Genomic DNA, 68,784 nt, shown 5'->3' on the forward strand with positions numbered 1-68,784 from the left:
TAAGTGGATGGACATGGAGAGTATCATGCTAAGTGAAATGAATCAGAAAGAGAGAGGGACAGACATGGGACAGTGGGTAGGGCATTTGCTTTACATGCAGCTAACCCGGGTTCGATCCCCAGCATCCCATATTGTTCTCCAAGCACCACCAGGAGTAATTCCTGAACGCAGAGCCAGGAGTAAGCCCTGTGTATCACCGAGTGTGACCAAAACTAAAAACTTTTTAATAAATAAATAAATAAAAAGAGAAGGACAGACAGAATGACTGCATTCATTTGTGGAACATAAAGCAACATAATAGGAGATTAACACCTAAGGACAGTAGAGATAAGGGTCAGGAGGATCGCTCCATGGCTTGGAAGCTGGTCTCACATGCTAGGGGAAAAGGCAGCTGGGATAGAGAAGGTACCACCAAGTAAATGATGGTTGGAGGGCTCTCTCGAGATGGTAGATGCATGCTGAAAGTAGACTATGGACCAAGCATGATGGCTGCTTAGTACCTGTATTGCAAACTATAACACCCAAAAGAAGACAGACAGAGGGAATGTGCCTGCCACAGAGGTGGGGGTGGGAGGGGGTGGGCGTGAGGGGAAGGATACTGGGAACATTGGTTGTGGAGAATGGGCACTGGTGGAGGGATGGGTGCTTTAACATTGTACGACTAAAACATAATCATGAAAGTTTGTAAGTCTGTAACTCTATCTCACAGTGATTCATTAAGATAAAACTTTTTTTAAAAAGTTATCTGAGGAGTCAGAGCGATAGTCCAGGGTTAAAGTGCTTGTCTTGCATGTACTGAGGCTAGTTCAAATCTCCAGTACTGCATATGTTCCCTGAGCCCCACCAGGCATGATCCCTGGGCATAGAGCCCAGAGTGAGACCAGAGCACAGCCAGGTGTGGTCCCCAAAGCAATAAGTAAACAAGTAAATGTAATAAAGTTATTCACTTTTGCTGTTGCTGTTGCTTTTTTAGTGGGTCACACCCGGTGATGCTTGGGGGTCATTCCCAGCAGTGTTGGGGACCCGTGTGGTATGGCGGCTGGACTCTGGGCTTCGGCATGCAGAGCGTTCCCTCCATCCCTTTGGGGGAGCTTCTCAGCCCCTAAAGTTAAGGCTGTGTAGCCTGGCCCAGATGGCACATTTATTAGTTAGTGCCCTCTGGATTTGCATTGGCATTCACAGTCACAAGTAGGCCTTTACATGCCCTGCCTCCACAGCCCTTTGGTTTGAAGCTGCCGAGGCCTCGTGACCCTATCAGCTGGTCACGTGCCTCTCAAAAATCCCACCATTAAATATTCATCCCTTTGGGAGTCCCCAGTTAAGAATCAAATACTTCTGGTCAAGGCAACACACCATAAAGTTATCATCTAACATTCTGGCAGGAATTCACTCACTCTGCCCAAGGCACTCCCCGCTCCTGGCTGGCTGACTCTATACATGCTTTATGTCTGGTCTGGTCACCCCTGCCTGCTCCCTCTTCCCTCCAGAATAACTGGGGAGCTTAAATCCTACCTCCCCCACTACCCACTCTCATTACTCTCTGTCATCTTCCTTGGATGCACCTATTATATCTGTAATGAAATGATTATTTGTTTGATTATATTAATACCGTTTGCAGCCCCAGAAGACTGCAAGCTCTAACTGCCTTAGGGCTGCCTTTCTTTCCAGTCTCCTGATCTGCCCTGTGCCTACCACAATGCCTGGGACCTGGGACATGTTTGGGTCCTTCAAAGGAAGTCACAGAACTCGGAGGAGAGGAGAGCAGAGGAAGAGGAAAAGGTGAAAGCACACAGTTCCAAACTCATTTGATAATGGCTCTCCTCACCTGCAGGACTAACACCAGGTTCTCCTCCTTTCTCTGTGTGTGTGTGTGTGTGTGTGTGTGTGTGTTGGTGGGAGGGGGGTGGGGAAAGAAGGCGGGGTCAGTGCCCACGAGGGCCACACAGAGAGCAATAAGTTCGGAAAAGACAGTTGGTTGGAGGGAACAGGCTTGAGGAGCATCAAGCTGGCCCGACCTGGCTCCCAGTTCTTCTAGAATGTGACAAGGAGCTCATCTTTGGAGTAAGCTGAGTGTGAGGAACCCTCTCTTCGAGATGCTTCCTGGTAAGCAGAGAGAAGATGTTTGTTACTAAAGGTATCAACAAGGGGCTGGAGTGACAGCACAGCGGGTAGGGCATTTGCCTTGCACGCGGCCGACCCGGGTTCAAATCCCAGCATCCCATATGGTCCCCTGAGCACCGCCAGGGGTGATTCCTGAGTTCATGAGCCAGGAGTGACCCCTGTGCATTGCTGGGTGTGACCCAAAAAGCAAAAATAAATAAATAAATAAAAATAAATAAAGGTATCAACAATAATAACAAAATAAAACTAAGGGTATCCACAATAATAACAAAAATACTCTCAGCTAGCATCTATTGCAAGGTTCTGGGGAAACCATTGTCTATAAAGTTATAGATCATTACTTCAGCTCACTGTCTCCCACCATATTGTGAGGTAAATGCGTAGTAGCCCTATTTTATAGACAGAACACTCAAAGAGATTAGTTCCGGGCCAAGGTCACACAGGTAGGAAGAACCAGGACAAGACAGAATTCTTTGTGTGTGTGTTGGGGGGGAGTTGTTTGAGGGTATGCCTGCTGGCGTTCAGGGCTTACACCTGAACATTCAGGGCTTACTCTTGGCTCTGTGCTCAGGGGAACATATGTGATGCTGGCGATCAAAGTGGGGTTGGTCACATACAAGGCAAAAGCCTTAACCCCTGAACTATGTCTCTGGACCATAGGACAAGCCTTTCAAACTGTAGCTCTTAGTCACCTGGATAGCTCTGGGGATAGCTCCGGATACCCTCACCGCAAGCCCATGGAAAGACCCAGCTCTCCGGCTGCTCTTTCATACTCACAGAACAACATAGATGAAGGCCATTTACAGAGGCGAGATTTGCTGGGATCTTCCAAGGTGTCTCTGTTTCCTGCTCCCAGAACCACCTGGACCTGGCACGAGATTCCTGGGCTCAGGGCGAGATGCCAAACATCTGGCATTGCAGAAGGCAACAGACACAGACATCTGGAATGTGTCAGCTTCCTACTACTCCCCCGCAAAAACACCTGTGGGATTAGGCCTTCCTGCCTGAGAGATGGGCCTGAGAGATGGGCCCACTTTTGTCTCCTCCAGCACTCCTTTCTCCTTTCAGAAGTTATCCTGGGGAGCTAATTTAACATTACTTTTTTGTCTTTTGCTGGGGGGTTTTGGGAAACTTGGCAGTGTTTACTCCTGACTCTGTGCCCAGGGATACTGGGGAACCGTATGTGATGCCAGAGATTCGAACCAGGGTTGGCTGCCTGCAAGGCAAGCACCCCACCTATTGTACCATCTCTCCAGGCCTGGGCCCTGGTTCCTTGGGGCTGCACTCAAGGCCCTGGATTTCTGTGAACCCCATTCCAGGAGGTGAGAACTGCCTCTGACATAGGTTCTAATCTCTTCTCCCCCACCCTTGCCTTTCCTGGGGCAGTGGCTTCAGCTTCTGCCTGGGCTCCATCATCTGAATTTGACCCGGAGCGAAGTGTGGCCTGTCGCTGACACTTTGGGGCTCACCCTTCCAACCTGCATTGACCTGGACGCTAACCTCTCTAGCTGGTGAGCTCCTAAGCGGCAGGGGCTGAGTTTGTATTGCCTGCGGTCAATTGGACCTACCCTCCCTCTCTTCTGCTGGGTCACGGCCCATGATGTTAGAATTTATTTCCTAACTCCCTTAGAGCTAAGTGCACTTGTGTGACGCAAAGGAAGGCAGAGAGGAGGAAGAAACATTTGTGTTTGCGTGGGGATGGTGTGGGGCGGGCGGAGGTTGCTACACAGCAGTTCTGGAAGATACTCTGCCTGGCTTGTGATAGATACTCAGTGCTCATGCCCCGTGCGCTCACACCTGGTGGTCCTGGCGTGAGGGGTTTGTGGTGCTGGGGATCAAACTCTGGTCCTGACAAGGCTGTGTGGCAGCCTCTGAGCTACCTCTGCAGCCCGAGAAGAGGGCTTCGCTCCCTGTGTTTGGAACCTGGCGAGCCGAGCCGATCCTGGAGACGAGGGCTTCTCCTGCAACAGCCAGTCCAGCTTCCCCATTCTTTTGTTTGTTTGTTTGTTTTTGAGACACACCCAGTGATGCTCAGGGGTTACTCCTGGCTCTGCACTCAGGAATTACTCCTGGTGGTGCTCAGGGGACCATGTAAGATGTCAGGGATTGAACCCGGGTCTGCTGTATGCAAGGCAAGCACACTACAAGTTGTACCGCCTTCCTTGTCTCTTTTCCCTAATCCTTACATAGCAAATCTTTCATCCCTTAGTCCCAGTGCTAGCCTTTTGGGTCCCCCTCTTTCGATTCTGTATTGCTTCTCCTGGTGCACTTCCATTCCACAAATCTTTTCAATGACTTTGTAAGCACTTAATCCCCTATATTAAATTCGCTTTCGTTAAAATACTCGCAGCCCTCATTTCTGTTTCTCACAAGGAAATGTCCAGAGCAAATTTTTCTAACCCTACCTTGGTATGTGGAGCTAAGGTGAATCAGGGCCCTGAGGGCTTCAAGGGAAACTGTTATAATTACCTGAAAGAATGAAGATTATCCAGATTTTGGGTCATTTCCAGAAATAACCTTTCTCTGGGAGAAAGCTATCTTCTGGCAGGGCAAACATTCTAAGCATCTGGTTGGACATATGAGTCACCCTCTTCTCAGCAGGAGACCCCCACTCTGCCCTCACTGCCCCAAGCCCCTATTTCCATTCATTACCCCCAGAATTAAAGGCCTCAGTCTGCCTGCCTCATTGACTTTAAAATTTATACCCATGTTAATGCTCTATACATATGTAATTAAATGTGGCCTTTCTCTTCTTTGAATCTATCTGATGTCAACTTTCTATCTCTAATCAACTCAAGAAGAAGCTGGTTTTTCCTTACACCCCTACAGTACTGAACCAAGCCCTGAAAGAACTCTGAAATTACCTGTAGAAACTGGGATGGGTGAGCCAGTCTGGGTGAAGGGGAAGAAGCCACGCGAGCAGAAACAAAAATGCATTATCATAAATCAGCCTTTTTGCTGATAAGCAACAGGCTTCCTCAGCCGGAGTATAATAATCCAGGGAGATAGATGCACCGGTAGAGAGGGAAAGAGGGAGGGAAGTAGGTAGAACAGCTGGGCTGGAGTCAGGGTTCAATGGGGAAAGCATGTTTTTCGTGGAGGTGACCCAGGTTAAATCCTCTAACCTGCGTAACCTCAACAAGCATGACCAGGAATGAGCCCCAAGCTATGAACTGGGAGTAAGTGTTGCGCTCCACCCAATATGCTCCACACACACACACTGTAAAACAAAAACAAACAAAAGACAAGACATCATTTAGAATTGTGTGGATAAACATAGAGCTAGCAAGCAAAGTAGAACATAGTTCAGGGGCTGGAGCTACAGGACAGAGGACAAGGTGATTGCCTTGTGCACGGTAGATCGGCATTCTCTCCCCTATGCCACAAATGATCCTCTGAGCCCCACCAGGAGTGATCCATGAGCACAGAGGCGGGAGTAAGCCCTGAGTCCCACTGAGTACATCAGTGAGCCGCTGCTGAACGTAAACTAAATCCTATGTCTCTATTTCTCTCTCTCTCTCATGCGCACATATATCAGGACTCATGACTCACTCCCAGTTTGAAAACTCAGTCCCTCTATTCACCATGAGAACACCAGCCGGGATGAAGACTAGAAAGCAAAAGACGCATGTACGTGAGGAGGCTAAGATCTAAGAGAAATATAAGAGCAGTGAAAGGCGCAAGAATGGAGCGGGAATAATTAAGGAAGAGCAGCAAGTAGGTGGGAGGGTAGAATGCAAGTGAACTTTAAGTTAGAAGGAGGGAAGCAGTGAATGAAGGGGTGTTTGAGGTAGTTAAGTAAGAAGACCAACCCCCTCTCTCCTGGATCACTTCACTGCTATGCAGTGTCTGGGAAATAGCAGGCATGAGCAACACCCGTCCTGAGCTGAAGAACAAAGTGAGAGAAGCGGGGGATGGGGAACAGGATTCCACAGAACGGGGCGTGGGTTCACAAGAATCACTAACCTTGAGGTTTGTTCTGTTTGGGGGAGGGACATCACACTGGGCGGTGCTCAGGGCTTACTCCTGGCTCTATGCGCTGAGATTACTCCTGCTGGGGGGGGGCGGGGAGACAGGTTGGGGGGGGAATCCTATACAGTGTTGGGGATGAAAGTGAAATTGGCTATGTGCAAAGGAAGCAGCTTACTGCTACAGCTCTCTGGCCCCTCTGTTCACTGAGTTTGTCATGTGAGCCATGTACTACTAACCGCTTCATGTGTGTTTGTTTGCTTTTTAATTTTGGGGCAACCCGGCAATGCTCACTCGTAGTCATGTATGGAGATGCTCTGGGGACCAAACACAGTACCGACATTCAAACCAATCACTTGCCAGCTATGTTAGGCAAATGCCTTAACCTTCATATGGTTTCTCTCTCTGGCCCCTGCATTGGAGTTTTATTTATTTATTTATTTATTTCATTTTCTTCTTTGTTTTGGTTTGGAGGCCACATCTGGCTGTGCTGTGGGGCTTACTCCTGGCTCTGCACTCAGGGATCATTCCTGGCAGACTCAGGAGACCCTAGGGTGTCAGGGAACCAACCTAGGTAGACTGCATGCAAGGCACACATCCTCCCTGCTGTATTATTGCTCCTGTCCCATCTGCATTATAAGTCTAAACCCACTTAAGTACTCTTTAAGGCAAACACTATATTATCACCACTTAATAGATGAAGAAACTGAGGCTCAGATCATTTAAACAAGTTCACACAAGTAGTAAGTGAGCAGAACTGGGATTTGAACCCTGACTTGTCTGGCCTCTAGAATACCAGTGTTTCCTCGTCACTACCTTATTCGCAGTCCGCTTTGACTCCAAGATAAGCCCACGCCCCTCTCCCCCGACACACCAACTTTAGAGGGGACCCCAAGGAGGGCAGGAGGTTGGGGCCAGGTTGGGGGCCCCTGTCTGGGGAGGGATATTAAAACCTCATCTTCAACAACACAAAGAAAAACAATTTGAAACTTAATCATCTCCCAGAATTATGATCCTCCCCACAGCAGGGAGCACATTAGCAGAGCTGAGAAATGATAATTCAGCAGCCCCCAGCCCAGCAGGGAGGGAAAGAGAGGAGAAGGGAAGAGAGAGGGAGGGAAAGAGAAACCCAGCACCGAGGGAGAGGTGGTGAGGGAGAGGCGGGGCCTGACCCCCGCCCCGGGGCTCTCCAGCCGGTGCTCCTGATCCTGCTCAGATAAGGCCGGGATCAAGTTGCTCCTCGAGCCAGTTCTCAGCCTCAAGGCCTCCCCAGGTCGGGGGCGGCACCCAGCGCCTCCCACCCGCGCCCCGCCCCAGCTCAGGCGTGCCTGGGTGCACGGGGAGAGCTGGACACCCCTGTTGAAGGCACAGAAGCAAGCAGCGGTCCGTCAGGACCCGAGGTGCTGGACAGCTCCCAGCCCCGGCCCGGGCAGCCGCGAGGCTCCCCGGGGAGCGCCGCGGGGGGCGGGCAACCGTAGGAGAAGCGCGGAGGCTGTTGGGAGCGGCTCGGGGGAAGGGCTGGGGGTCGTGCAAGGGTCCGGGTGGAGATCTGGTGGGGACCTGGAGCCTGGAGCCCCCGGGCGACTTCTCCAGACGCATTCCTTCCTTCTGAATCGAGACCCCTGCCCCCCCACCCCCCGGCCGGGACAAAGGCGCCTTCAGCCCCCGGAGATGAATGGGGCCTTTGAGTGCCGCACACCAAGGGGTCAGCGGCGGCCACCGGGTCGCGGCGCGGCCCCGCCTGCAGCGAACTGACCCTCTGGGTTGGGGCGAGCAGGGGGACTCGGGGGAGGGAAGGGATCCTCCGGCCCGAGAAGCGGCAGCGCCCGGGAAAGGGCTCCACTCGGGACCAGGCAGCTCGTGTGGAAAAGGACTTAGCGGGATGGGGAAAGGAAGCGAGCGCCCCCCGCGCCCCCGCCGGCACGCCCCATCCCGGCTGTGAGCCCCTCCAAGGAGGCTGCAGGACCAGCTGCTGGCGTCAAAACCTTCTAAGCTCTGGCTACCTCCGCTCCCGGCTCCCAGCTCCAGCGCCCCCCGCCCCATGGAAGGGCCAGCCCCCACCCGCTTCGCTTGGTGCCGGGGGTCTCCCTCCGGGGCTGTCCCCGCACCGCCCAGCCGCCTCCTCCCCGCGCCGTCTCCCCTCCCCTTGCCGCACTGCACACACTACCCGGTTTCTATGGAAACAGGCCCAGGAAGGCTCTGCCAGGAGGCCAAGGCCACTCCAGGCTCTGGGGGCGTTGGGGGCTGGGGAAGCAATGAAAGTAAGGAGGTGGAGGTGAGTCCGCCTTATCCCCAGCGGCCCGGAGCCCGCCGGGAGGAGGCTTCCGCTGCGGCCGCCGGGAGGTGGGGCTTCTCTGGGGAGATGCGGTAGTGCGATGTGATTTGAGACCGACTTGAGGGGCTCCTTCGACTCTCAGCGCTTCAGACACCTGGTCGAGCCCCTCGAAGGGGCAGTGAGAAGGCAGGAGGCGGCAGGAAAGCGAGGACTCGGCCCCTTCCCCCTTGCGTGGAGGGCTGAGGCTTTCACCCCTCCCAGGGATGTGCTCACTGAGAAGGCGGCTGATGGGAAAGAAGGATTGGGGGTGGGGGGACAGTCCCGGAGGCCTCTGCAAACAGAGGGGGGCGGCAAATGGTGTGTTCCCTCCACCAGACCCTCCCTTAGGTTGAGCTCAGGACTGCCATTTCCTCCGTTCTGTCCCTCTGTCTATCCATCCTGTCTGGATGTTGACCTATGAACAGAAGCGGCTGGAGGTGGCCTGGAGGGATAAAGCAGCAGAGAAGCGGAAGGAAGGAGGGACCAGGACAGGGTTGGGGGCAGTAGGTGCAGGTGTATGTTGCTGAGGCAGCAGAGGGGGCGTCTTAGGAGCCCGGCTCCCTGGACGGAGAAGCCCCTGTACCCACAGCCTCCCGGTGCTCCCATGGCATGCAGCACATTTGAGGACCTTTGGGAATCTCTGAGAAGCCCGGGGAGAATGTCATGAGGGTCGCTGGGGAAGGGGTCTCGAAGATTATCAGAAAGTTAAGCAGAGTTTTTCTGGGGAAGAGAGTCGGGGGGAGGAGAGGGGTCCCTTGGGAACCCAGAGTACCCTGGACCCGAGCCATGGCTCTCCCTCAGACATAGCCCCCAGCACAGACGTTTTGGTGTTTGCTTATTTTGGTTATTTTTTGATCAGATATTTTGGCACTATGCACATTGCCTCCTGTTGCCATGGCAGCCGTGACAGGGGCTGAGGCACCGTGAGAAAAATACCAAAATTAATGAGTGAGCGAAAGTGCAGCCGAGAGAAAAACAAGGTTAAAAAAAGAGTTAAAACAGTCATGAAAACAGGCTTCCCAGCTCCACAGCAGAGCAGCTGCTGAAGACTCCACAGAGCACAGCCCCCGCCCAGCCCTGGGCTCCTGGCATCTCCCAGACCTCACGGCACGACTCCTCGGCTTCCCCCACCCAGCCAGCCACAGAGTCAGCAACAGCCGCCCGGGAACGGGCCCAAGCACACAACAGCAGATCAACTCCCATCTCAGGTAGCATCCTGCCTCTCGGAACAGCATCCCAGGGAACAGCTTTTCGTCTCCTAGGCAACGGAGCCTGGGTGATGGCCCCCACACGCAACAGTGGTCCAGCTAGATTACCGGGAAATGGCGGCCCGGCTACATTCGAGCTTCAGCACCATAACTGCAGGGGAAACAGCATTCCGGCTCCAGTCCTGCACACAGACCCGGTCCGGCCACAAACTGGGCAACAGCCTCTTCGCCCTAGCCAATCCCCACTCCACTGTCATCACAGCTCGAGCTGCGGGACCAATCGCATCCCAGCTACAGTCCTAACTACAACAGTAGCTCTGGTCTGATCCCAGGTAACAGCCCGCCTGCCAGGTACAGGCTCCTAGCAACAGTCTCTTCGCTCTTCGGATGTAGCTCCAGTGACGGCACCACAAATGCCAAATTAACGGAGAACAGCTTTTTGGCTAGAACTGGCTCAAAGGTGCCAGCCTTCCACTGAGAGCTTCAGCGCTAATGACATTTCTGCTCTAGCCCGGCCCTGAGCATGCACAGGAACACACAGGCACACACATGCACGCATGGCTCAGCCAGAGCTGCTCTAGGAATCTGATACCCTTGGCTCTAGTCCAGGCACACCGGCATCACACTTCAATAACGTCCTAGCTGCCGTCAGAATGGCCTTCTGGTGACAGTACCAGTTCCTATAGCATCCCAGTCCTCTCAGCAACAGCCCGACCCAGGCTTACACAGATGGCAGCAGAGCCCAAGGCTACAAAACATCCCAGTCACTTCCCAGCCTAGCATACCCCGCAGCCACAGTCTGCTGGAATCTCAGGCCCCCTTCGCCCCAGTGTTCTACTCGCCTACCTCTAGTTCCTCCTCCCAGTTCCGTGCAGGACCGAGAGATTGGCTTCTCCTGCTCCCCAGACACCTTACCCCAAGTCCCTGTCTTGTTTCCTGGGGCAAACAGCCAGATGATCTCCACCCCCCCCCCATTACATACACACACAAACACTGCCTCCACCCCTCCCATCTACATCACCCCCCACCCCCAGCAACTGGGGTAGAAGGAGCTGTGGGTGAGGGAGAGGAGGAGGACAAGCAGGCACACCGTGGCCTTGCCCTAGCCCAGCTATGCTCCTATCCCTGGGCGCAGGGTTTGGTTTTGATGATGGTGGAGCTGGGAGGATGGAGAACATCTGGGAGATTAGCATTTCCTGCCCAGCTCTGCGGCTGCCTATCTAACTCAGCCCTGAGCAAGGGAGGAGAACAGAGGAGGCTTTGAATGGCTCCCAGCAAGCAGAGCGGGGAGGGTTTGCTGCAGTGGGCAGCAGGCACACGCTGGGGGCAGGGAGGCTGGGCAGCTCTGTGGAAGATTTCTTCTCTCTGGGCCACTGGTTCCTTCCCTGGAGCTGTGCTCAGCTTTGCAGGGAGCAGAGAAGCTACTTACAGGACAGATCCTCGGTCCACCAGCTCATCCCCATCTCCCCATCAGCTACCCCTCCAGGAGAGTCTGAGGGCTGGGGGGGGGGGGGGGGTGGGGACCAGAACAGGACCAGGCCTAAAAGGGACAAAGACCAGGGAAATAGGGGGGTGAGGGAGAAAGGGGGGGGGGACTTGGGTCATCTCTGCTTCTCCCTTAGCTGGCCAGAGATGTCACCCTTCCTCTGGAACCTGTGCCATGAGAGATGCCAAGTATGAGAAGGGGAAGAAGCAGAGGGAAGAAACAAGGAGAGCGGAGCAGGAGGATAGAAGGGCAGGATGGAGGAGGACAAGGAGGGCAAGGCAGTCACCTCACAGAAGGTTTTTCCACATCCCAGTATCGGGTCTCACCAGGGACAGCTGCCTTAGTTCTCCGTCCGCCTCGATTCCAGGAGGCGGCAAGTCCTGTAGAATTGGGGTACTTGGGAGCCTGGGGTAGCAACACCCGCCCCCCACCCCCCCAGCTACGGAGAGGGAGTGCCCGAGCTGCCCGGCGACCTCTAGATGGCGCCCGCGAGCCGGCGCTGAGCGCGCGGCGCGGAGTCTCGGAGAATGTGAGCCACTGCGTGTGACACCGTGTGTGACTCGGGAGCGTGAGTGTGACAGGGAGCGTGTGGCACTGCGAGGGCGTGGGACACGGGCCGTGACACCGCGCGCCTCGCGGGCCCCGGCACCGACCGGCTGTGAAAATGTGTCGATGTCACCGGGAACCGTGCGCGGGGGGCCGTCTCTCCCCGCGGCGGCTCGGAGGACAGCTGATGCCGGTGGGGGGACCCTCCAGCAGCCCGGGCGCCCGCGGTCTCCGGTCCCCACACGGCTCTCTCTCCCGTCCTCATTCTCAAGGAGCCCGGGTCCCCGGACCCCCCCCCGCGACCCCCCCGTCGCCCCACCCCGGGCTGCTGCGGCCGCCCAGGCTGACCGCTCTGCGGCGGGGCCCGCGGGGGAGGGGAGGGCCTCCCCGGGGCGCAGCGAGGAGGGAGGAGCGCGCCGGCCGCTCGGGGGTCCTGGCGGCCGGAGGAGCAGATGCCCAGGGAAGGCACCGGGAGTGGGGATTTGGGGTGGGGTTTGAGACTTGCCCGGTCTCCCCTTCCCACGAGTGGGGGACAGGTGTGGAGGTTCGAAGGGGGATCCGGGAGGGGTCCGGGGCGGTGGGAGAAGTGCGAGGTGGAGCGCCAGGGAGTCTCCGGGCCCCGCGGAGTGGGGCGATGGCAAAGGAGGACCCCGGCTCCCCGGGAGGGTGTGTGTGTGTGTGCGTGTGTGTGTGTGTGTGTGTGTGTGTGTGTGTGTGTGTACGGGGGGGGGGCATGCTGGGGTCCCCTCCCCGCGCCACCGAGCGGTCCCGAGCTCCACCTCCCGGCCGCGGGGGTGGGGGCGGGGAGCGGGCGGGCCGGGAGGGAGGGGGAGGGAGGGGGCGGGCCGGGCCGCGCTCCGCTCGCTGCTGGCTCCGCCGCCGCCGCCGCCGCACACACTCGGGGAGCGGGAGCGCGGCGCGGACGCCGGGGCTGCTGCGCGCACAGCCAGCCCGAGCCCGAGCCCGAACCGCAGCGCCAGCCCGAGCGGGGCCGAGCCGCAGCCCGGGCCGGGCCGGGTGGCGGCTCATGGACAGCGGGGCGGGCGGCCGGCGCTGCCCCGAGGCGGGTAAGGAGCTGGCGGCGGTGGCGGTGGCGGCGGTGGCGGTGGCGACTCCCGACCCGGAGCGGCCATAGCCGGCGGGAGCCGAGGGAGGGGCGCGCTCGGCGGAGCGAGGCCCCCGGGGCCCGGCGGGACCGAGGTGGGGGTGGCTGAGAACTGGGTGCGGGGGTTGCGGCGGTACCTCCGAGGCCTCCCAGGTCCGCAGCGAGACCCCGAGAGAGGAGAAGGCGCGGAGGTGCGGTGGGGGAGGGTGTTTGCGCGGACCCCAGCCTGGGCGTCCGGCACCCCGGCGTGCTGGAAACGGCGGCGAGAGGGGGACTCGAGGAACGCGCGGGCTGGAGCGCGGCTGGGGGAAGCGAGCAGCCCCAGGCTGCTGGTTGTGGGGTGGGGGCTTCCCGAGGACGAATTCCGCAAGGACCCTCCACCATCACGCACGCACACACTTGTTGGGCGAGCACTCGGATCGCGCGGGCGCTTCCAGCCCCCCGCAGGCCCCCCGAAGGCCCCGCGGCCGCCGTGAGCGCGCACATACATCCGTGCATATGTGCGCGCGGACATGCCTCCCGCACACAGCGCCCACTGGGGCACCGGCACCGGCTCAGAACCGCTTGGGCTCTGCACGCAAGCGCTAGGGACACCGCCACGGATGTGACATTCGGCGACCTGGCTCCACACACACCATCCCGTGCCCTCGCGCCAGTGTTCCAGACCACCGCTGGCCCCGATGACCATTCCACGCACACCTTTTAAGACACGCAGCCGAACCTAAATTATGTCACCGACTTCTTGGCCAACACGTTGCTACCACACGCAGGACCCACAGCCCCGCACCCTCATAAACACACACCCCGGAGTCTGTGCATACACCTTGCCGGCACACACCTTAACACAATAAGTGGCACCTACAGCGGTGCCTCCGTCACAGCATCCTCCACCTCCCACATCTCAGCAGTGGGTGTCGCACACACCCACACCCGGTGCCACCTTACACCTTGCAGCGGGCACCCACAGACGCGCACCGGCGGCCCCTCTCTCTGGGAGAGCACATTTAGGCCGGCGGAAGCGGCCGGGGTCGGGGGCGAACCCCCAGCGCCCCTGCGCCGGAGTCGAGACATTGTTATTGTAAATACCCGCGCGGCCGGAACCCCGGGCCCCGCCGGAGCCGCTTCCTCGCCGGCGCCTCCCCACCCCCACTCCGAGGCCGGCCGGGGCTGGGTGTTCCCGGAACAAGCTGGACCTGCTTAGGCCGCGCCATCCCGCCTCCCCGGGGCTCCTGGGGCCCAGGTCTCCGCAGAGGGGCGCAAGCCCGGGGCGGTGCTCACCACCCTCTCTCGTCCCGTTCTCTGCGTTCTCCCAGGCACCTGGGTCCCCGGCACACCTGGGTCCCTCACACCTGTGCCTCTCACACCTGGGCACCCCCTCCGCCGGTCGCGTCTGCAGGCCAGAGTCTGGAGGACGCCCCCAAAGACCTGGTGGGGGGCAGGACGAAGGTCGCAGCCGCGTGCGCCGGAGTCAGGTTAATCAACGTTGAGACCGACTCGCGCCCCTTACCCTCTGCCACCTCCCTAAGCCCAGACTTTGGGCCTCGGTTTCCCCAGTTCTACGCTGCGACCTTCCTTTCTTGCAGGAAATATTCGGGGGGCGGTCTTGAGGTCTCCGAGAACTGAGCACGGACCAAAGACCACCCCCCCCCCTTTTCCTCCCGCCGGGAAAAGGTCGGTTTTCTGAGCAATATCCCCGCCCGCGCCGTGCTCGCAGCTTTGTGATTCCGGCGCCGGCTCCCTCCCTGCACCCCCTCCTGGCGCCCGCTGCGCGGCTCCCGCCGACGCCCGCTTGCAGGGGGGGACTCTGAGCGGAGGCCGGAGCTGAGCGGAGGAGGAGGAGGGATTCCCCCCGACGGCCCCCGGGTGGGGGGCGCCTGGGCCTCGGGCTGACCGAGCTGCGTTTTCAGGGCGCCGCCGGGGTGGGGGTTGGGCCGCCCGAGCCCGAGGAGGAGGATGGAGGAGCAGCCTCCGGGTCCCCGCCCCCCAACACACACTCTCTCTGGGCGTCCTCTGGGAGACGCCCGCGCAGCGGGGTTTGTGCGGGGAGAGCCGGCTGACCACCGCGGCGCTGAGCGCCCGTGGGAGACCGGGAGCCGCTGGCCTTTTCCATTACCTGCCCTGGGCACATCCTCTGTCGCTGCCAGGAAGCAGGGCACCCAGATGGTGTTTGTGACAGTCCGGAGCCAGTGGGGGCCGGATGGCACTTTTCTTGACATAGGGACCTAGGAAGACGGAGATCTGTAATTACAACTGGGCCAGGGCTGGGAGCAGGGAGAAGGATGCGCCTGGCCTCCAGGGCGGCCAGAAAGGCAGCACCGGGTTTGAGACTGGCCTCAGTTGCTGCCCCCTCCGCCCCATTAATAGTTCTGACAGGCATTTCTGCTGAAAAGGGGTGACTGGATGATCTGGGGTCTTCCTGGGAGAGGTGCTGCTGCAGGGGCTCAGAGAGAGGGGTGAGTGCTCCCCAGGAGGAGGGAGAGGTGGAAGGGCTGGGAAAGGGCTGCAAGAGTGGGGGAGGACCGAGTAGGAGCCCAGGGAGCTGGTGTGGGAGCTGAAGAGGAAAAAGAAAAGGGAGGAGGGTGTGGGGGCGGGGCAGGAGGCTGCCCCTACCCTGCGTGGTGGGTGCTGTCCTGAGCGCCTGGCCCACCAGGGCTGGAGAGGTTGCCCAGCAGGAAGACACACACCCTCTTGGCCTTCGCAGGCCTTCACACTGACAGGGGAGTCATTTGGGGGGCTGACTGACTAAGCGAGCACCTTATGGGTGCTATGGGTGCTACTGTGTGCCTGGCACCCATATCACACGCTCTAACCCGTGGTTGAAAGATAACGCACAGGCGCTTTTGGCCCTTGGCCTGCCAGAGGCCTTAATGCCTCCCATCTCCTTGACTCCTGCCTCCCCACAGCCCCGAGAGTCAGGGGCTTCTTCCTCCTGGGTCACAGGGTGGAAGTCAGCTCAGACAGGTGAAGTCACTTGGCCAAGGTCACGTCGCTGGGAGGTGGGGCAGCCAGGGTTCGAACCCCCGACCCTCTGACTGGCCGTGCAGGTGCCTGGAGGGTTGTGGGAGAGCTGGGGAGAGACTCTGAGGGTTTGTTCACAGCAGGAGGCCTCGAAGCCGCTCCACCCCACTCAGCCCTGCTGGCCTAGCCTCCTCACCCAGACCCTGCCCTTGCCCCTTGGTGCCCTGGGCCCCTGGCGCCGCTGTTGTGTAACCCTGCAGGGTAGGATGGGTGGGACAGTGGCTGCTGCCGCTCCGGAGCTCCGTCCTCAGCCCCAGCGTGCTCTGGGCTCTGCGCTGGGTGGGCTGACCCCGGGCCCACCTGCCCCACTTCCCCTCTCCTCCCCAGATGTTGTCACCACTGGCTCTTTCTTCATCCCGGCCTTGCCTGGACTCTACCCCCTCAAGCCTCCGTGTGAGGTGAGGCGGCAGGGGCTTCCCAGGGCCCGTGTCCCCGGCAGAAGGCAGCCAGAGCTGGGCGCGGGCAGATAAGGCTCTAGGAATCACTTCAAAGACCGCCTCTGGGACTGATGACTCCCAGTCTGCAGCCCAGGGAGCAAAGTTCAGGCTTGGCTGCTGGCTGGCCCGCCTCGCTGCCCTCAGGCTCCGTGACGTGTAGTCCTGAGCCCGAGAGAGGGGCTGCCGCTGCGGCTGAGAGAGGAGAGGAGAGAGGAGGATATCCCAGTCTGAGTTTCCCTTCCCCCACCCACTCTCCCTCCCAGCCTCCGGCATGTGGAGAGCCGGCTCTACCCTTATCCTTATTTTCTCAAAGGCTGACCGCTCCGGCTTGCTGTTTCTGGGACTAGGATAACGAATTATTCTTCCTGCACCTCAATTTTATCAGCTGTACTATGGAGCTGTGTAATCACGCGCAGTCCGTTTCGGAGGGTTGGGAGGAGTCTCAGGGATAATGCATGTAAATGTAGTGTGAGCCTCGGTGCTGATGTGAGGGACGCCGCCAGTGAGAGCTGGAGAGGTGATGATAATCATGGAACCTGCGTGTCTTTCTCGACTCTGGATGCAGCATCCCGATGGTCCGGGATCTTTGCCACACAAATGCCCGGAGCTTGCTTCTGATCCCACCCTGGAGCCAGAATTCCTGAGGTTGGGGCCAGGTAATGAAGAAACAGTTCCCTTTTAAAGGAACTCTTCAGGGGCTGGAGTGATAGCACAGCGGGTAGGGCGTTTGCCTTGCACGCGGCCGACCCGGGTTCGATTCCCAGCATCCCATATGGTCCCCTGAGCACCGCCAGGGGTAATTCCTGAGTGCAGAGCCAGGAGTGACCCTTGTGCATCGCCAGGTGTGACCCAAAAAGCAAAAAAAAAAAAAAAAATAAAAAAAATAAAGGAACTCTTCAGAGGCCTAAACCCCTTCTACTCTCGCCACCGCCTTGGGCAACTTTCCTGTAGCCCCATTTCTCCCCAAATTCCTTTTCCCTTCTAGGATCCCTTCCCCCGCCACACACATATGCCCTTGCTTTATTAATTGGGTTTTTTGGGTGGGGGTGGGGGTGGGGAGGGTTGTTTGGTTTGGGGGCCACACCCAGCTGTGCTCAGGACTTACTCCTGGCTCTGCTCGGGAGTAACTCTTGGCAGTGCTCAAGGGAACATATGAGATGCCCGGGATCAAACACAGGTTGGCTGTGTACAAGGCAAGCATCCTACCCACTCTGCTCTCTCTTCGGCCCTCTTCCCCTGCTTTGTACGGTGCTCTGCTGGTTCTTGGTCTGCCTCTGAAGCAGGCCACCGAGGTCTCTTCTAAGGGTTACAAGGTGAGAGAGAGAGAGAGAGAGAGAGAGGGAGAGGGAGAGGGAGAGGGAGAGAGAGAGGAGAGAGAATGAGAATCTAGATGTGTGTGTTGGGGTGGGACTGAGGGGGGTGTAGAAGCATGCTGTGTAGGATGGCTGGAGCCCCATAGAGTTAGAGCCCCAGGTTATAAGAGAGATCCCCAGATGAGGACGAATGCCCCGCAATGTGGGTGGAGCCAGCCGGAGCTCCTCCCATAGCCTCAGAATGGTTCTGACCCTGCCAGGCCAGGGACCTCTGAATTTGAAGCCAATTTTGCATTTTCCTAGAAAAAAGATCTACCACCTTGTGTTGGGAAATTCTTGTTTGTTTGGGGGCCATGCTTGGTGGTGTCTGGGACTAGTCTCAATTGGGTGCCGATGCTCTCAGTCAGTGTCTTAAGGAGGAGCTGCCCCCCCCCGCCCCCCAGAGGGTCAGCGTCGCTGCTCAGGAGTGAGGGGGAAGCTGCCGTCAGGATGAGGATCGAGGATCGCGCCCGCCGCTTCCACGGCTCAGGACTCACGGAGGACCCACGGTGGTCCCAAGTGGTGTGTGTGTGTGTGTGTGTGTGTGTGTGTGTGTGTGTGTGTGTGTGTGTGTGTGTGTGTGTGTGTGTGTGTGCCTGCCGGGGAACAGGGCGGGATCAAGGGGCTTGAAGGAATGAGATTCTCTGGAGAAGGCTCCGGCATGTGTGGGGGGTGGGGTTGGATAGGTAAGAGGAGCCCCAGGAAGGTAGCGAGGGGAGGGTGGGGGCGGGGGATCCTAATGGAACTGCAGATACTTGCCTCCTTTAAAGAGATTAAGATTACAGCGGAGAATTCCCACTCTAATCTGATAATGGCCTCACACTCCCGAGCACATTAGTGACCTGAGTGACCGGGAGGGGCGGCCTCACACGGAGGAGGAAGTGAAGTGTCTGCCGTGATGAGGCTCTCAGCGGGCATCTACCGTGGACCAACGCAGAGAAGTAAGGCGGGCAAAGGGCCTGCCCACTGCTGTAGGAAGCACATTTCCAAATGACTCTCCCAGTTGACACCCAGTTCCCAACATCGGTGCTTGGGGAAACCATTTGTCGAGTTCTTCAATCACCCCCGCTCGCCATGGTCTCAAATTTGCTGAGATTGGTTGCATCATCCCTATTTTACAGATAGGAAAACTGAGGCTCTGAATTGCTCACTCCAGTTTACGGCTACCAGGAAATAGGCAACTGGGACTTGTCTCCCAGCTGTCTGCTGGTCCAGTCCTTGCTCTTTGCCACACCCGGTTGCTTTACCTGGATCGGTTGGGTCCCACCAAGGAAACTGACACATAGTCATTGAATTAGAACCATTGTCAGTTGCACAATGGCAGGCTGTGTCAGTCTGGTTCATGACCCAGTCCTGGTGCCCAGGACAGAGCCCGGCACATTGTTAGTGCCCAATAAACATTTTTTTGTGAGTGTTTTTGGACCACACCTGGCCTGTATTCCGGGGGTCACTCCTGTCTTGTGATCCGGGGGTTGAACTGGGGTTGGCCAGGTGCAGAGCCAGAGCTTTAACCATGGTGCTGTCTCCATAAACATTCTTTTTGTTTCGTTTTGTTTGGGAGGCCACACCCAGTGCTGCTGGGGTCAGGGGGAGCACTGCACTCAGGAACCATTCCTGGCGATGCTCGGGACCCCTCTGGGATGCGGAGGATCGAACCCAGGTCGACCATGGGCAAGGCAAACCTCCCGCCCACTTTCCTATGTCTCTGCCCCTCCATAAACAGTCTTGAACATGTGCACGGGCTCCTGGCGCCTCACTTGGTGAAGCTGCGGCCGGTGGCTGAGGCGAGAGCCCTGTCCTCGCCTGCAGAGAGCACGGCAGCGCTGAGCCGCTTGGGAGGGCGGGGCCTGGGGCGGGATGATGATTCACTGCCTCGGGATTGGGACAGACAATGTGTGGCTGTGAGTCGAGGAGGAAGAGGTCTCTGTGGGCTGGACAGGCCTGGAAGGCGCCCTGGACGGGGGCGTGGTGGGAGACGCCTAGTCCAGATGCAAGTGGCCAGGTGGAGGCAGGCGGCTGAGACTCAGCCCTCGGCCCCAAAGACCCCAAAGACCCCAAAGGCAGGATCGGAGACTGGGTCTGCAGGGGGGGTGGGAGCAGGGTTTTGTTAGGGTTTTATTAGGGGAGGGGAGGGGAGGGAAGGGTTTGCTCACCCTCAGACTGGGGGAGGCCCTGGAGAAGCGGTGCCGAGGGGAGTTCCTAGGGCAGGTCAAAGGTGGGGAGGGAGCCAGGTGTAAACAAGGCCGGATGTTTGTGGACAGGTCAGCCAGATGTTGGTGGAGCAAGCAGGGGTGTGGGAAGTATTTCGGAGGCAGCTCTGGCCCAGTTAGACCTGCTGGGCTCCCCGGGTGAAGGACAGGCCAGCTCCCAGGATCGGTCCCAGGGCTGACCCCAATTTTGCCGGGGGAGGACAGACAGCTCCACCTCACCCCTAACCACGTCCAAGCCTCCACAGCTTCAAGCTGGCCTTCCCCGGGGGTCGTGAGAATAGGGGGGCTTAGGGTCTCGAGCTCCACGCATGCACAAGACTGCCGTAGCCCCTCTGCACCGCTGCTCATGGCAACAGCTACAACCGCAGCGAAAGGGGTTTGGGCAGGGGTTTGGGCAGGGGTTTGGGCAGGCTGGGCCTCGTACACAGCCGCGCAGCTGGAATCTCAGCTGGAATCTCGGGAGGGAGAGAGCGGGGCGGGGCGGGGGCGGGGGGGGGGGGGAGGTGGAGGTGGGAGGTGGGTCCGGGCAGGGGATGGGGTCTGGTGCCTCTGTTCTCCCGTGATGGGGTGTCAGGCCGCCCTATCTCAGTATCAGGGTAATTACCGCGGGTGACTAAGGCAGGGTGCAGGTGAGAAGGAGGTGTCCGCCAAAACTCAGGGAGGAGAGGGAGTGGCGGGTGGGCCGGGCGTTCAGGGCAGGAGCGCTCAGCTGCTCCCGGCCCTTTCTGACTGCTCAGACCTCGCCGCCGCTGTGCCCAGCTTCCAGCTTCAGGCACCACTCAGCCTTCTGCGTGGGGCCGGGCACTCCTGGGGGGCAGCCAAGGGTGGGGGGGGCTGGGGTGGGGCAGCCGCCGGGCCAGGTGCCTCCCTGCAGCTGATCTCCTGTTGGCCTCTTCTCCTTGCAGCCCTCCTGTTCCTGGGGCCTGTCAGGATGGGGCCCCTGAGGCCCACCCCAGGCCCTGGGGGCCAGCGGTGGCAGCTTCCCCCCTTCCTGCTGGCTCTGCTGCTCCTGCTGGCTCCGTCCCCAGGCCACGCCACGCAGGTCCTGTACAAGGTGCCGGAGGAGCAGCCGCCCAACACGCTCATCGGGAGCCTGGCCGCTGACTACGGGTTCCCAGACGTGGGCCACCTGTACAAACTCGAGGTGGGCGCCCCGTACCTGCGGGTGGACGGCAAGACGGGCGACATCTTCACCACCGAGACCTCAATCGACCGCGAGGGCCTGCGGGAGTGTCAGAACCAGCTCCCGGGGGAGCCGTGCATCCTGGAGTTCGAGGTGTCCATCACGGACTTGGTGCAGAATGGGAGCCCCCGGCTGCTGGAGGGCCAGATCGAGGTGCTGGACATCAACGACAACACGCCCAACTTCGCCTCGCCCATCATCACGCTGCCCATCCCCGAGAACACCAACATCGGCTCGCTCTTCCCCATCCCCGTGGCCTCGGACCGCGACGCGGGGCCCAATGGCGTGGCCTCCTATGAGCTGCAGGCCGGGCCCGAGGCACAGGAGCTGTTCGGGCTGCAGGTGGCCGAGGACCAGGAGGGGAAGCAGCCGCAGCTCATCGTCATGGGCAACCTGGACCGGGAGCGCCTGGACACCTACGACCTCACCATCAGGGTGCAGGACGGCGGCAGCCCCCCTCGGGCCAGCAGTGCCCTGCTGCGGGTCACCGTGCTCGACACCAACGACAACGCCCCCAAGTTCGAGCGACCCTCGTACGAGGCCGAGCTGTCGGAGAACAGCCCCATTGGCCACTCGGTCATCCAGGTGAGAGGCCCCTCTGTCAGGGACATTCCTCCCGCCATAGCACATGAAAGGTGGGCGCTGAGGGGACACGTCTAACCAGGGAAGGCCTTTCTGTACCCCCACCCCGCCCCCGCCCCCACCCAGCCAGCGATAACTCTTTCTCCTTTATTTTTGTTTTGTTTTGTTGGTTTCAGGGCCACACCTGGTGATGCTCAGGGGTCACTCCTACCAAAGCTCAAGGGGCCATAAGGGATGTCAGGAATCGAACCCGGGTCGCCATGTGCAGGGCAAGCACCCTACCCGTATTATCGCTCCAGCCCCCTCTCTCAACTATTTAGGTGACAGCTGCAGGCATCAAGGTTAGGGGCAGTAATGGGCCGCTCCCCACCAGAGCTGAGCAGCGGTTAGGACAGTGACAGGCTTCCCCATTTTAGACCAAGGAGCCGAGTGGGAACCAGGGAGCCCCCCTGGTCTCAGGGCAGCTTCGCTGCCCTCGAGGGCAGAGCAGAGCTTCGGTCCTCCCTGGTGATGCCAAATGAGATCATTTGAGCCAGGTGAGTCCTCCGAGTGCTGGAAAAGGACTCGCAGATCTGGCTCCGCACTGCCTCCTCTAGTATGGGGCACCCCGGGGGTGGGGTGCTTGGCACCCGGGGATTTCGGTTGGTTCTCAGCACCCCTCTCCCTGGGAACTGCCCCAGGGGCTGGGCAGCCTGGTGGGGCCGGGGCCAGGAGGGAGCCGCGTCCCGCAGACTGGGTGGGTGTATCTCCGCTGTCATCTCAGCCTGGCTGCTGGCCAGCCCCCCACCCCCCCACCCCGCGCCTTCTCCTTCCCCACAGGCTCAAGCCTTTGATGTCAGGCGCTGATGAGGGTCCGCCTGCCCCACACACCGTTACCCGGCCTGGGAACCCTTTCGTCCTGGTCCTCAGATGCGGGGGGCTGTGGGGAGGCGTTTCAGCCTTTTTTGGGTTTTTTGTTGTTTTGTGTTTTTTGGTTTGTTTTTTTTTTTTTAAATTTTGAGACTGGTGGATTTGGAGCCTGTCGAAGAGATGCTGAGAAAGTAAAGGGAGACAGACAGTCGGTTAATAATGATAGCCTCCGTGCCGGGCTCTGTTCCCAACGTATCATAGATATCATATCAGTCATCCCCACACTGCAGGGTGAACATTATCCCCATTTTACAGATGGGAACCGGAGACACGCAGTGAACTGATATCACCCAGCCAATGTGCTCAGATCCCACTGTGAGGGCTGGGGCGCTGGCCCAAAGGATTGGGGTGTGTGCTCTACCTGCAGGGGCCTTAGGTTCAAACCCCAGCACTGCATGGTCTTTGGAGCGTGGCCCCCAAGCAGAAAACAAAAAAGATCACAGGGCTAGAGCGATAGTACAGAAGGTGAGATTCAATCCCCCAGCATCCCATGTGGTCCCCCAGGCACTGCCAGGAATGGTCCCTGAGCAGAGAGCCAGGAGCACCAACCCGGTGTGCCCCACCCCCACCCCCCCAAAAGACAGATGCCAATTAAGGCCACATCCAATCCCTAGCTTCCAAGTTCTCATGCCCATAGCACCAAAGCAGGATTGGGAGTAGAGAGGGGACTGAGGAAGGCAGGGCTGGAGAGAGTGGGAGAGGACCGGCAGGAGCCGGGGAGGATGCGGAAATCAAGAGTCATGGGCGAAGGAGAGGGTGTCTAATGACAGGTGGTGACAGATAAAGGCCTCGAGGGAAAGGGAAGCGCTCTCATGGGCCTGAGAGGGACCCGGGAACAAGGACCCCGGTCCTGGAGAAGGTCCTAGCAGAGCCTCGCAGGCCACAGCAGGGTACCGGTGTGTGTTGGCACTGAGTTTCTGAGATGGGCACCCAGGAGGCTGAAGGGACAGGCGGTAGGAATGCTGGCCGGGAGGGCACACAGCTGGCGTGCACGAGGCCCCCTTGAGTTTTATCTCTGGTACCTCCTGTCCCCCTCAAGCATCACTGGGGGTTGCCCTGGTGACCTTAGTTCTGCTGGCAGAGACCACCATCATTACTTCCTATTCTCTTAGGAACATAGAGCGAGGTGGGGCTGGAGAGATAGCACAGCGGGTAGGCCGTTTGCCTTGCATGCGGCCGACTCGGGTTTGATTCCCAGGGTCCCATATGGTCTCCTAGCAGCACCAGGAGTAACTCCAGAGCATCGCCAGGTGTGACCCAAAAAGAAAGAGAAAAGAAAAAGAAAATAGAGCAAGGAATGCTGTTCAGGGAGCACTTTCCCAGGAGCAGCAGTGTGGCATTTTTCCATTTCATCCTCTCGGTTCCAGCATGGAGTGGGTCCATTAGGGTTCCTCTCGGACACCTTTGTGGGCTGATACTTGCAGGAGTTGGACAACTGGCCCCAGGGTCATAGTTGTCAAGAGCTGCAGCCAGGATTCAAACCCAGGGCTGCTTTGGGCCCCAGAGACTTAAGAGCTGCCTGTCCATCAACCCCAGGCGACCCCCACACCCCCGCTCCGCGCCCGTGCCTTCACCTGTCTGGCCACGACCTACCTTCCCCCTCGTGCTCCCCCCTGCCCCATGCTCCCTCACACTCAACCACACCTGGTTCCCGTCGGTTTGATCCCGCCCATGTTTGTGTAGCGTTGGGCCGGGTGTGCGGCAACCGTGGCATGAGGGCGTGCCCCGTGCAGAGGGACAGACAGCTTATTGTTTGACGCTGGGAGCCCAGCCCGCTGCCAGCAGGCGCTGCGGCCTGCACAGCCCCGCCCTCCTGGCCGTTGGGCCGGATTCCTCAGGCTGGTGCCTCGCCAGCGCGCCAGGCGGAGAAGCTGCTGAAACAGGTTCCCCCAGTTTGACGGAGCCCTGGCCTGGCAGGCTCGAGCTGACCCACATCCCCACCTGGGCGCTTTCAAAACGTCTTCCCTCACTGCGGCCTCCAGGTGGGCTCTGCGGACACAGGCGCACGAACACGCCTCCTCACGTGCTCCCCCGCTGTCATACATGTGGGTGCATGTATGCGGCGTGCAGGCCTGGTCACTGACGCGGCTCTAGCCTGAGCCCTGTAGCCACATGTGGTGAAGACCAGTTTAACAGGCAGCGGGCCCCGCCTGGTTGCAGACAGGGGCCTCATCCTCCCCACTTTGGGTGGTGGTAGCTTAGACCTGCTTTTCTGAGGCTCAGAGAGTGGACAGAGGTTAAGTCACTTGCTTAGAGTCCCTAGTTCAGTCCCCAGCACCGCATGGTCCCCCAGGCACAGCCAGGAGTGACTCCTGAGCACAAAACCAGAGTAGCCCCTGAGTACTGCCAAACATGGTTCCAGTAGACCCCTACCCCACCAAAGAAAAAGAAAAGAGTGCTACTGGACAAAGGTCACATGGCCCCCGGTGGGCTCCCAGGATATTCCAAGGGGTCATAGGTCAAAATCCAATCAATACAAGGTCACAGCACATGACTAGTAGACAGGGTGGGGGGCGGGGGAGCAGAGACAAACACATCAAAGAGTGGCAGGTGGAGCCCACTGCTGACCACTCGTGTCTCTGACGTTGCAGAGTCACGCTTTGCGGCCGCCTCTGCTCCCCAGGATGGCCGCTGGCACGTGCCGGCAGCGTTGGGAGGGCCAGGACGCCATGCAGGCCTGGGAATGCCTGCCGCACTGCTGGAAAGACGGTACCCATGTCTTCATTCACGCTTCCGCGCTAAGCCATCCCTGCTCTCCTGTTTCTCTCCCCTACCCTGTAGGTGAAAGCCAATGACTCGGACCAAGGGGCCAACGCCGAGATCGACTACACCTTCCACCAGGCGCCTGAAGTGGTGCGGCGCCTCCTGCGGCTGGACAGGAACACGGGGCTCATCACGGTGCAGGGCCCCGTGGACCGGGAGGACCTCAGCACCCTGCGCTTCTCGGTGCTGGCCAAGGACCGAGGCACCAATCCCAAGAGCGCCCGCGCCCAGGTGGTGGTGACCGTGAAGGACATGAACGACAACGCACCCAGCATCGAGATCCGGGGCATCGGGCTGGTGACGCACCAGGACGGGATGGCCAACATCTCGGAGGACGTGGCGGAGGAGACGGCGGTGGCTCTGGTGCAGGTGTCCGACCGAGACGAGGGCGAGAACGCCGCTGTCACCTGCGTGGTGGCGGGCGACGTGCCCTTCCAGCTGCGCCAGGCCAGCGAGACGGGAAGCGACAGCAAGAAGAAGTACTTCCTGCAGACCACCACCCCGCTGGACTACGAGAAGGTCAAGGATTACACCATCGAGATCGTGGCTGTGGACGCGGGCAACCCCCCGCTGTCCAGCACCAACTCGCTCAAGGTGCAGGTGGTGGACGTGAATGACAATGCGCCCGTGTTCACCCAGAGCGTCACGGAGGTGGCCTTCCCGGAAAACAACCAGCCGGGGGAGGTGGTCGCCGAGGTCACGGCCACTGACGCTGACTCGGGCTCCAACGCGGAGCTGGTGTACTCGCTGGAGCCGGAGCCGGCCGCCAAGGGCCTCTTCAGCATCTCGCCGGAGACGGGCGAGATCCGGGTGAAGACTTCCCTGGATCGGGAGCAGCGAGATAGCTACGAGCTAAAGGTGGTGGCCGCCGACCGGGGCAGCCCCAGCCTGCAGGGCACGGCCACCGTGCTGGTCAACGTGCTGGACTGCAATGACAACGACCCCAAGTTCATGCTGAGTGGCTACAACTTCTCTGTGATGGAGAACATGCCGGCGCTGAGCCCGGTGGGCATGGTGACCGTCATTGACGGGGACAAGGGGGAGAACGCCCGGGTGCAGCTCACCGTGGAGCAGGACAATGGGGACTTCGTGATCCAGAACGGCACGGGCACCATCCTGTCCAGCCTGAGCTTCGACCGGGAGCAGCAGAGCACCTACACCTTCCAGCTGAAGGCCGTGGACGGGGGCGTCCCGCCGCGCTCGGCTTACGTCGGCGTCACCATCAACGTGCTGGATGAGAACGACAACGCGCCCTACATCACGGCCCCGTCCAACGCCTCCCACCGGCTGCTGACCCCGCAGACACGGCTCGGCGAGACAGTCAGCCAGGTGACGGCCGAGGACATTGACTCCGGGGTCAACGCCGAGCTCACCTACAGCATCGCGGGGGGCAACCCTTACGGACTGTTCCAGATCGGGTCGCACTCGGGGGCCATCACCCTGGAGAAGGAGATCGAGCGGCGTCACCACGGCCTGCACCGGCTGGTGGTCAAGGTCAGCGACCGCGGCAAGCCCCCGCGCTACGGCACGGCCTTGGTCCACCTCTACGTCAACGAGACGCTGACTAACCACACGCTGCTGGAGATGCTGCTGGGCCACAGCCTGGACACGCCGCTGGACATCGACATCGCCGGCGACCCCGAGTACGAGCGCTCCAAGCAGCGCGGCAACATCCTCTTCGGCGTGGTGGCCGGCGTGGTGGCCGTGGCCTTGCTCATCGCCCTGGCCGTGCTCGTGCGCTACTGCCGGCAGCGGGAAGCCAAGAGCGGCTACCAGGCCGGCAAGAAGGAGACCAAGGACCTGTACGCGCCCAAGCCCAGCGGCAAAGCCTCCAAGGGCAACAAGAGCAAAGGCAAGAAGAGCAAGTCCCCGAAGCCCGTGAAGCCCGTGGAGGACGAGGACGAGGCGGGGCTGCAGAAGTCCCTCAAGTTCAACCTCATGAGCGACGCCCCCGGGGACAGCCCCCGCATCCACCTGCCCCTCAACTACCCTCCCGGCAGCCCCGACCTGGGCCGCCACTACCGCTCCAACTCCCCGCTGCCCTCCATCCAGCTGCAGCCACAGTCGCCCTCGGCCTCCAAGAAGCACCAGGTGGTGCAGGACTTGCCGCCCGCAAACACGTTCGTGGGCACCGGGGACACCACGTCCACGGGCTCTGAGCAGTACTCCGACTACAGCTACCGCACCAACCCCCCCAAATACCCCAGCAAGCAGGTAGGCCAGCCCTTCCGGCTCAGCACGCCCCGGCCCCCGCCCCACCCCTACCACGGGGCCATCTGGACGGAGGTGTGGGAGTGACCCAGCGTGGACCGGGCTCCCCGGGGGTGCCGGGCCTTGGGAATGACCCAGCTCCCCCGTGGCTGAATGAAAACGGAGGGATGGGGGTGCTGTGTGGTGTCCTGCTTCCCGCCCCCTCACCCCCCACCTTGGGGGTGGGGCAGTACAGGCCTGTAGGGCTGGTGAAAGCCCCAACTCTGGGCAGATGGGCGGAAACGCAGGTGAGCAGCGGGCTGGAGGGAGATGGAGGAGCGCAGGGAGAAGTCGGTGCTATGCTTGGATCCGAGACGGCCAGCGGGCTTCTCTCTCGGAGAGTCCGGGGAGACAGACCTGGAGTCCGTGTGGGGGACTGGGTGGGGGACTCTTTCGGGGAGGGGGGCCTCCCCTCATGGTGCCTTCTCTGTGTAACTGTGTGTGTCACCCTTTTCCCACCCCAGGCTTCTGGGGCTGGGCCCCAGCTCCCCTTCCCCAGTCCCAAGCATTTATCCCTGACAATAAAGTTCTCTATTTTTGGAGTTTTGGCTTTTTCTTTGCCCGGAACTGAGAGAAGGAGTGAGAGAGACTGGAAACAGCCTTTGACCTTAGGTCCTTACCCAGAGTCCCCTCCCCAGCTCCCCGCACCTCGCCCCCTCTCCCTGTCCTTCCCAGCAGCCCCTCGGCATGTCCCCTCCCCCCTCAGAGCACTGTCCCCCGGGCAGGCCCTTGGAGAGTCACCCAGTCCCCCCTCTGCAGCCCTGGTTGAAGGCGACCTTTCCAGTTTGACCCTGTCCTGCAGCTGCCACAGCCACGGAAGCCCCTGACCAGCCCTCGCATGGGTGGGTGGGTGGGTGGGTGGGCGCAGTTCTCTGGGACAAGGCAAAGCTTCTAGGTTCCCCTGGTCACTGTCCCTCAGGGCAAGACCATCCCAAGTCCCTTTCACCCCAGGGGCCTCCCAGACCCAGCCGTGATGGAGGGGACACTCAACTTCTTGGGATTGAGTTGCTCGGAATCCCCCCTTTTACGGTGCTCCTGCTGAGCAGGGCCCTGGTGTCCTAGCCCTGCCCGCCCCTGCCCTTCCTTCAGCACCTTGCTCTGGTCTCCCTAGCTGCTGGCTCTTTCTCTCTCTCTCGCTCCATCTCTCACTTCCTGCTCCCCTGAGTCTGCCCTGTCGCTGGCTGTGTCTGAAGAGAAGGCGGGAGGAACTCTAACGCCTGGGTGAAGGGCCTGAGGTCCTGGGGGAGCCTCTGAGGCCAGAGGCAACCCGTCTCCATGGTAACGGAAGAGGTGAAGACACTCTGGGGAGGGCCACGGCGCCAACTCTCCACTCTGATTCTGTCCAACAACTCCCCAATGCTCTGGGTCACCCCAGCCCCCACTCCCCAAGTGAAAACTCTTGGGGGCTTGGGAGGATTTCACGGGGAAGTGAAATCTTGTTTCTTCTGAACAAGCGAGCATCCCTTAGTTGAGTTCCAACGGCTCCTGACCAACCTTTCTTGGTCTTTTGCTCCTGTCCTCCCTGGCGCTGCCCGCCTCTCTCTGTCCACCTCTGTTCCTTGAGCTCTTCCTTCTATTTCTCTCCCAAGGTTCCTCGAGGTTCAGTCCATCCCACCCATCCACGGGGCCAACATCCCTGAATATCTTTCCCCAACATTCAGGACCAACCCACGGCCATCACGGGGTTGAATCCAGGCAGCTAGGCAGAGGGTCCTACTGTGTGCCCTGCCGGGTGCCAGTCACCAAGGAAACGGTCGGACTTGATGATACAAACAAAGGAAAAGATGAGGCAATAGAGACTGAAGCATCAAGTGAGACGTGCCGGAGTGAAGCTTCCCTAGCTCGTTCCACTGCTTCTCCGGCTGCCACTCACCTGGGTTTCGAGTCCTTGCTAGGCACAGCCTGCCGTGCCCAGCTCCTGGTGAGATTAGCTCATCCGAGGCGCACCACTCTGTGACTTAGGTCATTAAAACTCTCACAGATGTGAGGACTAGTTGGAGGTAGAGTCAGAGTTAAGTATCAGGGCCAGCAGGTTGAGCGCGTGCTTTGCACAGAGGCCCAGGTTCAGTCCCCAGCACGGGCCAGAGTAATAAGACAGCGGGTAGGGCACTTGCCTTGCACGGAGCTGACCTGGGTTTTATCCCCAGCAACATATAAGGCAACCCCTGACCCCGCCAGGAGGGATGCCTGAGCATGGAGCCAGCAGTAAATGCCTGGGAACAGCCCAATGTGACCCCAAAACGAATAAAAAAATTCTTAGTCCACCACAGGGGGCGGGGAGCTAGAACAGCAGGAAAGGCGCTTGCCTTGCTCATGGGTCAATCTCAGCACCCCATATGATCCCCCACACCCCGCTAGGCGTGATCCCTGAGCATAGAACCAGGAGGAAGCCCTGAGTACAGCCAGGTGTAGCCCCAAAACCAGACAAGACAAAATCACCACATAGCTGGGAGTAGCCCCCCAGCCCTGCTGGGTGTGGTCCCCACAAAAGTCAAAACAGCACAGGTGGGGCTGGAGCAATAGGACAGCCGGTAGGGCATTTGCCTTGCATGCGGCTGACTGGGTTTGATTCCCAGCATCCCATATGGTCCCCTGAGCACCGCCAGGGGTGATTCCTGAGTGCAAAGCCAGGAGTAAGCCCTGAGCATCGCTGGGTGTGACCCAAAAAGCAAAAGAAAAAACAAAAACAACACAGGTCATCAATTTCCAGAGCCTGCTGTTTCCCAAGGGGCTCTAGGGAAGGGGGTCCAGGATGAAGTTTCTCGGGCTAGTAGGAGCTGCACAGCTGGCTCTGCTGAAGTTGTGGAAGGCTCTGGAAGGCTCCAGGACGGGAGCAGGTGACAAGGTACAGCTCCAGGTTTCCTGGGCTCATGTCCCCCGCCACACACACTGTATGGGGCAGGGCCCTTTGAGGAGACGACCTGGGTAGACTTGGGGTAGGCTTCAAGGGGAAAAAGAGAGACTGGCACAGTTCTGTCAGGAGTGGGGGTGAGGGTAGGGTGAGGCAGGCGGTGGGTCAGGGAGAGAACTAAGAGGTGAAAGCAGAAGTGGGGTACACAGATGTCTTACCCAAAGTTCCTACAGGGGAAGTGGGGCTCCGAGAGCTTTGGGGTGAGCTCAGTTTTGACACGCCGGGGCCTGTGGCGGACTTGGAGGGGAAAGTGGGAGACAGATGGTGCAGGAGGATGGACGGACGGATGGATTTGGTTCCGGTTATGGAGGAAAGACCCCCAGGTCTCTGGATCACTGGAGGTGGGGGTAAGGAGGAGGGGGCGCAGAGCAGCTCCGCCAGCGTTCTGGGTAGCATCATCCTTCTGAGTCGGGGTGAGGGGGCGCAGTGAGGGGACCGGCTGCTGAGGCTGGAGCGGAGGGCTCGTCTGGGCCACGTTGCCCGTGACAGACAGGAAGGGCCAGAAAGATCCTGCAGGGCTCAGGATTTCAGTGCTAGAACTGGAGAGCACTGGGAGCATTTGGGAGCTTTGCGTGCCTCAGAACTCGAGGGGGTATTTAGTACTGACTATAATACAGCGCTCCATTTTCCAGACAAGAAAAGAAAGAACCGAGCAGGCCTCGCAGGTGGAGCGGAAACCTGAGGCTGCATGTGGGTTCTGGAGCGGGGCTGGGCTGAGGTTCTGAAAGGTCACACCACAGCTGATGGAGGTGACCACATCCGCACCATGTCACAGCCCCCGGGCCCAGGTCAGCTTGAGGACCTCGTCTCATCTCCAGGTCCTTTCGTGTTAAGGGGGGGGTGTATCCAAAAGAATTGCTAACTCGGGCTCAGAGCTATAGTACAGCAGGTAGAGCATTTGCCCTGCACGCGGCCGACCCAGGTTCGATCCCCGGCATTCCATATGGTCCCCCAAGCAGCACCAGGAGTGATTCTTGAGTGCAGAGCCAGGAGTAGCCCCTGAGCATTGCTGGGTGTGACCCAAAAAGCTAAAAAAAAAAAACAATTGCTAACCTAAAGGGGGGGCCCAAGGCAGTGCTGATCTTCTGGCCCTCCCACACGCCCCTCCAGTTTCCTGAACGCAGTGGAGATTGTGGGGGTCGGGAGGTGGGTCTGCCAGGCCACTTCCTCTGGCCAGGTCAAGGTCCTCCAAAAGGGTGCTAGAGCAGAGACAAGAGCCCCGTCAGCACCCTAGACAGAGCAGCCTGCAGGGTGCAGGGGCTGGGCCTGGCCTGCACTCCCAGCCTGAGCCGCCCTCCACACCTCCTCATTTCAGCTTGGCAGGAAAGGCCACGGCAGTCCCAGGTGGGTGATCCGGTGACTGTCTGGTCGTGCCCTGTGCCAAGACGAGGTTGCCAGGTTCCGGGGTGATCTGTAACCCATGGCAGGCAGACAGACAGGGCCGCGGGTTGCACGGTGCTGCAGCCAGCCCCGGGCTGGGCTAGAAGGCCTGGCTCCACGGAGCACCCCACCCCACCCGGAGCTCAGCCAGGATGGTGCCAGCCTGCACCCCTGGGTCCTGGGCGGGTCCTGGGGGCCCAGCCCGCTGCCCTGAGAGCTTCCAGGTCTAGAAACCCGGGGAGTTTCTATTGTTCTGCTTCCGTGCACACCCCCGGACCCAGATGCCCCCGTTTGTCATCAGTCACCTTTTCCTCCCCCTTACGCCGCCACCCCACTGCTCTAGAGGGGATGGGGGGGGACCCTGAAATCGAGGAGCAGAGAGAGGCAGGAGCTGAGTCTCGTGGGTGCTGTTTGCAAGTGAGGGGACACGGCAGGTGCTGGTGAGTTGTTGGGAGGGGGCGCGGTTGGAGTCTGCACTGCTTTGAGGGGGCTCCCGGAAACCCCGGCAGCCGGCTGGCTCTGCGGGAACCGGGGGCGCTGGCTGCTGTTGTGCTCTGGTGTTGGCTGTTCTGGAGTGGACCGAGGCCGGCCCACATGGTCGCTGGGCTGTCTGTGGTGGTCATCCTGTGCCGGGCCGATGTGGCGGCCCGGGGGGCCAGAGCATCGAGATGCCTGTGCTGGGGGGACTTTCAGGAGGGGTCTCGCAGCGCCGGGGCCAGTCCTGGGTGGGGATTGGTGCTTTCTGGGGGCTCTGCTGTGCCGGGAGGCCTGGCCTTGGTGCTGCTGAGGCCTTGGGGGCGAGCCTGGTGTGCTGGTGGTGGCCCCTGGGGGCAGCGTGGCCACCCGCAGTGACCCACCCACCCTCTCCCTGCAGTTACCTCACCGCCGAGTCACCTTCTCCGCCACCAGCCAGGCCCAGGAGCTGCAAGACCCGTCCCAGCACAGCTACTACGACAGCGGCCTGGAGGAGTCGGAGACGCCGTCCAGCAAGTCTTCCTCGGGGCCCCGGCTCGGCCCCCTGGCCCTGCCCGAGGACCACTACGAGCGCACCACCCCCGATGGCAGCATAGGAGAGATGGAGCACCCCGAGAACGGTGAGGGCACCCCAGGCATCAGGAGAAGCCCGGGGTCGGGGCCTTCGACGGCACCTCCATGTCTCGGGGTTCTGGGCGCTGCGGTGGTCACAGTACAGAGGGCTCAGGCGCAGGGGCGGGCTCTGGCCTGAGAGCTCTATTGTGCCCCCTTTCCAGCGGAGGAAACTGAGGCCCAGTTACACAGAGGAAGTGGGGGAGGGGAGGGCAGTCCCAGCAGGCCTTGTGTTTGGTCACTTCCCTGGGCGCAGGTGCCCCAGACGGACAGCCAGAGGCTCAGGCAGTGGGGAGAGACTCTCGGGAGGACCGTTAGGTAACTTAAGGACTCAAGGAAAGAGGGGAGGACCCTCAGGAGGCTGTGAGGAGCTGGGAGAGGGGCGTGCCCTCCTACAGGCAGGGGAGGCACAGGGGGCGGCCGGGGGCAGGTGGGGGTGGATGGGGCTGTGCCAGGTGTGTGTGGTGTGTGTGTGTGATGGTCTGTGCAGGAGCACCCTAAGCTTCCCCTGGGGATGAGAGACCCGGGCTGAGTGCGCTCCTCGGCTTCACCTCCTCCCTCAGTCTCTACTCCAGCGGCCCTCAGGCTCGGGGGGCCCTTGTGTGACCTCCCGGGGTCTCCGAGTGCCCTGAGCATGCGCCATCTCACGCCCTCTCGTCCTTTTTGTGCCCGCGCAGAGCCGGCTGGCCGGAGCAGGCCCTGAGGCGGAGTGCCAGGTATGTGGGAGCTGCCGTGGGGTCTGGGGTCTGGGGGACTCGGCCCAGCACCCGGCCCCGCCCACGCTCTGCTCCGTGCCAGGTTGGGGTCCCCCACCTCTGCCTGAAGCCGTTGATGGAGCCTTGGCACTTTGAGGGTTAAACACAGAGCCATTCCCCTCCTCACCTGGGGCTGGCAGGAGGCCAAGCCAGGGTGGGTGGTGCCAGGGGAGCCCCCGCCCCAGGCAGGGCTGCTCAATCATGTCCCTGAGGGGGGTCAGCGTCTGGTACTGTCCCAGAGCGAGGGCGGGACAGGGGCAACTGCGACAGGAAGTGCTCACGGCCGGGTCGTCCCCATGGAGACCGTGCTGCCCGGCAACCACGCTGGCTAACTGCTGATGTCAGGCGGCCAAGTCCTGTTCCCGTGGGTGTCCGGGCAGGGAGCCGGGGCAAGGCCCAGGGTGGTGGCTGGTGTAGGGGCCCCGGAGTGAGGCGGGAGGGCTGCATGGGTGTGTGTGGCTGTGCGTGTCCCCTTCCCCGGCTGTAAAGCTGGGCCTGGCGCTTTTTTTGGGGGGGGTTCCAGGACGGCCACAAGCATGGCAGGGCTGGTGGGGTTGCAGAAGGGAGGTGTGTGCCCAGCCTTGTCGAGGGGTGGAGGATGGTGGTGCCAAGGCAGATAGGTGGAGGTGTGTGTGTGTGTGTGTGTGTGTGTGTGTGTGTGTGTGTGTGTGTATGAACAGAGACAGAGACAGAGCGACAAAGAGACAGAGACACAGAGCAACAGAGAGAGAGATGCGACCAGAGCAGTAGTACAAAAGTTCATTTAAGGGGCTTGACTGACAGCACAGCAGACAGGGTGCTTGCTTGCACGCTGCTCTCCAGGGTTCAGTGTGTGCTCAGGCACCCTGTATGGACCCCTGAGCCCTTCCGGCAGTGATCCCTGAGCACAGAGCCAGGAGCAAGTCCTGAGCACCACTGGGCAAGGCCTAAAACACATATACGCACACACAGCAGGAGAGAGAGGGAGGGAGAGAGGACAGAGAAAGAGAAAGAGGAGAGGGGACAGAGGCGGGGAGAGAGAGAGGGGAAGAGAGAAAGAGGGAGGAGAGGGAGAAGGAGAAGGAGGAAAGGAGGAAGAGAAAGAGAGAGGGGGAGGAAGAGAGAAAAGGAGCACGCCCTCCTGGCCCCGGGGCGGCTGTGTGGGGTCCGAGCTGCATGTGTGCCCCGTCTGAGGGCAGATGGTGCGGGTCTGTTAAGGATCGCTGGTGTGCTTGGAGAGGAGGAAGAGGGGGGCATGTGGCGACAGTGAGGGGCGGTTGCCTCTCTATGGGGCAGGCAGGCAGGGGCTGGCAGCCCTGCTGGGGGTCCGGGTGGAGCTGCCCGGCCTGACCTGTCCCCCTTGTCCCCGCAGACCTGCGCCCTCTGCCTGACGTCGCCATGACGGGCACGTGCACCCGGGAATGCAGCGAGTTTGGCCACTCCGACACGTGCTGGATGCCCGGCCAGTCGTCCCCCAGCCGCCGCGCCAAGAGCAGCGCCCTCAAACTCTCCACCTTCGTGCCTTACCAGGACCGAGGAGGGCAGGAGCCTGCGGGCGCCGGCAGCCCCAGCCCCCCGGAAGACCGGAACACCAAAACGGCCCCCGTGCGCCTCCTGCCCTCCTACAGTGCCTTCTCCCACAGTAGCCATGATTCCTGCAAGGACTCGGCCGCCTTGGAGGAGATCCCCCTGACCCAGACCTCGGACTTCCCGCCCGCAGCCACTCCGGCGCCCGCCCCGACGACGACGGCCAAGCGCGAGATCTACCTGTGAGCCCCCTGCTGGCCGGCCGGCCCCCACCCGCCCCAGCCGCCGGCCAGTTCCCCGGACGGGCCCATTCCAGGGCCCCCCGCCTGCCCCCTCCAGCGCGGACTTGCTGGCCATGCCCTGGGTGGGGGGGAGAACGGGCCTCCAGCCATGCTGGCCCTTCCCCCACACAGGGTCCAGGGCCCCCCTCACTTCATTCCCCCAGCCCCGGGAGCCCCTGCTTCCCCCTGAGGGGGCTCCCCGCAGCTCACGCCCACCAGGGCTCCCCTACAATGCCGACGCTCCCTTCCCTGACTTCAGGGAGCACCCCACCCTCGGGGCCGGCGGTGGGGTCAGAGGCGGTGGCCCACTTGCTACTCATCACTCCCCACGGGTGGGCTGGCCAGGGCAGGGTGGGTCCCCCATTCCGCCCCAGAGCAGGGCTGAACTGGAGGGGCCCTCTCCCTGGGGCCCCCTCCCCCCCTGAGGAAACTCTTGACCGCCAGGAGCTCCCCGAAGGGCTGACGTTACCAAAGGTGGGGCGGGGAACGGGGTGGGAGCGGCCGGGCCTCGTCTTCCGCACTGCTCCTGGGCTGGCCCCCCCGCCTGCCACAGGCCCCAGCCTGCTCCCCCCGGGCGCCCCCTTCCCTGCCGGTCACGCAGTGTCTGTACATAAGGACCTTGGAATGATGTCCCCATTTCTGCCTGATTTGCAACTTTTCTTGTTGATGTTGTGTTGTCTTGGGGGACCCCTCTGGGGGGGGGAAACCTGCCCTGTGCCCCCTCCTCCCTGCCGCAGTGCCCCCCCCACTCCAGGCCTCTACTGTTCCATGTTGTAAATACCCCTGGGGCCGTGGCGGGGTGGGGGTGCAGGCCAGGGAAACAGCGGGTGGGTTGGGGTGGGGACGGGGGTAACATTCGCCTATCAGCAGAGCTGGGCTTTTATTTAATTTTTTTTTAAAGAATACAAATCTCTATTTTTTTGGAACTGTTGCGCTGTGCCCTGGGGGGGAATCCCCGCTCAGGCTGGCCCCCCCCATCCAGATGAGCATCACGGAGGGGCCCTGAGGCTGCAGGGGGCAGCTGGACAGGGGTGGGATGACTGTGCCTCTGGCCTGGTTCGGGGAGCTGGGAGCAGGAAGGTTTGCTCAGGGGGTGCCGGTAGCCGTCCCCCTCGCAGGGCTGGCGCCCTGCCCCTCCCTGCGCCCACCCCCATCCCCTGCCATGACCCGTCAGCCTGTAAAACCACCATTGCCTTGATCTCAGGGGGTGGGAAGGGCTGCCTCAGGGCACCCTGGGCTCCAGGCCCCCTTCTTCCAGTTGGGCTTCCCTTTGCCAGGGTCGGGTCCCGTGGGGCAGTGGGTCTGGGGGCCGAGAAGCCCAGTCAGCCATGATGAGGTGGGGGGGTTCCTTCACCTCAGGGGGCCGGGGTGTGAGGGGCACCCTGCAGGGCCCCCGTCTCCCACTGTGGCCATCTCAGAGCCTCAGACCCTCTTCCAGAAGCCCCACTGCCTTGGCCCATACCTCTCCAGCTCCCCCGGGGGCCCGGGCTGGGGGGCTGGAGACTCAGGGTATGGCCCTGGCTTGACTTCGTCTAAGCTGGGGGCTACAGGGGGGTGGCGGCGGCCGGGGTGTGAGAGGGGTGGGGGCCAGGCTGCTGGCTTGTCTGGTGCCTTTGGGAGCTGTGCTGCTGGGGTCTTGACTCCCGTCATCCCAGAGACCCACCTCCACCCCCAGAAAAGCCAGGGGACTCAAGCTCCCCCCATCCTCTGCTCCTCACCCCGCTGGCTTGGCGGAACGGTGCCGGCAGGCGAGCACTGTTCGGCTGGGCCCCCACGTCTGCAGCCCTTCCCTGGAAGGCTGGTGGGCACCGTGGGCCGGGGTGGCGGCAACCAGGTCTAGGGGTCGGCCAAAGGCTCCTTTCCCTGGGGGAGGCCCAGAAGTGGGCTGGGGCTTGTTCAGGAGACGGCCCCTCCCCCCTGCACAAACGGGGTGGGTGCAATAGTGGAGCGGGAGACAGGAGGTGCCCGGCGGGCAGGTGGGGGCCGGAGATCAGGATTCTGGCAGGAAGATTGTATGGGGCCCCTTTGCTTGGTGGGGAAGGGGGTCCAGCCAGGAGGCCATCCTGGGGTTGGTGGACCCCACCCCCTGGAAGCTCCTGGAGGCCGAGGCAGCCCGCCCTGGCCCGGGAGACCCCTGAGCACCAAGCAGAAGGGTGGAGGAGCACTTTGCACAATGGAGAAGCCAGAAGGAAGCGGGTGGCCCAGAGGGCTGGGGGGGGGTGGCGCTGAAAAGCACAGAGGAGGGACCCTTCCTGCAGCCAAGGCCCAGCCCCCACAACCCCAGTGGGGTGGGGCGCTGAACCCAGCACACCTGGGCGCTCCAGAGGTGAAACCAAAGGTGGGCGGGGGATGGGTGGCAGCACCAGGGACCCCCCTCTTGGTCCTAGGTCTGCCCTGCTCTTCCCCAATGCCTTTGTCGCGCGTACAGTTTTATGTACAACTAGGCGGCATTTGGCCAGAGGAGACCCCCCCAACCCCAGCCTGACCCGGTCAGTGTCTTCCTAAAGGGGACCACGTTGGTCCCCGACCCCTGCGCCTGAGCACCCCCCAGCTCGAGGCTTAGGGGAAGGGTATGTGGGAACTTGTTTCTCTCCTCGGGTCCTCCGAGTGTCTCACATCCCCCGGGGGAGAATCTCGGGGCACCCCTCACCTCTAGGGGGGCTCTGTGGGCCCCATCTCTCCCCTTTGGGAGTCTGCGGGGCAGGTGGGTTCCCCCAGGGGACCATGGGAGCTCGTCTCCCCCCACCCCCCCTCCCCTGCTCTCTGGGAGCCTCTTCCTCCCAGGGCTCCTGGGAGTGCTAAGGCATGTCCGTCTACAGCACCCCTCTTCCCAGGGAAGGGGGGCACGTTGGGAAGCATGTCTGGGAAGGGATGTTTCTGGTCCCCCCCACCCCCAGCTCCAGTGGGGGTGTCTCTGACCCGCAGCACTTTGGGGGCCAGCCGGTGCAGCTCGGAGCTGTCTCCTAGGGGCGCTGGGACATCTCTCCCAAAGCCCACCCCCGCCCCCACGGGCCTCCGGAGCCATTTTCCCCGGCGGGGTGCGGGTGGGGGGCTGACCCCGCCCGGGGTCGGCGAGGGCCGTGTGGGCCATGAGAAAGTCTCTTAGGGGGCCTCTCCGCGGGGGACTTCTCTGGGAGGGGGGACTGTGTCCTGCCCAAGGGGCTCCCGGAGCGGAGTCCACCCGTGGGGGGCGGGGGGAGACTGTGTCTCCTCGGGTTACTGAGTGGGGAGGGGGGCCGTGTCTCTCTCGTGTGTCGGGGGGTGGGGGTCGGGGAGGGGGGTTCTGGGCGCGTCGGGTGCCCACTCTGGGGTCGTGTTTCTCTCGGTTCGTGCCCCTTCCCACCGCCTCGCTCCTCCCGGGAAGGGCCCCGCCCCGCCCCGCTCCACCCCGTCCCCGGCGCTGCGAGCACAATCCCCGTTGATTTGTAATGATTTCTGTCTCTTTCTGTCTTTCTCTTTCTCTGACACCCCCCCACCTCCGCCGCGAGCATGCGCAGGCACCGCCCCGATTCCCCCCCCACCACCTCCGGTTCGGTTCGTTTCCGGTTTGTTTGCTGAGCTGTCAATGAAAGACCCATGTAATTACTCCCGAGCTTTACAATAAAAGTGTGAAAACCGGACCTACTCCTCTTCTTGCGTGCCCGGCTTGTGGGCGCAGGGCTGGACTAGCGGCCTAGGGTGGCGGTGGAGGGACCCCAGACCTGCACACATTTATTTCCCCCTGGTACTCCACAGGGCACCCCCGCGCCCTGACCCACCCGGCCCGGTCCGTCTCCATCCCCTCGGGGCGCGGATGTGCAGCGGTCCCTTGTCCTGGGGGGCGGGTACCCACCCCCGCACCCCTGCTCCCCCGCAGCTGGTGCGAGCTGCAGCGCTGCATGGGAGAAGGGGCGGGAGACATCTGCGAGTCTGTCGCTTCCTCCCACGCTCAGGAATAAGCGGGTTGCAAGTCGATTTCGGGGACCCGGAGAGGTCTCAGTCCCCATCTCCGCCGGCGCCCTCCTCCCCGCCCCAGATTTCCCTGCCCGAGCGGCTGCGGGGTAAACACCTGCTGGACCCAGGTCGGAGCTCGGAGGCCTGATCCGTCGGGCCCGCCTCGCCCCGGGAGGTCACGCCCCCTTACCACGCCCCCAATCGCGTGCCCCGCCCGGTGAAACCACGCCCCTAGCCGCGCGTCCGGGGCCCGGCCACGCCCCTAGCCGCGCGCCACGCCCCCCGGGCCCAGCTCCTGCACCCACCCCCGGGGGCCCGGTTCAACCACGGGGATTAGCCGAACGCGGGGACTAATCCTGGATGAGCCCGCGTGTAAACCCGGATCGACCGCGCCACGGCGGGGGTCGCGGGCACCCCCTCATTTCCCAGGGCCAGGCGCCCAGCCCTGGTCCCCACTCCCGCTGCATTGAGAACCGTGCGGGGACGTGGGGGGGCCGCCTTCCCGCTCGGGCCCGCATTGCGGGAGGGATCGGGAGCGGGAAGATCAGCTGTCAGTGGTGTAGACCGAGGTTCCCCTGGACCCAGAACACTTAGGTTCTAGAATTCCGGCCCCGCCTGGTTTATTCACGCGCCAAGCATTTCCTGAGCCCCTCCCTTGGTACCCGCCCGGCACAGGATACTGGGGCACCCCGAGAGAATGACACAGAATGTTCATGGGAAAAGCGGGCGGGTAAACAGTCACCAGGTCATGAGCTCAGCCGTGCCCCTGAGCTGAAGGTGGCTCCCGAGACTTCCTGGAGAGAGCTGTGCCAGGCTTGAGTCAGAAGGGCGAGGGGTCAGCGGCAGGCTGGGCACCCGCCGGTCTGGTCAGGGACGCAGACGTGAGCTCAGAGGACAGGGTGAGGCGGACAGGAGAGCCGGCTGGGAAGTGAGGGCTGTGGGCCGAGGAGAGGAGGGAGCCGTTGAAGGATTGGGTGGCTGAAAGAAAAGGTTTCCATGCTTGACAGATTCCGGCTTCTGAGCCTCACCCTCACCCCGCCTTGCAATGGGGACACCTGGGCTGGGCAGGGCTCAGACTCGCCTACAGCTGGAAGAGGATGTAGGTTTCCTAACCTGGGTGTAGGTTAGGAGAGCTGGACCCGCCTCTTCCTCACCCCTGGAATCAGCTGCCTAGGAATCCTGGCTGGCCCACTTCCCGGTGGCCTGACCCAGGGCCCCTGGCGGAGCCTGAGTTTCTTCACCATGAATTGGAGGTAATACTGCAGCGTCACTGGATGCATCACTCCCCACTCCTTCACCCAGCTCCTTCTCTGTGGCAGGCACCGTGCCAGAGGCTGGCCTGACAGCTCTGAGTTAGGCCCTGTCCCCTCTCTCGGAACCTCCAGTGGAGAAGACAGGCAATAAACAAACAAACAAATGAGATAATTGCAGATTGTGCTCCAGTGCTGTGAAGGAAACAAACAGTGGGACATGGAGGAGGATGTCTCGAGGTGGGGAGAGGAAGGGGCTGCCTGGCTCACGGCTGCCCAGGAAGCTTCTCTGAGGAGACCCTGAGGTTGAAGTGGTTTGAGGAACAGGAAAATTGCAGCTGTCCTTGAGAGGAGAAATCACCGAGTTGACCTGCCACCTCTCAGATGCAAAGCTTCCTGGGACAGGCACCACCCTCCACCCTCACTTCCCTCTGACCCTCCTGGCTCTCAGACCTAGCAAGTAGAAGCGGAGCAGGGAAGGGCATTTCCGGGGCAGGCCAACTTCCCCGCCCCCTTAGAATGGTTGGGGTAGTGGGGTACAGGGGTGCTGCTGGCCTCTTAGCTGCCCATTTGCACAGCTTCATCTTGGCTCTAGCTGCCATACATAGGAAAGGTCGTCACACACGCCTGTACCTTTCTGGGGGTGCTCAGACAGATTCTGTACCTTTCTGGGGGTGCTCAGAGTCTCTCCAGAATCTGGACTGAGGTTCTGCTTTGTGCGAGGCTGACCCAGGGGCAGTCCCCGGCACCCTCTGGGGCCCCATCCCGAGCACTACGTCTGGGTGTGGCCCCCAAACAAAAACAGAGTCTGGACTGCACAGAACGGACTCCGTGTGGCCTGCAGGGGTGCAGTCGGGTCGGGTCCCAGAGGCATTCGGCCAAGGGCTTCTGGGCCATGGGGGCTGGGGGTGTCACAGTGGGCCTGGGTCTCGCGTCAGGGAGCCCTGCAGAAACGCATCCTCGCACACGCAAACAGTTTGCATCCAGCCGGCGTGCTGCAGAGCGCACACACAGCACCTCACACACTCACCCTCCAGCTGCACACTGCGTCTCCATGGCAACCGCGAGGCCTGGTCCATGGATGTTAGAAATAAGTGCCAGAGGAAGGGGAGGCAGAGGGAGCGACAGCAAGAGGAGGAACATCAGAAATAAAGAGACTCAGAAAGATATCCTCCTAAGGCGGCCCCACTTTTTCCTTGCACCCCCTGCCAGGAAGACTTGAATGGACGCAGGGCCTAAGGAAGGAGGGGCCCAAGGAGGGGACTGAGCCTTTGCGGGGGAGGCTGTGTGACACAGGTATGGGGGCACAGTGGGCAACCCACTGAGGAGAAGGAGAGGGGAGCAGATGGGCTGGAATCTTGGGCTGAGGATTCTTGGTCCTGGTACAAGGCAGCTGAATGGGGTGGGGGGGACTTAGGGGAGCTTCTCTTCCTTCTTCTTGGCCTAATTGGCTGTTCAGGCTGAAACCGCCTTTTAGTCACTTAGTCTAATTAGGATTGTTCCGGAGAAGACTGTGGGGGAGGGGGAGGATGGGGTGTGAAGGGGGAGGGGAGACAGCAGGGCTCTGGGGGGGGGGGGCAGTGGGCGCTGCTTCCTTTGCTTCCTTCCATCTATTCTTCCATGCTTCCTTCCATGTGGTGGTGGGATGGGCTGTCACTGTCCAAACTGGGGGTCGCTGACACCCCACCCGGCTGTCCCTCATATTTCTATGCCAGATACCCGACACCCCCGACACCCCAGTACCCTCCCCTTCCCATTTCCTCTCAGCTCAGGCGAGTTGCTCTGAAGCATGGGATGTCTGGCTGGACTGAGCACTGTGGAGCGGAGGGTCAGTGTCCTCTTTGGGGAGGAAGAGGGACAGTACAAATGCTATGGTGCCCCCCATACCTTGCCCCTCTCCCGAGGGGGTGCAGAGGATGCTTGCACACTTGGTTTCCCCAGTGGATTATGTGGATCACCTGGACAAGCCCCTGGTCTCTCGGAACCTCTCGGAACCCCCCAGGATGGGGACGGGAAGTCCTCCCTGGGAGCACGCTGCGAAACCCATCAAGTGTGCAAACTGGGCCCAGAGAGGTAACACAGCAGGTGCCCGCCTTGCACACGGCCCACCCAGCTTCAATCCCCGGCACCCCGTCTGGTCCCCTCAGCCCTGCCAGGAGTAACCCCCACCACAGAGTCAGGAGCAAGCCCTGAGCACCACCTGGCATGGCCAAAAAGGAAAAAACACAGACGCAAAAAAGTCCCACCAACAGTAAGCACTCAATAAATGCAGCATGTGGGGCCGGAGCCATATAGTCCAGCGGGGAGGGCATTTGCCTTACACACAGCCCACTTAGGTTTGCTCTTCGGCACCCCATATGGTCCCCGGCGCCCCGCCAGGAGTGCTCCCTGAATGTAGAGCTGGGAGTAAGCCCTGAGCATCACTGGGTATGGTCCCCTGAGCGAAAAATAAATACGTGCAGCTTGTGTACCACTCATTTCCTTCCTCGGGACTCTTCGGGGACCAGAATATCTGCACAGTCCGTGTTCTGTTCTCTTTCCTGGGGGCCCCAAACTACCTCTCAGTTCCTAGACTCTCCCTCCCCGACGTTTCCCAAGGCTGAAGGGGGCTGGGGGGGGCGGGGAGTATTGTCTCAGTGTGGTGGGAGGCCTGTACGTGGCAGCAGCTTAACTTCTCCCCTACCCGCGCTGCAAACTCCAGCCCTGGGCCTGGCCTTCCCCTCAAAGCGGAAGAAAGGGGGTGTCCAGGAATAATGACGGGGCGGTGGGAAGTGTGCTTGCTGCGGGGGACAGGAAGGAACGAGCAGAGCCCAGAAGTCTAAATATTTCATGGGCTGCAGCCCCGGGAAGGGCAGAGTCCCCGAGCTATGTTTGTGGCTGCGCGGGTTCCGCGTGGCTTGGAGCCAGTCCACATACCCTCTGCCCTCCTCCTGCATTCTGATCTTCAGCACACTGCACCCACAAAACAATGTCCAGTGAACCCTTGGCTGGGCCGTCAGCCCTCCAGACCGCTCTCGGCACACGCATACTTCATCTTTATAGCCATGCTGGTTTGTTCAGGTTGGAGGCTGCCTTTTGACACGGTCACTTATATTATTTTTTTCTTGCCCAGGCAGTTTCCCTTGGGGCTGACCTGGGCATTATGGGGTAGCCCAGCAGGAGGCTTAGGAGCCCGCTGAGGGGTGAGGGAAGAAGGTGGTCTGGTTTTTCCTGTCTGCCATGGGCTTTGTTTTGGGGGGCAATGCCCAGGGGCTACTGCTCCTGGCTCAGTGCTTGGGCATTGCTCCTGGCGTTGCTGGGGGACCCTGACATGCCCGGGACTCTCCTGGGGGAACATGTGCACCAGGGAGGAGAGGGGTGGGCACCGGGAAAGAGGAGCTCGCTGCGGGGGTTGCTTTTTTGTTTTGGGGCGGGACTCGGGGCTTACTCCCGGCTCTGTGTTCAGGGCTTTGGGGACCATAGAGGGACCATAGAGGAACTCCCAGTCAGGCAAGGCAAATGCCTACCCGCTGTGCTATCACTCCAGCCTGCATGCCCGGGTTTGATCCCGTATGTTCCTCAACCCCTCCAGAGTGATCCCTGAGCACAGAGCCAATAGTAAGCCCTGAGCACTGCCAAGCGTGACCCAAAATAAAACAGAGTAAAGCATGGCCCAGCCCCTTGAGCTATTACTCCTGAGTCTGGATGGGTTTTGGGGGGATTGGGGGTCACACACAACTGTGCCCAGGGCTCACTTCTTGCTCTGTGCTCAGGAGTCAGTCCTGGTGGTGCTCAAAGGACCACATGGGATACGGGGAATCGAATGTGGGTCGGCCTCATACAAGGCAGCCCTCCTACCCGCTGTTCTCTCTCTCTGCCTCCACCCTCTGGATTGACTGGTTGACTGCGGAAGTGGTGCCTTCGGAGTAAGGTGGCGGAGTAGGGTGGCAGGTAAAGGGAGAACGATAGGACTACAGGCTTCGAGCCTGCTGCTGCTCCTGGCTGCCTCCAGGAGCCCCTGTGCTGCCCTCTGTGCTCCTTCCCTGACTCAGTTTCTCGGAAGGGGGTCAGAAGTCTCCCTCATCCTCTCTTCCCTGCTCCCTTTCATTGCCCGCTCCCCCATCATGATTTCATTTGTTTACTTGTGCGGTTTTAGTCTCTTTCATCCAGAACAAAAGCTTGCAGGAGGCAAGAGTTGTTTAAACCACTCAGAAATGTTTGATGAATGAATGAATGGGAGGAAATCTGCTTGGGGTTCTCTCTCCTGAGCAGAGGGGGACAAAGGGAGGATGGGTCATAAGGGGAGGGGAGCGGCTGGTGGGACTTTGGTGGAGAAGGGGGAGAAGGGGGAGGGAGGTGGAGAAGGTGGGGTGAGAGGGGAGGAGGTGGGAGGGGCGTTTGAGAGGGCCTGAGCAGAGCTTCAGTCAGGCCTGGGCTGGAGACTGACCCACTGGGCTCATGACGGCCTGCGGGAGGCCCGGTTCTACCCCAGCACCTCAGTGTGGCCCAAAACCAAACCAGAGAGGTATAGATTGGGGGGGCAGCGATCCAAGCTCCGTCCCCTCCAGCTGAGGCAAGAACTCGGGCAGGAGGAAGCGAAGCTTAGAAGGGGAACCAAGGAAAGACAGGGTCCGTCTCAGCAAGAAGGGGCTTGGCATTTGGCTGTGGGGTCTCGGGGCAGGGCTGCAGAACCCTGCCCGCCACCCCGCCCCCCTGAAACAGCTGAGCCCTGGCATTTCCCAGAGTCTGCTGAGACCATTTATATCTCTTACCCACCCTCACTCCCCACATCTGGGCCAGCTGCCCAGCCTCGGGTCCCCTCCCCTTGCCCTTCTAAGCCATAAACAGGAAATGACCCAGGATGGGCTGGTTCTTGCTGCCCTCAGAGAAAGGACCAGGAGCCTTGGCGTGGGGCGGCGCGAGGGGGTCCACATGCTTCTGATGACCCCATCTCCACAGGGAGGCCTTCAGGAGCCTCCATTCTCCCAAACCAAAGGTGGCAGCAGTAGCAGCCCCCTAGTACTCGGTCCCCAGGGAGCCCCCCCACAAGGACTCAGCCTTTCCCAGCACTCTGCCTGGGTCCCGCCCGGGGTCCAGGGACAGCAGGCAAGGGACAGGGTGGGCTGGGAGAAGAGGGGGTGATCCCAAGAGAGCAGTGGTGTATCCCCCCAGAACTGGCCATGACTGTGTGTTGGGGGGTGGAGGAGATTGAGGTGCGCACCTGCAGTGGTTGCCATGGCAACCTGACTAGGATCCCAAGAGGGTGGCATCTCCCCTAAGCCTGCGCGCGCTCTCTCTCTCTCCCTCTCTCTCCCTCTCTCTCTCTCTCTCTCTCTCTCTCTCTCTCTCTCTCTCTCTCTCTCTCTCTCTCTCTCTCTCCCCCTCTCTCTCTCTCTCTCTCTCTCTCCCTCCCTTCCTCCCCCCTCCCTTCCTCCTTTGCAGAAGTGGGCTTCTGGCTTCTCCTTCCTCCATCCCTGGGGCCAAGGGCAGGGGCAGAAGAGGGGTTGTGGGGTGAGGGGGGCAGCCCCAGGAGGCACAGGCCTTATTTGGGGCTGTGTGTGTGCGCGCCTGGGGTGTGTGGAGGATGGCGAGGACATAGCACCCCAAGTCCCAAGTCCTGTAGCCAGACCACACAGGTGAGGGCCTGGCGAGGGAGCTGGTTATTAACAAAGACAACAATAATCACAGTTAACCTTAATTGAGATCTTATTAAATCCAGCTTATGTGATTGCGGTGAGCATTTTACAGGGAGTGTCTCATTTGATCCTCACAACAACTCTACAAGGTAGGAGTTATTAACCCTATTTATGTATCAGAAAGCAGATTCTGAAAGGTTAAAGTAACACGCCCCAGGTCTTGGGCTGGAAAGGCGGGAAGAGCACAGGCGGGGACACGGCAGGGGCTGGGGGCGGGGGTGCCAGCCCCTGTGGCATCTCTTCCTGTCCCTGCCACCCCCTTCCCCGCGTGCCCGCTGTGTGGGCCCGCGTCCCCCGCTCCCCAGCAGGGCTGGCTGGTTCCGGGCCAAGATGCAGGGTCCTGGGAAGCTCAGATGGTAGTTCCTGCCCGCCTGGCCTGGGGCAGCCGAGGGCACCTGGGGGCTACGGGGACACTGAGCAGCGGGCATCGTGATTGGCACGAGCCGGGGGAGTGGCTGGCAGCCTGGCTCCTGGTAAACACGAGGCGAGGTTACTTCACAAGGAAACAGTAATTAACTTTAATTAGCACCTTGCATCTCGGAATATTATTAACATCTCAATTTCTCTAATCAAGGCTGCAGGAGAGGGGCGGCATCTGCCGCGCTGACTCCTTCCTGGCCAAGCTCCCTGGCTTGGCGAGGTTCCTGCTGGGGGCCCCCACCCCCTGGATGGCACCCAGGAGCACCTCCTCAGAGGCAGGGTGCCAAGTGGGGGCCGAGGAGCCAGGGGGAGCTGAGTTTGACAGGGCAGGGGTGGCGGAGCCAGTGAGAGGACAAGACAGAGGCGGAGATCTAGAAGGGGTCGTGTAAGGGGGGCCCTGACCTTTCCATCCCACTGCGGGAAGCAAAGGCCAGGCCGGATCTGAGAACTGCCACTGCTGCTGCCGTGGGATTCCTCCCTCCTCCCTCCTTCCTCCTCCCTTCCCCTGTCTCTGTACCCACTTCCCGCCTCCCTTTTCTCCCCTCATCTTCTCACTACCTCTTTAACACCTCCTCACCCTAATTTCCCATTTCAACACTCATTTATTTATTTAACTTATTTATTTTATTTGGTTTGGGTCCCCACACCCACAGTGCTCCAGAGTTATGGGGGGGGGCAGCGGGGGGGGCGCTGTTGTATCTGTCAGTGCTCAAGAACCATGCGAGGTGGGGGATCAAATCCTGGGGCCCCACATGCAGAGTTCCAGCTTTCAATATGCCTCTGTGAAGCTGGGAGCTGGGGGCTGGAGTGATAGCACAGCAGGTAGAGCATTTGCCTTGCATGCAGCCCACCCGGGTTCGATTCCCAACATCCCATATGGTCCCCCAAGCACCTCCAGGAGTAATTCCTGAGTGCATGAGCCAGGAGTAATCCCTGTGCATCCCGGGTGTGACCCAAAAAGCAACTGTCACTGTCACTGTCATCCCGTTGCTCATCGATTTGCTAAAGCAGGCACCAGTAACATCTCCATCATGAGACTTGTTACTGTTTTTGTCATATCGAATATGCCACGGGGAGCTTGCCAGGCTCTGCTGTACAGGTGGGATACTCTCAATAGCTTGTCGACTCTCCAAGAGGGGTGGAGGAATTGAACCTGGGTCTGCCATGTGCAAGGCAAATGCCTTACCCGCTGTGCTATCACTCCAGCCCCTCAAAAAGCAAAAAAAAAAAAAAAAAAGAGGAAGAAGAAGAAGCTGGGAGCTGGCCTGCACCCCAGATGCAGCAGTGGACCGAGGCTGGACCTTGCACTCAGGGACCCGAGGGCTTATGCAGCAGATGGGGCGCTTGATTTGCACGTGGCTGACCCAGGTTCAATCCCCAGCATCCCATAGGGTCCCCCAAATCCTGCCTCCTGACTGCGAGGGCAGAACCAGGAGTGAGTCCTGAGCACTGCCGGTTGTGGCTCCCCAAATAAACAAACCAAGGATCTTGCCCTCCAGAGTTAGAGTCTCCCGGGACAACTGAGGCTGGCATAGAATTGGGCTGCAGCAGAGTGGGGGTGCAGAGGAAAGGTTGTGGGGATGGTGCTAGGGAGATTTCATTGCAGAGCACCCCCACCCTCCACCCCGGCCTCGACTGAGCCTCCTCTGGCCACAGAGTCGTGAGGATGTGAGGTGCTTGAGGGGGGGCTTGGGTGCCAGGGGGTCTCTCCAAAGGGCAGGGCTGGGGCTGGGAGGGTCCTCTCCTCCTCATGCCACCCTCAAGGGCTGTTAACCTCGCCCTAAAACCCTCTGTCCACTGTCCAATGGCTACTCACTGCGGCCTGCGTCTGCACAATTGAGTCCATCAAAATTTCACCCACTCTTGTGACTATCTCTTGCTCCCTCCTATATATATATTTTTTTTTTTGTGGGGGGGGGTTGGGTCACACCCGGTGATGCACAGGAGTTACTCCATTACTCCTGGCAGTTCTTGAGGGACCATATGAGATTCTGGGAATCAAACCCAGGTCGGCCGCGTTCAAGGCAAATGCCCTCCCCACTGTGCTAGCCCTTCAATTTGTATATATATATATGTATATATATATATATATATACACATGCATGTATGTATGTATATGTATATATATATATATTTTTTATTTTTTTTTTTTTGCTTTTTGGGTCACACCCAGCGATGCACAGGGGTTACTCCTGGCTTTGTACTCAGGAATTACTCCTGGCGGTGCTCAGGGGACCATATAGGATGCTGGAAATCCAACCTGGGTCGGCCGTGTGCAAGGCAAATGCCCTACCCGCTGTGCTATTGCTCCAGCCCCTCAATTTATATTTTAAAAGAAAAAATTTTTTAGTTTGTTTTGGGGTGGTTCTTATGCAGAGATACCTGGGGGTTACACTCCCGGCTTTGTGCTCAAGAATAATTACTCTTGGCGAGCTCAGAGGACCGCATAGGGTGCCAGCGGATCAAACATGAGTCAGCCGTGTGCCAGGCAAACACCTATCTGCTGTACTTTCTCTCTTCAGCCCCCCAATTGCTATTTATTGAGCACCTAGTATATCTCAAGGGCCAGATCTCCTGAACTGCCTACAGGCCCGTAGCAGGACTCACACTCCCTGCTGTGTGTCTAGCCCTCTGGGCACACCTCGCCCTTCTTCGCCTCATGCCGGCCAGAGAACAGCCTCCCGACACTGAGATTCAGCTTAAGTCTTGTCCAAGAGAGGTGACAAGGTCAGTAAACAGATGCCTCACTTTGAGGGCTACACAGGATTTTGTGTTACTACGAACTTGGTTATGAAAATGGATCAAATATCAGGGTCCCAGGGGCAGAGCAGGTCCACTTAGGTTCCAACATCCCCTTGGGGACTGCAAGGGGCCACTTGCCTTTCCATAGCAGGACCCTCCTTGCCAGTTGCACCCTGGGGGTGGGGTGGGGGAGGAGGAGCGGGGGCTTGGGATGTCCTGGGACTTGGCCAGAGAAGCAGGAATCGGGGTATCCATCTTATTTTATTCTTTTTAATTTTTGTTTCCCTTTTGCAGGCACGGGAACTGAATCCAGGCCCCCCTGCAAGACAGAGAGGCTCTTCCTCTACCACTACCCTCGCCCCTCCCCTCGTGAAACCCCCAGCTTCCGGGGACCGAGTGAGATCAGCCCAGGACCAGAACCACCCCTGCTCCCCAGGGCGACTCCATCCCTCTCCTTATCAAAGTCTGCTCACTTCCTTGTGAACCGGCCAGGAGTCGGGGTGCTGCTGAGAGACCCCCGCTTGGAAGAGGAGACCACTTGTCTTCTCCCCGCCCAGGCTCCCTGCCCAGCCTCCTCCCCACCCCCACCCCAGCTCCCCAGCTCCCCAGGGCCCGGGGGCTGGGCCTCCCTAATTGCAGAGTAGCCGGCACCAGGCGGGCGGGGAGGAATCTGACGTTTCCAAAGGCCGTTTTGATGTTGATGATTATGGCGATGAGGGGCTGTCCGTCTTCGACCCAGACTGGGGCCTCTCTTTGTTTCTCTCTCCACCGGGGTCTCTCTCTGCCCCCGGGACTGGTGCTGTCAGAGGACAAGCATTTGCTTCGCTTTGGGGAGAGGAAGGGCACGGACTGGCCGCAGTGAAGTGGGGGGTGGACCAGCCTCCCCGTCACCTTCCCAGGATGGGGGGGAGGGGTACTGAAGAATCATTAGCATAACATTTGCATAAGGAACAATTGAGGAGATTGGAGTTGGCCTCTGAGGAAACACCTGCAAGGAACTGAATGAAAGTCTCTCCCGCCCTTCATCCCCACCCCCTCCTGGATGGGGGGTGGGGCAAGTGGCAGGAGCCCCACTTGGCTAGTGGCGCTCGCACATCATCCAGCGCGCCTACTAAGTGCCTGACCGGGGGTCCTGCTCCTCTTCATCTTTGACAATCACCCGAGGTGGTGGTTTTATTATTTTATAATACAATTTACAGAGGAGGAAGTCGAAGCGCAGCTCCCCGCCCCCGCCCCCCTCCTCCCCGCCCCCAATACCGTATAGATTGTGTTAGAGCTGAACTTCCGAATAGGGTGATGTCACTCAGGCCACTTAGAGTAGATTGGGGTGCCCTGGGCTTGCCAACGGGCACCCAAAGCCCGTCTCCCTGGGACCCGTGCTGAAACAGGGCAGAAGGCTCCCAGGCACACGGGCTCACAGGTTCTCTCCCTCTCTCCCTCTCCCCCCCCTCTCTCCAAGTCTTTCTCTCTCTCCCTCCTCTCTCTCTCTCTCTCTCTGCGTTGCCCTGCCCCCATCCCCTTCTGGAGACAGAGGAGCTGGGCTGACTTGGCCCATAACCAGGTTAGCCAAGATCCAATTAACTAGTTAGCGCAGGCAGAGCTGGGGCAGGCGCGGGGAGCGGGACGGATGGGCCCGGTAATGCGCACAGACAGCCAGAGACAGCGGGTCCCGCTAACCTGATAAGCAGCTCCCAGCATGGATGAGGCCCAGCTAGGCAGGCCGCAGTGGCCTCAATCCCGGGTGGCCGGTGGGGGTGCGAGGGAGCCCTAATCCCCCAGCTCTCACCGTGCCCTCAGGGCTAAGAAAGAGAAAGGTCATTCTTCCAGATGCTTCCATCGAAAGGAATGAGGAGAAAGTCAGAAGGAGGCATCTCTGACGTGGTGCAAGGAGGGGAGCGAGCAGCCCTCTCCCCCACTTCCTCCAGGCCGGATGGTTGGGGGCTGAGAAATGAATGGGGAGGAGTGAACACTAGGGCAGCCCCCATGGGGAGTTTGCTGTGTGCCTGGCACTCTGCAAGCCGCTCGTGTTTTAGTCTCCAACACTCTTTTTTTTTTTTCCTTTTTGGGTCACACCTGGTGATGCACAGGGGTTACTGCTGGCTCATGCACTCAGGAATTACTCCTGGCCATGCTCAGGGGACCATATGGGATGCTGGGAATCGAACCCGGGTTGGCTGTGTGCAAGGCAAACGCCCTACCTGCTGTGTTATCACTCCAGCCCCGTCTCCAACACTCTTGAGGTGACATCATGATCGCCATTTTGCAGATGAGAATATTGAGGCTTAGGTTAAGACATTTACTCCAGGTCACACAATCATAGAAAGACTCCCGGTTCCAGCCAGGGCGTGGATCAAAGGGCTGGAGCTCAAGCAGTGTGTGGGGGATGCCGAGGTTCTGTCCCTGGTGCTGCACGGTTCCCTGAGCTCTGGACTCCCCCAAATTAAAAAGACACCCGAGCCTCAAATAAACTGTAATTTCTGGGGCGCCTGCGTCGTACATCTCCAGCCTGGGTTTGGTTCCCCTGCACTATAGAGGGTCCCCCAAGCCCGCCAGGAGTGATCCCAGAGTAGGACAGAGCCAGAGGTAAGCCCTGAGCCGTGCAGGGCATGGCTCAGCAACAAACCGAAAAACCAAACCCAAACAAACAATACTATAACTTCTGGTGCTGGAGAGACAGGACAGGGGTGAAGGCGCTTTCCTCCCACGCAGTGGGTCCCTGGTTCAAATCTGCACCTGAGCACCATCAGAAATTTCCCCCGGGCACAGAGCTGGGAGTGATTTCTGAGCATCTCTAGGTGTAGCCTCCAAACACAAGCAGAAACTCAAGTGTACAGAGACTCTCCGGATTGCTCCCACAGCCTCTCTGGGTAGGCGTTTCCTTTCTACGCCCCGAGGGCCAGATAAATGAAGTTGAGGGGCTGGAGCAATAGCACAGCGGGTAGGGCATTTGCCTTGCACACGGCCAACCCGGGTTCGATTCCCAGCATTCCATATGGTCCCCTGAGCACTGCCAGGAGTGATTCCTGAGTGCAGAGCCAGGAGTAACCCCTGTGCATCGCCAGGTGTGACCCAAAAAGCAAAAATAGGGGCTGGAGAGATAGCACAGCGGGTAGGGCGTTTGCCTTGCACGCGGCCGACCCGGGTTCTAATCCCAGCATCCCATATGGTCCCCTGAGCACCGCCAGGAGTAATTCCTGAGTGAAGAGCCAGGAGTAACCCCTGTGCATCGCCAGGTGTGACCCAAAAAAAAACCAAAAAAAAAAAAAAAAAAAAACCAAAAAGCAAAAATAAAATAAAATAAAATAAAATAAAATAAAATAAAATAAATGAAGTTGAGTGGGGTGGGCCAGGGTGGCCGACCAAGGAAGCGTTGGAGCGGGTGCAGCAAGTCAGAGTTTGAGCCCAGTCCAGCCTTTCTGACTGACTCCAGGTTCGATGCTCCGAGGAGAAGAATCTAAAAGTCAACTTTAAGGAGGGTGACCCCAGGGGTGCAGCCATGGGCTTCCTGCCCCAGGATATGAGGGGTGCAGAAAGCCCCCCCCCACCGCCCAGGTCCAGTCTCCTGGGTTCAGGAGCTGCCCTCCCCCCAGTCCCAGAACTCAGAGAGCCTGCAAGGCAAGTTTCCTCCCATTCATCACAGGATGGGGGGACTTCCGAACCCGGGAAGCTCTCAGCTGTCTCCTGTCTGCACCCTCCACCGGTGAAGGAGCAGAGGCCGGGCTCACCTTCCTGGCGGAAGCCCCCCATTTCCCTGCTCCAGGAGAGAAGCATGGGGTTGCGGGGCGGGGGGAGGGGGGGAGACCGGGCTGCTCCGGGCCCTCTAGGGTGCTGGGACGAGCGTGCTGGGCGGCAGCGCGGCCGAGCTGGTACCCACACAGCCAGGGCCAGGCCCTGATGATGTGGTGGTCCCTTCCTCAGGGCCAGCGCCAGAAGGGTTAAGAAGTCCCCGGTCCAGGGGGACAGAAGAGCAGTTAGCTGAGCAGGAAGCCGCTCTCCCACCCCTAAGGCCAAGGGAGGGGGGAGGGGAGCCCCTTTCTCAGTCTCTTTCCCAGGCTCCTCAGCCTCCCAGGGGACCCAGCTACATGCCTGAGATGTGACCTTTGACCCGTCCCCTCCGAGTGCCTGCCCTCCCCAGTCGGGTAAAGACTGATCCTTGCTCGGGGCTCCCTGGAGTGGGGTCCCTCTACTCCTCACCTCATCTTTCCCACCATTACACTTATTCCCCCTGGTACCTTGCTCCTCTCCCATCCCACAATCAGGATATTTAGGACCCCCTTCCCCAATCACCCCCCACCCCAGCTGTGGGCTCCCAGTCTTCTCCTCCCAGGCCCACATTGGTAATGTTCTAAAAATAAGAGCCTGTGATTCAAGTAGGCAACTCCGGAAATATACAGCCCTGCGCAGGCATCCGCTGGCGGGGCCAAGGAAGGCCCGTGGGCAGGAGTCACGCAGCCTCCGGTGAGGGAGTCTCCAGGACGGTGGGTTCCTAGGGGGCGGGGGTGGACAGACAACGGTGGGGGTGGGCAGGGCAGGGCGGGGCGCATTCTCCACTCAGGGCTCTATCCAGGAGGGCCAGGGGGCTCCTTCTGGTCTCCCCACATGCCATCCTGAGCCATCAGCCCCTCACTCCTTCTTTCTCAGCAATGCTTGGGAAGGGGGGGCCCAGCCCTCGCCCCACAGTTAGGGCCGACCCCCAAGGAAATGCAGAGGGTCTGGGCACCAGCCAGCTATTGTTTCCCAGGCAGACGCAAGCAGGGTGGCCACTTGGGGTTTTTGTTTGTTTTGGCTTTTGGACCACACCTGGTGATGCTCAGGGTTACTCCTGGCTCTGCACTCAGGAATCACTCCTGGCGGTGCTTGGGGGACCCTATGTGATGCCGGGGATAGAATCCAGGTGGGCCATGTGCAGGGCAAGTGCCCTCCCCACTGTACTATGGCTCTGGCTCTGGGGGGGCCACTTTGGGCGAGGCTGCCTGAGACGCGCCCCGGCCAGGACAGAGGCGAGGGGCGAGGGGCACTCGCCCCAAGGTCCCCTTGCCTCCCAGCTGTCCCAGTGGGAGGAAGCCCCTTGGCTGACCCAGAACGCTCCCTCAGGTGGCCTGACCACACAATGGACACGCTAAGATTCACCTGGCACCGGCGGCGCTCCGGACTTCCCGGCCGGAACTTGCTCACAGCTCGCTCACTCCCAGAGCTGGGCTGGAGAGCAGCAGCGACGGTGAACCAGGGCACGAGGAGCTGCCGATTTTCAAGCCCTCACCGTGTGCCAGACCTGAGCTCAGTCTAAACGCACACACAGCAGCCTCTCCTCGGGGCCCTGGCTTCTCCAGGGGAGGCAACTGAGGCACGCTACAGGGCTGCCTCTGATCCTAGGCCACCCTGAGAAAGGACAGAGCCCGGACTCGGACTCAGGCCCGTGGGAGGCTCCAGCTAGGGGGGTTGTGGTGCCCTGCTCAGGGGGCGCCTTGAATGCGGCCTGGCCAGGGGCTGCGTGGTGGGTGCGGGGCTGGAGTCTGGGCACAGCTGGGTTTGTTCCAGCCACAGGGACACAAGCCTCAGGGCCAGGGGAACCCCGCTCCTGCCATGCAGGGTTCGAGCCTCAGCAAAGCAGAGGAGACTGAAGTTTCCTCGGCAGCCAATCCAGGGGGAGCCAGGCGTCCTGAGGGGCCCCCAGGCCTGACCAGCCCAGCCAGACTGTCTCGACCATGGCAGAACCACCCCCCGCCCCTCTGTTCCTGTTTCCTTGTTGAGTCTTGAATGGGGGGGCGGGGGGATGGGGGGGGCTGCAGACTGGGCCAGCGGCCTGGACAGGGCGCGCCCTCTGTGCAATTGTGAAGGAGACAAAGACTCCGTCCCATCAGCCTCTCCGGCGCTACCGACAGTCCCTGCCCAACTCTCTCGAGCCTGGCCTGGGCCTCCCAGGGAAGAATTCGCCCATCCTCCCGGGCCCCGGGGGAGCTGGCCCGCTCTTCCTTAACCAGAAGTGATCCCACCCGCAGAGTCAGCGTTTGGAATTTTGAACTTTGACAGATTTAGAAATTTGGACCAGGGCTAGAGCGATAGCACAGCAGGTAGGGCGTTTGCCTTGCACGCGGCTGCACGTGGCCGACCCGGGTTTGATTCCCAGCATCCCATAGGTCCCCTGTGCACCGCCAGGAGTGATTTCTGAGTGCAAAGGCAAGAATAACCCCTGAGGGGCCGGAGGGATAGCACAGCGGGTAGGGCGTTTGCCTTGCACGCGGCCGACCCGGGTTCGATCCCCGGCATCCCATATGGTCCCCCAAGCACTGCCAGAAGTAATTCCTGAGTGCAGAGCCAGGAGTAACCCCTGAGCATCGCTGGGTGTGACCCAAAAAGCAAAAAATAAAAAAATTAAAAAAATAACCCCTGAGCACCACCAGATGTGACCCAAAAAGAAAAAAAAAAGTTTGGACAAAACATCTCTCTACTGTGTGTGAATTCGAAGGTGTGCCTGACTGAACCCCACCGTAACACAGGTAGAGCTCAGGGAAGCACCTGGTACCTATACCACAGTGAGAATTTAGAGGACCCTTAGATGCATCTGCCATGAGAGGAACATGCAAAGTTGGCCCGTTTGTCCGTTTCTTACCCGTTATTATCATCAACCACAAGCCTGACTAGGGGTGGCACTTTCTATATTTTTATTTTTCTTTTTTTACATTTTCTTGGACCACACTTCCTTTGGGGTCATGTGATGCTTCAATTAAGTCCAAAGCCTCCTAGATACTGCCAGCAAGTGTATCTCCTGGCCACCCCCTACAACCACATTCTCTGCTTTCCCAGCTCCCACCACCACCACCAGCATAGCGGCAGAGGGGCTTGGGAGACCCTGAACTGCAGGGATTAAACCTAGAGATCCCGCATGCAAAGCCTGAACACTCTCTGTTGAATGTGTTCTCTCTCTCTCTCTCTCTCTCTCTCTCTCTCTCTCTCTCTCTCTCTCTCTCTCTCTCTCTCTCTCTCTGGCTTTTGGATCACACCCAGTGATGTTCAGGGTTACTGTTGGCTCTGCACTCAGGAATTACTCCTGGCAATGCTCGGGAGACCATATGGGACATTGGGGATCAACCTGGTCGGACACATGCAAGGCAAATGCCCGCCCTGCTGTACTCTCACCCCGGCCCTCCAATTCCCTTTTTCTTCATTTTCTTTTAGAGTAAGCTCAGGGCTTACTCCTGGCTCTGTGCTCAGGAATCACTCCTGACTGGTCTTGGGAACTAGATGTAATCTAACCAGGAATGACCGGGGATCAGCAGTGTGCAAGGCAAATCCCCCACCCTCTGCACTATCGCTCCAGCCCCCTCCCTATGCTTTATCTGATCAATACTCACAACAGCCCTATGAGCTAAAAACTGCTCGTGCTCCTTTTACGAAGCCCAGAGTGTCTCAGTTCATATGTGGGTGAGCTGGGATTTGAACCCATACCTGGAGATATGTGGTTTTCCTCTTTTGTGGAAAGATATGTGGGAAAGGGACCACACCGAGTGGTGCTAAGGGCTTACCCCTGGCTCTGTGCTTGGGCATCACTCCTGCAGTGCTCAAAATTTGGTATACAGTGTCATCGGGGATTGAACTTCAAGGCTGACCCAGCATTGGCCTCATGCAAGGTGAGCGCTGTCCCCTGCCCCCTGGACTATCACTCCTGTCCTGCCCTGTAGTTTCCTTATGGTCACTCTATTCGTGGCTGATTGGCCCTGGGCCCGATCCCACAAGTACGCATGCCCCTCCGATAAAGTGGACAGTGTTTCCTGAAATTCTAAAGCTGCTCCAGGCAGTTGGCAGGGGACAGACATGCCCTGCAACGTGGTGGGTTGGGGGAGGGGAGAACTTTGCTTTCAGCCTCTAATTGGCCGATGGCCCGCTCTCCTGTTCCTGTACCCAACTCCCCTGATCAATAACTAGTGGATGCTTTTAGGCTCCCAAAGCATCTACCTAAGACCCTCTCATTATCGCCATTCATGAGAGCTGTCCCCACCAATGAACTCCTTTGTCCCTTTCATGTTTGTCAAATTGTCAGCCGAGCTCCTAATTTAATACAACGTCCCCTTTATCCTCTGCTTGTAGGTCCTACCGGATCCCCCACCACTGTGACCTTGGGGGTCCAGGATAAATTCAACTCGCACTCTTCCCTCCTCATGTCTGCCAGTAATGGCCTTGATGCATGAATTTAACTCTGGTCCTTCTATCCCTTGTTATCTCTTTCTGAATCCTTCTCCAGTCACATCACTCCTGCTCCTTCTCTCACTATCTCCCTGCCTCCCTCCCCGCGAGCCAGTGTCACGGAACCGCCCAACACATGTAAGTGTGACTGTCTGGAAAATGTAACTTTCAAAGAGCCCGAAGTTGAATGACAGTAAACAGAACCTTGGAGACCCAGACATCATCGAGGGCTCAGCAGCCAGAACTTAGAAATCGGGCAACATGGGAGAGAGACAGGGCTGGGGATGATCAAAGGAATGAGCTGGAGGGAGAAATGGGAAATGGGGGGGACATGATATTGATTCTAGGAGACAAAAAAGAAAAATTCTTTGACTGTCAGTGTTGGAAGGGCCCTGAGAGACCAACAGGTCCCAGAGTAGCAGATAAGTTTCAAGTCACGAGCTAATGCTGAATGATAAGCAGCAGTTGCCCGGAGTGCATCATCTGAGAAGAGAGAGCTGTTATCGATTGGTGATGTCTGCCGTGAGCCCCGCATTAGAAGTGGTGGTATATGTGCCAGAGTTTGCATCCCTGGTGTAGCCTTAGCTTCATGGTGGAGCAACTCAAGAGCCCAGGGCAAGAGACTTGTCCAAGCTTTACACAGTGAGATAGAGGCAGATCTTAGCACTCTGCCTTGCTCTCTCTCTGATTTAACTCTTTATCCGTGTGTGTGTGTGTGGGGGGGGGAGGAATGACACACCCAAAACGATAAGCCCCAGGGCTATTCCCAACTGGTGGTCGGACTATATAACACCAGAGACTGAACCCAGAGCTCGAGAGGCAGAGCATGTGTTCTAGCCCTTGGCGCTACACCCTGACCTTCGTGTCTGCTCTTAGAGTTCAGGTGGGGGGCCTGGAGATAGTCCAAGTGTTGGAGACGTTGATCTCCAGAACAGCTTGGATTAACCTCTATAAAAAATTAATTAAAGTGACTAAAGTCCAGGAGAAAGTTACAAGACTAGACAAAGGAACCCAGGGAGAGTGGGTCCAGAGCATGGTTGCAAGGAAAGCCCCAGGTGTGGCTCCTCTCTGTCTCTGTCTCTCTCCCTCCCCCCCTCTCTCTCTTTCTCACTCTGTCTCTCTCTCTGTTTCTCTATCTCCCTGTCTCTGTCTTTGCCTCTGTCTCTTTCTCACTCTGTCACTCTGTGTCTCTCTATCTCTCTCTGTCTCTCTTCTCCTTGTCTCTCTCTGACTATCTCCCTGTCTTTGTCTCTCTGTCTCTGTCTCTCTGTCTCTCTGTCTCTCTCTTCATTCACCAGGCTATGCTCAGGGCTTACTCCTGACTCTTCACTCAGGGATCACTCCTGGAGGGGTTTGGGGGACCCTATGGGATGCTGGGGATGGAACCCAGGTCAGCCACGTGCAAGGCAAGCGTCCTCCCTTCTGTACTATCTGTTTGTTCCCTCCTCCGGCCTCTTCCCGCTGTGTCCTCCCACAGGAGGCCAGAGGCCTTGACTCTCCAGACAGAGGGAAAGCGAGTCGGAGGGAGGCAAGAGGTGGGGAAGGGGGTTGGGGCACCCAAGGACATTGGCTCTGGGCAGGGAACAGGGTCCGGAAGACAGTGGCGGTGGGCGGGGGTGGGCGCTGGGCCGGAGGCAGCGCAGTGGCACCTGTGCAGGTCGGTGTGTAGCCAGAGGAGAAGCCAGAGTGGGGGTAATGATACCCTGTCAACGCAGTGGGGTCTTGGAGCCCAGCCCAGCAGGTGCTGGCACCACGGGGCTGTGACGCACCCTCCCAGGCAGGGTGTGGGCAGGGAGAGGGCTGTGGGCTGGGCCCTGCCTGGGCAGTGAGCTCAGGAATTCTGTCCCTCTCCCTTTATCCCCCACTGTGGCTCTTCCTTTGACTTCCTTTCCCTTCCTATCTCTTCCTCTCTTTCTCTTTTGGGTGGTTTATTGGACTGGGGGGCCGGGTGTCCGGGGGGAGCAGGACACCCAGTTTAGTCCTAATCCTAGCTCAGTGCTTGGGGGTGGCTCCTGGCAGTGCTGGGGGACCAAGCCCAGGCCTCCTGCACGCAGTGCATGCCCACAGCCCGTTGGTCATCTCTCCATCCCATCTTTTTTTTTTTTTTGGTCACACCTGGCAATGCACAAGGATTACTCCTGGCTATACACTCAAGAACCACCCCTGGCAGTGCTCAGGAAACTATATGGGATGCTGGGATTCAAACCCCGGTCGGCCGTGTGCAAGGCAAACGTCCTACCCGCTGTGCTATCACTCCAGTCCCTCCATCCCATCTTTATTCTCTTTTCTCCCTCCCTGCCCTCCCCATACTACAGAATTTCTGCTGGAGGCAGAAAGGAGAAGGGTGGTGAGAGAAAGATCTGGAAGCATGTTTGTGAGTGGTGGGGGAGACTCCCAAGAGGGCACAGGGGGCCCCAGTGCCACTGGGCAATTGTCCTCGCAGCTGTGCAGGCCTGATTGATGCTCAACGCCCAGGTGCAGGACGCTGGTGTATCCAGGAGCCGCTTTTTCAGCCCCCACCTGCCCCAGGCTCTGAAAAGAAACCGCGTGGTGAGCATCTAAGAGCTGAGTCAGAGCCGGACAGCACGGCCGAGGGCCATGAGACCGGAAGAAGCAAAGACCTGCTCCAAGCCAGGGTCACGTTGATTTTTGTTTCTCTGCCGCCCTCCTGTCCTGCCAGGCTCCTGCGGCTGAGCACCCCAGGCCTTCCCTGGAGAATCCTTTCCTCCCCCACCTCGGCTGTGTGCTCTGGGAAGGGCTGGCTTTACCGAATTCACTGAAGATCTTTTTTTTTTTTTTTAAACCTTTATTTATTTATTTATTTATTTATTTATTTATTTGCTTTTTGGGTCACCCCCGGCGATGCACAGGGGTTACTCCTGGCTTTACACTCAGGAATCACCCTTGGCGGTGCTCAGGAGACCATATGGGATGCTGGGAATCGAACCTGGGTCGGCCGCGTGCAAGGCAAACGCCCTACCCGCTGTGCTATCACTCCAGCCCCTCTTTTTTTTTTTTAATAGATAATGTTTTATTTTTACTGAAGTATTTGCAAATTTCTACGTACTATATACTATTGCAAATAGTAGTTTTACTTATTTATTTGTTTGCTTTTTGGGTCACACCCAGCAATGCTCAGGTGTTACTCCTGGCTCACACTCAGGAGTTACTCCTGGCGGTGCTTGGGGGACCATAAAGGAAGCCAGGGATTGAACCACGTGAAAGGCAAACGCCCTATCCACTGTACTATCTCTCCAGCCCCTTCACTGAAGATCTTAAAGTGCGTGCAGGACTGGATGTCGCCCACTCTCACTTCTTTCCTTGGGTCTCCTGATTCAAGGCAAGCTGAATCAGGAAGAGCAGGACGGGATCTTTTGCTGATGTATCGGAAAAGGGGTGCCTTGTTTCCACAGGATTTACCACATTGCTGTATTTACACCTGGATCTGCTAAAGTGCTTGGGGAGCAGATACAAGAGAACATAGCAGAGAGCGGGAGAGCAGAGTTGAGAGGTAGAGCTGTGCTTGAGAGCCTGGACCCAGCGGTTCCTGAAGTCCGTCTGGGCTTCTCCGTTCTGTGAGCATAAAATCATAAGCCATATGGCGGGCAGGCGGCGGGGGCGGCAGCGGGGAAGCATGCAAGGAGGTGAGGGCCACACCCCTCAGTGCTCAGGGATTATTCCTGGCTCTGTGTTTAGGAGTGATCCCTGTGGTGCTCAGGGGACTGTAGATGGTGCTGGGCATTGACTCGGTTTGCCACCTGCTAGGCAAGTGTCTTAACCTCTGTGCTATCTCTCTAACCCCACCTAACCATTTTGAACTGAATTTGTAGCCTTAAAGAGACAGAGATATGGGGGAGGGGGAGAGAGAGAGAGAGAGAGAGAGAGAGAGAGAGAGAGAGAGAGAGAGAGAGAGAGAGAGAAGGAGAAAGGAGAAAAGAGAGAAGGTGGATTGAGTCTGATGGGAAAGCTGAGCAGTGAGAAGTGAGAAGCTGGGGTCAAGAAGAGAGAATGGGGGGGGGGGGGTCTGGCGCTATAGCACAGCAGGTAGGGTGTCTGCCGTGCATGTGGCCAACCCGGGTCCAATTCCTAGCATCCCATATAGTTCTCCGGGCACTGCCAGGAGTGATTCCTGAGTGCTGAGCCAGGAGTAAACTCTGTGCATCACCGGGTGTGACCCAAAAAACAAAAAACAAAAAATTTAAAAAAGGAAGAGAGGACAGGTCAATAGTTCCGAATGGGATGTCCAGCCATGACGCAGGAATGCCAGGGTGACTAGCAAGCTCACACACGGGGGGGGGGGGGGTTGTAGTGTGGGGCAAGTGAAATACATGCACAGCAGCTGTTTCTCTGTATCATGACAAAAGCCCAGTAGAGTCCCCCGCCTTCAGGAGGTGGGTGAACATGGGGTGGGGCGGAAATCATGGTCAGCTGGAGTTTATCTGGGCAGCCAGCAACCCGTTCTAACGGATGTCCCTGCTAGCAGGTCTTATGAGGTAAGCCTCATCTCCAGAAATGGCTTTGAAAACAAACAAAGCCGCTCAACCAATCCTTGCTGGCCGCGGGCGTTCGACCTTCCTCCCGCCTGCCTTCTTTATCGGATGTCCCCAGATTTGATCTGATTTACAGGATACAAAACTCAGTGATAAACAAGAGAGACAGAAGGAGGAACTAAGTCACGAGTTGGAGTCAGGGACATCCACACTGCAGGGACGCCTCAAGTCATAAGAGTTAGCCCAGAAAGGGGGAGCCCCAGGTTCCCAGCCCCGCTAAGAGCCAGAGGAGTGAACCACTGGGGTTTTGCTTGGTGTTCGAGGAGATGTCAGGTGGGGGGGACTGGAGGAAGTCATGCCCTCGGGCACTGATAAGAAACTCCCTTCCCTGTCCCTCAAAGGTCAGTGCTAGGAACCCATGGGGGACTCGCCCTATAGAAGCTCTCGAGGGTGGAGAGTCTGGATCTGCTTCCTGGAAATCCCCCCCCTCTGTTTGGTTTTGTTTGGGGGCCCACAGCTGGCGGTGCTGGGCGCTACTCCAGACTCTAATCTCGGGGTTGTGCCATGCAGAGGGATTGAACCCCCGGCACCTGTCTGCAAAGTACTCACAGTCCAGTGCTTTGCGCCATCTCTCCTCCGCTTGCTTCCTTTTTTCTTTCCCTGTGTTGATCTTCTCATGCTTCTCCCCCACCCAGCCAAGGGACCCGGTTGTGAGTTTGCCCGTTGGAAGGAGGGGGTTTGCCCTGTGGGAAGGGATCGCACACAAGGCTCTGGAGCTTACACACTCAGCCACAGTGCCCAGCCAGGCTGTGCCCTGGTTGTAGTGTGGCACCCGGGATCATGACGAATTGCAGAGTTGGACCACGGCTGGCCCGCTTTGAAGGTTCAATACTTCAGGGCTGGAGTGATAGCACAGCGGGAAGGGCGTTTGCCTTGCATGTGGCCGACCCAGGTTTGATTCCCAGCATCCCATATGGTCCCCTGAGCACCGCCAGGAGTAATTCCTGAGTGCAGAGCCAGGAGTAACCCCTGTGCATTGCCAGGTATGACCCAAAAAAGAAAAAAAAAAAGTTTAACACTTAGCCTTGCAGGTGCTGTAAAGCAGGGCTGCATTTTGGTAGATGGCTTGGGCCACACATACCGAGGGATCACTCATTTTTGCTTTTTTGGGTTTTGTTTGTTTGTTTGTTTGTTGTTCTTTTTTTGGCCACACCTGGCAGTGCTCAGGGATCACTCTTGGCAGAGCTCAGGGGACCCACCACATGTGTTGCTAAGATTAAGTTTGGGTCAGTTGCATGCAAGGCGAGTGCCCCACCCTCTGTACTATCTCTCCAGCCCTGCACATTTGTTTTATTTGTTTATTTATTTATATTTTATTCCTGGCTCATGGGTAGGTTTTTTTTTTTTTTTTTGGCTTTTTGGGTCACACTCGGTGATGCTTGGGGGTTACTCCTAGCTCTGCACTCCGGTCGGTGCTCGGAGGACCATATGGGCTACCAGGGATCAAACCCAGGTCCACTGTGTGCCAGGCAAATGTTCTCCCTGCTATTGTTGCGGCCCCCTATCCATTCATTTTAAAATGATCTCCACATTCAGCGACAGGACCCCTAAGAAGCCAGTCACTTAGTGATCCCAAGCCCAGACTAGGCAGACTAGGCTCTTTTTCCTTTTGTTTTGCAGTCAAATCCAGACACTCGCATATGCACGGCAAATGCTCTACCCAGAGCTACACCCCCTGGCCCTTACCCATCTCTCTCTCTCTTTATATATATATTTATTTAATATATAAAAAATAAAAATAATAATAAAATATTAAAATAAAATAATAATAAAAAATATAAAATAAAATTAAAATAAAATAAAAAATATATGTTTTTTGTTTGTTTGTTTTTACCCACTTGGAAGTGCTCAATGCTCTCTGCTCAGGGATCACTCCTGGCAGGATTCAGGGGGGCCATATGGGATACCAGGGCTTGACCAAGTCAGCTGCACGCAAGGCCAGTGCCCTACCTGCTGTGCCCGCTCTCTCAAGCCCATGGCCCAACGTTTCTGATAGCTCACGGCCATCCCTTTATTTATCCACGCCCTCTCGCTGGTAGACAGTTAGGTTTCTTCTGTTGTTTTTTTCCCCCCTCTGCTGCGAAGAAGAACATCTGGTCCGGAGAGTGGAATGAGCACCAAGTACACTTGTGCACGTGTCTGAATATTTCCCGAGGATCCAGTCTTCGGAGAGATATTGCTGGCTGGAGGAATAAATGAATTTTCCGCTTTGAAAACTGCTGCCGAGTTAGAGTGGAGACCTTCTCCCTGTGAAGGAGCGTTCCTGCTGCCGAGCCAGGGATGAAAGGCTGGAGAGAAAGTGCGCTTTCAAGTCAGACGCCTGAGAGTTCAAATCCCGGCTCTGCTGCCTTCTGCCCGGTGACCTTGGAGAAGTCACTTTATCTTTCTGAGCTTCTGTTCCCTTCACAGAGAGGGTGGGGCCCCGGTGCCTCCCGACAGGTGGCAGGAGGGGTCAGATGCCTGTCCCCTCCGTGGGGGATGCTGCCAGTACCCTTCCCTTGTCTGAGCCCCTCTGATCGCAGCGTGGAGGGGCGAGGCTGGGGACGAGTGCTTATGAATGAGTGTCCGTAGATGGCGCCTTCCAGAGGCCACGGGGCAGTGTATGGGGTTAGGGACTGTTTCAAGAGAAGCATCAAGATCTGCTGGCCTGGGGGGTGAGGGGCGGTGGGGTCACAGCCAGTGGAGTACAGGGGTTACTCCTGGCTTCCGTAAGCAGCACTCAGTGAGACTTGGGGGCTGGGGGGGATGCGGTGCTGAGCCTCCCACTTGCGAAGCCTGTGCGCCAGCCCTCTCTGAGCATCTCCCTGGCACAAGGAGCTGCTGCTGGCACCCAGCCGGGGGCCCTGCAGCCCTTTCAGGGATGATCAGGGCAAGGGAAGCCGAGGAAAGTCTCTGCCGGAGGGAGTGGGTCCTGCACCGTCCTGGGCAGGACTGTGCGCAGGAACCCGAAGGAGAAGCCCTCAGGGGGTCGAGTGGGGTGGGACTCAGAGACCTGGAGCTCCTGGTTGGCCACGGGAGACCCGGGTTCGATTCCCCGTGCCCACTGTAGCGGCATCAGCTGAGAGGAGAGAAATTGTGCGGTGGAGCTCCGGGGCGCTGCCTGCGGGGTGGGGGGGGCGGTGATCCGGGTCAGAGCCTGCCCTTCTCAGCTCCCGGGAAGGATTGTCCTCTAGCGGGGTCTGGACATCGGGCCACGGGGGAGCATCCTTTGGGGTTAACATGCAGCATGGGTCCCTCTTCCCAGGCCGCTCCACGGTGGCGAGGGTCCCTTTGCCACAGGGCGCTGTGCTCCAAGCCCACTACCCCTGGCCCCCACTCTGGTTTCTTCCATGTGGAGACCCCTAGGGACATGAGAATCCAACATGGGCGTGTGAGCTGGGCCAGGGGCCACGTGGAGGGCACATGGGGAGGGGGCAGGCCCAGGGAGTCGCTCTGAAGGACGGGGCTGGTCACAAGGAGCTGCGCGACTGGAGGTGTGCCAGCCGTAGACCCAATGATTCCGAGCTGTGTGGTCTGCGAGAAAGAGCTTACCCTCTCTGACCCCAGTGTCCTCCTGAGTTAGAGGGAGAAGCTGTAACCCGAGCCCCCCCCCCACCACGCCTCCCAAGCCTGGCTGCCCATCTCCGACCAGCAGGGGTCTTTGACAGGATGAAGTCAAGAACGGTTTCAGGTGGAGGAATTGGTTGGAAGCAGCCTGGAAGGGGAGGGGGTGACTGAGCAGAACCGGTTCATTATCCCCAAACGATTTCTGTGTCCCCTGGAGGCTGCTCTCAACGTGCCTCTATTTCCTGCTTCCCAATTTGTGGACTGGTGGGGGGGAGGGGGAGCGTGGAAGTCCCTGGCCTTGCTTCTCGCCGGGATGCCCTGGCTTCCCGCCCAGGCTCTGGCTGGCTCTGACTGGCCCGCAGCCCCTGGCTTGGACGCATGCAAGGACCAGGGGTCTTGCATGTGACGGGCATGGGTATGGTGGCCCGGCCCTGGGCTGAGCTCTCCCTACTCACAGACACTGTGTCCTCGCGGGATCTGGGCCGAGTGGGGGAGAGGAAAGGCCGGTGGGTGCGCTGGCGGTAGGCAGGAAGTGCGTCCCTCCCTTGCTCTCTAAGGCCACACTGGACCTGGGTCCAGCGGGGGGCGGCTGCCTGTTCGGCCTGCCCCTAAGAGAAGTGTGGAGGGCCCAGTTCGTGACTCCGCTCAAGAAGGCCAGCTCCCACTTGGAGATAGGGTCACTCGACCCCCCTCCCGCTTCCAGGAGATGGTGCAAAGGGCTGGAGCTGCAGACTTTGCATCCCGCCGGACCCCTGAGCACCTCTGGGAGAGCCCCACCAACACCACCAAAAAAAGAAAAGGAACGGAGCAGTCTGGAGCCGGGAAATGACAGGAAGAGCGCAGTGTGAGGCAGCGCCCCCTACAGGGGACAGTAGAAAAGAGCTGTCCCCTTCAGGCCACCAGGAGCTGAGCATTGGGTTCCCCTAGCGGCTCGTGGGGCCAGGGGCTAGTGCCACAGCCCCATTTCACAGATGAGAAAAGCCCAGGACTGAGGGGTGTGGTGGCTGCTAGGAAGGCGCCTTGCTGCAATGTAAGCCCAGGACCATGACAAGGAGACGGCGCAAAGGACGAGTGCGTGGGCTGGAGCCTTGGGGTCCATCCCTGGCACCATGTGGTGACCATGTGGCATTGCCCAAGAATGACCCGCGAGGTGACTCACGAGCACCGAGCCAGGATTCTCACTAAGTCCCACCAAGTGTGGCCCCCAAGTGTAAACCACTTCCCCAAGGTGCTCGGGGGTCCTGCATGCAAAGCTGCAGCCCCAGCCCTTGCACTACCTCCTGGAAGCGGGGGTGGGGTTGGGGGTGGAGGGTCGAGGGGCTTAGTTGGGGTTCCAGCTTCTCCCCCCCTCCCGGGGGTGCTCAGGACCATACCTCCCCACCCACCCACAGCAGATCTCAGATCAGACCGACTCTCCCGCCTGGCCCCAGGCCCCGCCCGCGCCAACCATCCATCTCTTGAGAGCTGCTTCCATCTCCTCCCTGGCTCCTCACTCGGCTTCCTCTCTGGAAGCCAGCCACGGGCTTTCTTCTGCCGCGCAGGGAGAGCGAGCGGCGGCCTGCTTCCCCACCCCCAGGTCTGCCATTCTCTCATCCATCCAAACCTAGGACCGCTCCCTCCCCCATCCTCGTGAGTGTGTGTGTGTGTGTGTGTGTGTTTTCCTTTCTGTTTATCCATCACTAGAATCCATCCCCCTTCCCCCTTGCCTGTAGGTTCTATGGCTATAATCAAATCATAACTTTTATTAAATTTAAGATTACTTTTTAATGGAATCAATTTCTTGTGTGGTGCTTCTCTGCCTGCCCGCGGGCCCCGCCGGCTCTGCGCACAGCATCCCCACCCGCACGGCCGTCTCCGCCGCCGGCAGTTCAGGCTAAGCTGCCTGGGAAGGAGGGGCAGGTCTGCCGCCCCGAAACGCACACACGGAAACACAGGAACACACGCGCACACACCTAGCAAGATGCTCCTTCCTGCCAGGCCTCCCCTCACCCCCCCCAGCCTCGGAGCCCCGGAGCCCCCACTGCCCGGTGGGGCTGTGGGCGCGCAGGGGAAGGTGGCAGGGGCTGGAGGAGGGCGCCTCGGGAAGGAAAGGCGGAGGGCACAAAACAAACCACAGCCGAGCAGACATTTCTCAGCCTGTTAATTCCCTACAGTTCTGTTTTGCAGCCTCCGAACCAAGCTGGTTGCTGCCAGTCCACCCCCTTCCCCGACTGCAGGGTGCAGCTGGTGGGTGAGCTGGGAGAAGTGGCAGGGGGAGGGGGTCCAGAGGAGCCCTGGGGAGTCCTCACTTGATTTATGGAAGTAGTGCTGGCGAGGAACGGGGCGGGGGGGGGGGGTGGAGGAGGAAGAGATGGAGAGAACCAGAGAGAGACAACAGAGAGAGACAGAGAGACAGAGAGAGAGAAAGAGAGGGGAAAGGGGAAAAGAGATAGAGAGACAGAAAGAACCAGAGAGAGACAGATAGTCAGAGAGGAAGAGATAGGGAGAGGGAGAGACAGAGAGAGAAAATGAGAGGAAAGAGGAAGAGAAAGAGGGAGAGAAAGACAGAGACAGAACCAGAGAGAGAGAATCAGAGAGAGATAGAGAGGAAGAAAGAGACAGAGGGAGAGACAGAGAGAGACAGAACCAGAGAGAAACAGAGAGACATAGAGAGGGAAGGAGGGAGGGAGGGAGGGAGAGAGAGTGTGCATGTGCCTGGCTTGAGTGAGTCCCTGGCCCGGCCTGTCCAGAGCCTCAGCACTGCCCAGGGTGGCACCTGTAAAGAGAGCATGGTCCCCTCCCCTAAATCAGGGCACTTTGCAGCTTGGACAGGTGTGACCATACTGGTCTGGGGACGTCCGGGTGTGGCAGGACCCTTAGGAGGGAGGAGGGGGTGAGGGGAAGAGGAATCCAGAAGAGCGGGAAGCTGGAGGAGGTGGGGCTGAGATGAGGTGCTGGGCGGAGACGGGGTGGCCCCCTGAGCTGTCTGGGCAGCTGGGGTTTGACCCAGCTGTGGGGACCCCTGGATGGTTCCCCGGGGACGTGGTTGTGGGTGGACAGGCAGACGTGAGGCCCAAGAGTGGCCCCGCTTTGGCCCATGCTACTGTCCTCTGGGGCACGCCTCCCTTTTCAGCAG

General features: G+C 59.2%; 1 protein-coding gene and 1 long non-coding RNA gene across 5 annotated transcripts in view; one reads left to right on the top strand and one right to left on the bottom strand.

Annotated features, from left to right (window-relative positions):
- LOC129405495 (uncharacterized) overlaps positions 1-11,520 on the bottom strand; it is a 16,382-nt gene extending 4,862 nt beyond the window's left edge. The window contains exon 1 of the long non-coding RNA XR_008630613.1: positions 11,385-11,520. This is a non-coding gene — a long non-coding RNA (uncharacterized LOC129405495). The remainder of the gene's footprint in view (positions 1-11,384) is intronic.
- A 1,008-nt stretch (positions 11,521-12,528) lies between these two features.
- Positions 12,529-38,992, top strand: PCDH1 (protocadherin 1). 4 transcript variants are annotated; one of them, XM_055140991.1, is made up of 6 exons: positions 15,281-16,860; positions 20,672-21,534; positions 25,222-27,417; positions 32,619-32,838; positions 33,508-33,546; positions 34,937-35,074. In XM_055140991.1, exons 1-5 carry the CDS (start codon positions 16,725-16,727, stop codon positions 33,531-33,533), a joined length of 3,441 nt encoding a protein of 1,146 aa, XP_054996966.1. In that variant the 5' UTR covers positions 15,281-16,724; the 3' UTR covers positions 33,534-33,546; positions 34,937-35,074. The 4 variants fall into 4 exon arrangements, with proteins under 4 accessions (XP_054996965.1, XP_054996967.1, XP_054996966.1 ...); XM_055140990.1 differs by lacking the exons at positions 15,281-16,860; positions 33,508-33,546 and adding an exon at positions 12,529-12,711 and having other exon boundaries at positions 34,937-38,992; XM_055140989.1 differs by lacking the exon at positions 33,508-33,546 and having other exon boundaries at positions 15,287-16,860; positions 34,937-38,992.
- Positions 38,993-68,784: the final 29,792 nt, after the last annotated feature.

This window comes from Sorex araneus, chromosome 6 (assembly GCF_027595985.1).
Source record: "Sorex araneus isolate mSorAra2 chromosome 6, mSorAra2.pri, whole genome shotgun sequence".
Taxonomy (NCBI): Eukaryota; Metazoa; Chordata; class Mammalia; order Eulipotyphla; family Soricidae; genus Sorex; species Sorex araneus.

What these genes read in the sequence shown, in the direction of transcription:
- PCDH1 (XM_055140989.1), top strand. Translation starts at nt 16,725, where the DNA reads ATGATAATCATGGAACCTGCGTGTCTTTCTCGACTCTGGATGCAGCAT. An exon ending in ATTCCTGAGGTTGGGGCCAG is followed by an intron (nt 16,861 to 20,671) that starts GTAATGAAGAAA and finishes TTCTCCTTGCAG; the next exon opens with CCCTCCTGTTCCTGGGGCCT. An exon ending in GATGGAGCACCCCGAGAACG is followed by an intron (nt 32,839 to 34,936) that starts GTGAGGGCACCC and finishes TTGTCCCCGCAG; the next exon opens with ACCTGCGCCCTCTGCCTGAC.